Below are 72,089 nucleotides of genomic sequence, written 5' to 3'. Positions count from 1 at the left end.
ATGAAATTTGAGTTAACATTTATTAAAAATTTCTGTGTTCTCTCTACAGTCAGAAATTAAATTCTAATACAGAAAAATGTAGTATATGAGAGTCAAATTTAAATTATAAATTCTATATTGTTAACACTTTAAGTACCAAATTTTTTCTGAAAAAATCGCGATTTTTGATTTTTAAGCAAACTTTTCAGGAACAGTTATTGAAGTTTTTTATTTGAAGACCAGTGTCGGTCATACGCAATTTTTCAGACTATGTGAAAATAATTGTTTCAATATTCAGTTTTGAAAATTAGGAAATTTATGCACGAGTTAATAAAAAAATGTTCATGTTGCCTGAAAGCAACACTGGTTCTCAAAGGGTTAATAATATTTTAACATATATAAGAGGTATTAAGAATTGTTAATTAAAACTTTGATTAAACATTAATTTAAAGAATCATTTCATAAGTTATTAATTTTAATGTTAATATATTCAGATATATTAAGTTTGTAATATTTTAAATTTATAACACCATTTTTAGTAAATATTAATTGTTTAAGTCCATTTTATAGTTCATTTTTATGATTTACACTATTCGTCAATTGTCTTTAATTTCTTTCACTTCAGATGTTCAAATAATTATGTTTGTTGGAAGTAATACAAAAATTAATTTTTTTCCCTAAAAGTGTATTTATTAAACTTTAATAACCTAAAATAGTTTTTAAATTAGTCAAATTTTTAATAAACTACAACGTTTTTTGTAAAAAAAGTCAATTTTGCAATTTTTTTGTGTTTTTGTTAGGTTTTTATGGTTTTTTTAAAAAAGTTTTTTAATTTATAAAAATATGAATAATATTTTTGTATTCCTTACTAAAAACTAATCAATTCATTATAATTAATTTTTGTTACGTCAAATATAAACCTTATAAAGCAAGTTTAAAGCGTGGGGTGTCGGGACACCACAGTTACTCCTTAGAGGGTGAGTAAATTAACGTACTCCTTCTAGGGTTAAAAACGATGTTAAATACGAGTGACGAGGAAGATTTAGAATTCACACCTCCAGAATTATTAAAAGCATCTGAAAATGCTTCTAACCTCTCATTACCTGAACAATCAAGGAAAATCTACTGCGCTGTGTTTGATAAGTTTCACGTGTTGTTAAAGTCAAAAAGAACCACATCAATGTCAGAAAATGTATTAGTTGCATATTTTTCTGATTTGTCGAACTCGAAAAAACCGACGACTCTTTGGTCCACGTATTCGATGTTAAAGTCTATATTAAAAATTAAACATGACATTTATATAAAATGTAATTCAAAATTAATTTAATTTCTGAAGAGAAAATAAAAAGGATTCAAGTAAAAAAAAATACTTTATCTTCCGATGAAATTCAGAAATTTATCAATAAAGCTCATGATGATAAATACTTATCAATAAAGGTATTGATGCTCCATCTAATAAAAAATCATGTTCTTTTGTTAGTTATTTTCAGGTTTTTTTAAATTTATCATTTAAGATTCCAAACTGCAGACCACGGAAAAAGTCTCGACAATGAATTGACATCGATGAGTTTAACGAAGTTTGTCAGGAGTCTGACAATTTTATTAAAAGCGTGGAATCTAAGCTCATCAATGTAATGTCAATGACTGGTGATGAAAAATTTATTACTGCCTTCGAATAGCAAAACAAGTGTAAAAAACATAAAAACATTTTCAGGAAATTTTTGTGTAGATGTGATTTCTCTTCATCCCAAAGATCTAGGTGCTTAAATTTAAGTAAAAAATTTGAATACTTGCATTGCCATTTTGATTTGCTAATGAAACGCGGTGCAGTTAACAACCTTGTTAGATGACTACTGAAATATTATTTTTAAATAGATAACTTTGAAAAGAATTGAAGAATTCCAAGAAAAAGATTCTAATTGGAGACTTAATTCTAACAGTTAACATTCACAGTTACAACCCTATGAGCGCAAGTTCTTATATTAATTTACCATTAATTTAATACATGCCTGTCTGAATGTACAAAATGCTGACAAAAACTGACCATTTAAAACATTTTTATGTTTTAAATGGTCAGTTTTGTCTGCTTCGCATCTAATTATAAACAATGCACATCCAGTTTCAAAGTATGAGGCATATAAAGACGAACTTAATTTCACAGGAATTAATTTCCCTGTTTCACTTAAAGATGTTCAAAAATTTGAATCTCTAAATCAAAATATTTCAGTAAACGTGTTAAGATTAAGTATTTTGTATCTTCGCGCGTTTTTACTCTTTAATATACTCATCGCCCGAAAGGGGCAAAACAGGACGGCGTCAACGTTGTCGTTCTCATTGTTTATTCCTATCTAATATTGCACAGTGGGCCAGAAACCTCGTTTGAGTGCCCAAAATACAATTTTTTTAAGTAATTTAAATAAAATATACCCTATCTGATTCTATATATCTTTTATACAAAATATTGTGGTATTAATCATTTTTATTTATAAATTTTTTTAGAGAACGTTTAAAGATTAAAATTGTATTCAAAATACTAGATGTCAGAACGAAGTTATAACTTTTTTAAAAATAAAAATTCTTAATAAATAAGTTTTTATAATATGTTATTATCTTCAACTGATATGAAAAAATAGGAATTCATTAAAAATTTCGATATTTATATCATTTTTGTATCTTTTTACCAAATTTAATCAGCAAAATCTTTGATTTCGTTAGTTTTGAATAACTTCCATTACAATTGACAGTCCATGGCCCATATATGGCCACAACAAGTCGTGCCACTTTTGCGTCTGATATGGACATCTAAAAAAAATACTAAAATTAATTCGATTTGAGTGGCGAAGTGTATGGGTAAGACTCCGTCAGAAAAATTACAATTTGCATGGGGTCTTCGGATTATTCTGTAATTTAGTGAAGTTGTTATATTTGATAACAAAAATAAGTGTACCAAAGGATTTTAAAAAATTTTTAAAATTGTAAAAGTTACGCCATTTTGAATTTTTTTATAAGATTTTTTTCAAATGTGAATATTTCCGAAACAATTTAACGGATTTTAATAAAATTTAAATATGTTATAGTTAAAATCATGTCCTTTCAGAATTTTTCAAAAGAAAAAAAAATTTTTTGTTTTTTTCAAAAAAAAGTAGACAAAAATTTTTTGAATCGATTTATTAAGCACAAGACCGATTTTTGAGTATTTTTCGATATATAATAAAATATTCCTTATAATCTCACCTTTTATTTACAAAAAAGAAAACGATGGAGACTTTAATAGTTTTCGAGATATTGCAATTTTTGTGGAAGCGCGACCACGTTTCAGTGCCAGCGCAGTATCTTTTACCCGGGACGCCTCACAGTGGGATTTTTTACACTTTACTCTTGAAAATTGTCTAGAGCCTTTAAATTTTGATGTTCTTGGTCTTAAATGAAAGAGGATAAAATTTCTAAGAGATCTCTTCAAACCGATTTTTGAATTTTTAATTGTTTATTTATTTTTTTGTTACTCAAAGTTAACAATTTAAAATATTTTTGTATAAAAAACTGTTTATTTTTTATTTTTCCATTGCACAAGATCGAAATCAATTTAAATTAGTCTAGTCTGACCACCTGGCAAATAATAATGCATAATACAGTTAATTTAAATTGTTAAAAAAAAATCATCAGTGTCTAATTGTAATCGCCACGGCGAAGACTTCTCCTATGAGACTCTTCAAACAATAAATTTAAATATTTTTGCAATCGGTAATAATTTTACTAATATGTTTGTAAATAATTTTATCTTATAATTTTAATAATGTAAACATTTTTTTAATAATGTATTTTAATTAATTTTTTTCTGTCAAATAAATAATAGTTTCTGAAGAGGGCAGCAGCGCTGCTGAAACGTAAAACGTAAAAACCAATGTGTTTTTTTAATTATTGACTCGTAAGGATCGTTAAATTTTAATTATTAAAATAATTAGATAATATTGTTCTCTTTGTCTTATTGTTTTGTACTTTAACACGTCTTGTAATGTGCCCCATTGAATGCCTAGGGCCCCCTGGATTTCATCCTTTGTAAATAATCCTACTCGAGTCGTATCGGAAGGTAGAGATTCTAGAAGTGCGGGTTCGATAGAAGCCCATTTCCTTAACTTGAGACCAGCACTGTTAGTAACCGTAATTATATTGTCGCGTAAATTTAATGCTTCGTCTATTGTATCGGCTTCAGTCAGTCCGCCATTGACATAAAAATCGCGTTTTATAATTGTTGATATCTCAGGAAATTGAAATTGTTTATCATCGGCTGTTTTTGCTCTGTAAATTTTAATTGTTTCGTTTTCGTTTGATCTCTATAATAATTGTTGGTAAGCTGTATCGCGTTTGTCAACTAAAATCTGTCTATACATTTTTTCTATGTCTGTGGTAAACGCGTATTGGTGTGTTTGAAACCTTGTGATTACGGAAAAAATGTCTTGTTGAATAGTAGGTCCAGCTTTTAAACAGTTGTTGAGAGAAAGTCCCGTATCTGTTTTCATTGATGCGTTAAAAACTACTCTAGAGTTTTTTAATATCCTCAACCTCCTTTGTTACCGCGTGATGAGGCATAAAATTTGATTTGATTTGATATTTTATTTATTTGATATGAATTGCCTTATTTATTTTATTTAAGTAGTAAACGGGACTGTGCCCTTTCGTACAAAGTACTCTTAATACTAATTTTATTGCACTAAGCAAAATTACTAAATATTATCAAAAATGAAACATAAGTAGCTGAACTTAAAATAGTGAACTACATATCTCTAAAAACAAGCTGACGCAAAAGTGTGTGAAATCTCATAGAGTTACGATCAAAAAAATCAATATCATTATAAACATCATTTGCTTCTCTACAAAGCCTGGTCATCAAAGAATGATTTCCATAATTCGTTCTATGAAATGGAACAGAGAATAAAGAAAAATACCTAGAAGGTCTTAGTGGCACACGTAAATTAATTAGTGATATAAGTGACTGACAATTAAAGAATCCATTAAATAATTTATATAAAAATGATAAATCAATATATAGGAATCTTAAAGAAACCCTTGGTATATTGAGCACAGAACGCAAGCTGCAGTAATCATGAGCATGAAAATCAAATGGTATGTGAAGTTGACGCGCAATGAAACGAAGAAACCTATTCTGAATGCGTTCAAATCTTATAATATTATATGTGTAATATGGCACCCAAATGACTATAGCATACTCTACTATTGATCTGATCAATGAAAAATACAAAGTTTTTAACGCTGATAGATTATGAAAAGCAGATGCATTTCTCATTACAAATCCCAGAGATTTTAAAGATTTAGAGATAACTTCGGAGATATGTTCATTATAATTGAGATCTTTACCAATCAAAACCCCCAAGTCTCGAACCTGAGTCACTCTATTTAATTCACTTGAACCCACAGTATAACTATATACAAATGTGATTTTCCTCGCAAATGAGATTACTACACTCTTATCTAAATTGAAGGTCAAATGATTTTTCTTACACCAAACTATAAGATGTTTAAGATCTAACCTGAGTTGTTTAGAATCGAGACAAGGGTTATTTGCATTAATTGCTTTAAAAATTTTCAGGTCATCTGCGTACAACAAAAATTTGGAATATTTAAAAACAAATTTTATATCGTTAATATATAAAACAAACAATAAAGGACCGAGATGAGACCCTTGAGGAACTCCCGAGGTAGATTTAAACGCATCAGAATAGTCATGTTCAACTCTCACCATATGAGGTCTATCCGTAAGATAACTTTTAAAAAAATTAATTAAATTTTCAGACATGCCCATGATTCTCAGCTTGCGTAAAAGTATGTTGTGATCCACCTTATCAAAAGCCTTAGAAAAATCCACATAAATTGCATCAACTTGTTTCCCCATTTCAAGATCCAACGCAAGTGAGTTTGTAAACAAAGCAAGATTAGTAATCGATGATCTTCCTTTAACAAAACCATGTTGTTCATCAATAATAATATTTGATGTAGCTAAGTAAAGAGAATCGTGTATCAAACTTTCAAAAACCTTTGGTATAGCGCTAAGAATTGTTATAGGTCGATAATTTGCAATGTCATTTTTGCTTCCACTTTTATATATCGGTACAATAATGCCCTTTTTCCACTCATAAGGAAATATACAACAACGTAATGATAAATTAAATAAAATGTGTAAAGGTTCGACCAAAGAATAACAAAAAGAACGAAGAAATGATGGAGGTATCTTATCAGATCCCGCCCCCTTACTGATATCAAGATTTTTTAATTTAGATAAAATTTCCTCCCTTGAAAAATACATATTATTTAAATCCATCGAACCTGTAACATTAGAATTATTATTTAAATCTTGAAATGGCGTAGTATAAACAGAACTAAAAAACGTAGCGAAAAGGTTTGCAATTTTGACAGGACTATCACCTGACTCTTTACCAAAATTCATAAAATTAGGTAGACGTTGATTTTTCCTATTAATGTTAACATATTTCCAAAATGTTTTCGGACAGTCAATTATCGAATTCTCAGTATTAGAAATATAATTATTATAGCATGTATTTGACAAAGATTTGCATCTTGATCTTAAATTAGAAAATTTTAAATAATTATCATTTGTTTTAAATTTCATATAATGAGCATGCGCAATCTTTTTTTCAAGAACCAGTTTTTTAAGTTCAAATGTAAACCACGGTGGATAACTAGATTTATAGATAGCATTTACAGGAACAAATCTGGTAAAAGCACAATACAAAATATCATAAAAAATATCAACGGCGTCATCCACAATGTTTGTATCTAGTACCTGTTTCCAATTTATTGCATTCAAATAACTGACCATCCCTACATGATTACAATTTTTAAAATCAAATTTTAAATCAGTGTGTTCCGAACTTTGTAAGAGCACATGTTTTGTTGAAAAATTAATTAATAATGGTGGGTGATAATTGTCAATCGGCAATATAGCATCATTTGATAAACTAACGCTTACATAAAAAGGATCGCAAAAAACCAAATCAAGTAATGAATTATATATATTATAAAAATTATTCAACTGTGATAAATTAGTAAAATCTATAGTCTCGGATAACAAAGATGCTATTGAATTTTGTTGAGCTGGTAAATTTAAACTTGTTATGCAGGAGGTATTATCATTTAGGTTTAAATTCCAATTAATAAAAGGAACATTAAAATCACCCACTATACATAACTGTGAAGAAGAAAAATCTACACTAACGTCCTCAAAAACTTGACATATATTCGCATAAGCATTAATTGAAGAATTCGGAGGCATATAAACACATCCAATTATATAAGAAATATTCTTGAAGATAAGTTCCACAAAAATATGTTCTATGGAATCACAATTTGTAACGACAAGTGAACTCTTCAAGTTATTTCTTACTGCTATTAAAACACCACCACCTTTTTGTTTATCACTAGTTTTATCACTTCTATCAAAACGATAAACATCGTAATTTAAAAAACCTAGTTCTTCGGAATTAATATTGGGGCTTAACCAAGTTTCAGTGAAAATTATAATATCATGAGAAGAAACAGAAATATTTTGTCGAAGGTCAGTGATCTTGGTACGTACACCCCTGACGTTCTGATAATAAGCATGAATAGTTCTCTGTAGGTGAAAAGAAGGGATATGCGAGGAAGGGATATGCGAAGAACTCGAATTCACAGTTGTATATTCACTGTGTGAGGGTTCACTTGCATTGTGAGAGTGGATCGTCGTGTCCGAGTTTTCATTGTCACAAGAGTGGGGTGTCCATGACGGAATACCATCATCAAGTTCTCCTCTCCTTCTCGACGACGCACTTTCAATTCCGATTTGAGAGATGCTATATCCTCCAACTGCATTTTCGTCCGATCGTTCGTCATCCACATATTTTGAAGAATTTGTGAATAAGCTGAGTTCTTTTTGGCAATCACGAATTCTTTTAGAATTGTTCTTGCACTCTCCTCTGTTGTACACACGATTTTGACAGGTCTCGGCCTTGGTTGACGGTCCTGCGCATACGATCCAATTCTAAACATTCGTATACTATCAAACTTTTGAGAGGGAATGACTTTACGAAAAACATTGACCACAGCTTCACGCAAATCATTTTTTTTAGAATCAGATGAGACAGCACTAGGATTATCATGCTCGGGAAACCCAAATAAAACGAGGTTACACTTTTTTTCAGCACGATTATTCACTTCATCCATGCATTTCCGAGCAACAGTGTTAATTCGCGAATCGACAGACAAGTCAATATCTTTAACTTTATCCTCAACCACATTTAAACGATTATCCATATTTTTAACTATAGACTCAGTGTTACCTAATCGTATAAAAGCATCATCAATTTTGGAATTCAGCGCATCTAATTTACCCTCCATCGAAGTTTTTAAATCCACAATTGCAGTCATTAATGTGTCGAAATGAGATGTACTGGGGACGGGTGAAATCGGTCGTCCACAACAGCGAGAAAATGATCCATCTTGCAGTGTTGAAATTAGCTGAGCACATCCAGGATGATAAGGTGTTTGACATCCAGAGCACAGTGTAGGAACTACACGCGTAATATCCTTATAACATTTTGCACAATTCTCAACTTTCTGCGAAGACATGGCTTAACTATGCGATAGAGACACAATCTTTTAGGTTAGAAACCGTAAAATTTCACTCAGGGTGCTTAAATGGCACAAAATCTCAAGAAATATTTTTATTGAGTCAAAAAATAAAAAATGTGTCCACTAACAAAACAGCCTGAGAGCAAATAATAATTAATTTCACGTAAATTTATTAAAAATATCGAGACCGGTACAAAGCACGTGTTTAGTTCAGGCCACCTAGCGGCGAAAATTATTTTGAGATATTATCTTTAAATGGTAAACGTACTATATATTTACCGCCTAATGGATCGCGTTGTGTGGTTTCGTTATAAAAAGTTTCTACTTAAAATTTTTCTTCAGATAAAAACCTTTTATCATTTATTTCTTCGATTTACCAAAATTTAGAAATTTGATTGTGGAGTGAATCAATTGATAATAATGTTCTGTTTCTTTGCCTAATTTTCCCGAAATAATCCATTCTAATTTAGTTTTCGTGATTTTTGTTTTATGTTCTGTTAATTGGATTTGACCTACGCAAAAGCAATTCATGAAAATTCTCAACCCCAAGTAATGCATCTATTTCACGAGGTTTATGAAATTCGGGATCCGCAAGTTTGACATTGTGTGGAATATTGACACTTTGTTTATTGATATATTTTCTTGGCAACTGATCGCAAATTCGCGGAATAATTAAAAAATCTAACTTTGTTTGGTAATTTGATTGTTTCAAAAAAATTGTTGTCGTGACTGACTCTTTAACCCGTGTTTGTGATTGATTTAATCCTTCAACGGGTACGTTTATCTTTTTAAATGGTAATTTTAGGGCATCAGCGAATTTCTTTATCATAAAATTGGACTGTGACCCTGTGTCTAAAAGTATTCGCGCCTGACTTTTGTTACCTGTTCCCGTTTCAATGTCAATGACAGCAGTAGATAAAAGAATTTCACCTGAGAGAACAGCGCTACATGCCGTTATTGACGATGAATTATTGTCGTTGTTTGACTTTTCTTCCCTATTATTCTCTTGATTTTGTTTTTGAGATGATTCGTTTTTATCATAATGTAATAAAGTGTTATGTTTTTTGCCGCATTTCTTACAATCTTGCCACTTGCAATCGTCGTTCCGATGACCCTTACTTAAACAATTAAAACACAATGTGTTTGATTTAACGGTTGCAACCCTTTCCGGTATTGAAAGTTTGCGAAATTGTTCGCATGTAAAAAGCTTGTGTGAACCCTGACATAAGATACAATTTTATAAATTGTTAGTACTTGTAAGTATGTACTTGTCGTTTCGTCTGTGTATTGGGATTTGATTTTTTACCATTTGTATTGTTACCGTTGTTTTGAGTATTATTGATGCTCATATTGAAAGCTGTGGCTTGTAAAATATGGCATCGATTTTCTAAAAACTGTACAAATGTCTCTAATTTAGGCATTGTAGTACCGGTTAATGATTTTTTCCATTCTTTGTGCGTTACTCGATCAATTTTAGACGTAATTAAATAAATTAATAGTGTGTCCCAATAATCTACGTGTTCGCTAAGAGATTTTAATGCTCTTAAATGTGTTTATATTTGGTTAAGAAATTTACGCAAGTCGATTAAAGATTCTTTTAAAATAGGTAGTAATTTCATAAATGCTTTTACGTGATTTTAAATTATAATTCGTCGATTGTCAAACCGCGTGTTTAATAATTCCCAAGCGACAGAATAATTCTCAGCTGTTGTTTCTAACGAACTTATTACCGATGCAGCCTCGTCTTTTAAACATGACCTTAAGTAATGTAATTACTTAAAGGAACCATGAAATTCAAGCCATTTATCGAAAGAACCGTTAAATGTTAACAACTCAATTTTTGGCAAACGGATGTTAGTTTAATCATTATGATGCTTTCAACTAAAGGACAACCAAACAGCAAGAAAAAATGAATTCAAAAAATTCTGAGAAGGTACCCCATGTGAGCAGGCCGGAAACGGGAAATCTCACCATCCGATGAGGAAGCTCCTCCAATGGAAACGGAAGTACCAGATCCAAAGATTCCTCAATTGGAAAGAATTGGGTCAAAAAGATCCACAGTTCTAATCCGAGTCGGTGAAGGATTGACGTATGCTGACGTTTTGGGTAAGCTTCGCAAAGAGGTCAACCCAGAGGACAGCCATACGAGAATAGTAGCAGCAAAAGCTACAAACAAGGGGGACCTTCTGATTAAGTTCAGAGGAGACTCCGATAAAGACGCTTTCACCGCTGAGGTCACCAAGGCGGTTGGAAGCATGGGTAAGGTGCAGTCATTGGATCGAAGAGTTACGCTCGAGATCCGTAATTTGGATTGCCTTACCCAAGAAGCTGAGGTGCAACAAGTGTTGTCTGAAGCAATGGGTAAGCCAGTAAACAGGAGAGTGACGGTCTTAGGACCCAACCGCCGAGGGATGAAGCTCGCGGTTGTGGTCACCAACCTGGAAGAGGCAAACAGGCTGGAGAAATTGGGACACGTAAAAATTGGTTTTATGTGTTGCCCAATCAAAAGAAGAGTAATGGTCGTCCGGTGTCATCGATGCCTGGGATACGGCCATATTGGAGCCAAATGCCAGAAGGAGGACAGATCGGCTGCGTGCTTTAAGTGCGGTGAGGCCGGTCACAGGTTCTCCAACTGTAAAAACAACTCAAGTTGCTTTTTGTGCAGGGAAAAGATTGCCAATAAGGTGTCAACCACCCATGTTGCAGGAAGTGGAGGATGCGGAGTCTTCAGGACGGCCCTTAAGGAGGCGAAGAAGACTCTCGCAAGGACTAAATGTAAATAAGGAATATTAAAAGGAGCGAATAATTTTTAATTATTTATTTTATTTATTTAAATAGTTTTAAATTTTTAACTAAAGACGCAGGATAACCGCAGAGAAAGGCAGAAAGTCGCATTGGCGACAGAGTTGGAGCGCCACCCTCGAAGGCTAAAGTCTTACGACAGTTCCGAGGGAGGGTAAAGGGCTCCAGAAGAAGGGTTACGGGTTTTAGTGGGTCGGGCTGGCAGTAGGTCGCCAGTTTATTAAATTTTCTATTTTATATATTTATTTTTTTATATTTCCTTTTGTTTTATCACACCAACCCCACATAACCTTGGAGTGCGGAATCCAAGGTATCTGTAGGCAGATTTCCCAAAATTCCCTAAGCAAAAAAAAAAAAAAAAAAAAAATCGGGACTTCAAAATCGCTCTGGACTTTATTAATTTAGTTAGTTTTTCTTGGACGTCAGTAATTTTACGTGTGCTTAGTTATGCATGAAGGAACGTGATTATGCGTGACTTTGAATACAACAATGAGTTAATGAGTCTGCATGCGTTTCACTATTTTTTGTTTTAGTAAGATTGTATATCCTTACAATTCACCACAGAAGACGGTCACTGTATGAGTCCTCAAAAATACACTTGAATAACTTAACACATTTATATCACCTTGAATAGTTTTAATCACTTGATATAAATTTTGTTAACTGAATAATTTCAAAACTTGACAGTGTCAATTTTCGAAAACTATGTATTTTTGATTATTGACCGTTCCGATTATGGTAATGATTTTGTTTAATAATTTCACTTCACACTTTGTGGATGAAATCTTGTCTTCTTATTAAACGTATTTTCAAGTGCTGATATCCGGCTCGAAGGACCATGTTTTATAGTTGATTTGGTGCAAATATTTAATTGAAATTATAAATAAGAGCACACACTCTTTAAATTAATAAAGAGTGTATTTTATAGGTTAGGGGAAGACAAATAATTACAACTTTTGCATTGAGTGAAACTTTACATTTAATTTTCATACGTTTCGGTAAAACGGTTAAAAGCAGACTGACTTTACAAGTGTTCTTAGAGTAAGTGTAAAGGTGACAAATTTGAGAAAAAAATGGTGGGATGAAAAAAATAGAGTCATTCAAAAAGAGATAGATGTACAATTTATGATTTTTGGGTTGTTCCAAAATCGATGTCGTCAAGATGTGATTTTACAGCTTAATCCCGGAGGCGAAGGTACCATTACGGTTGTAGTACAAATTTTTCTATCTATACCTTTATTGACGAGAATGACTGTTATTTTAAGAGATTAACTAAACATTTTTAGCTATTTGCAAACCTTGAATTTTAACCTTTTTCAAACCTAAAACTAACAGTAATTGATCCCACATTACAACCACAGTCTTTTCTTTTGCAGAAATGAAAGACTGCTGTACTCTTGTTAATTTGTGGAGAATTCGCTGACATTCTCTCGTTTTAAAATAGTCTTCTGGTCTTTTCAACTTGTGTTTACATCTAATATAGAACGAGTACATATAGGTTCTTGGAATATAACGAAACTACTCTTAGAAATAAGATATTTATTAATCACATTACAATGCATTATTTCCAAACTTATAAAATAGAAGGATTATGTATCAACTACTATTTATAAATATTAGTCAAATAAAAATTACTTATACAGGGTGTCTGGCGAATTATGATTCTCAAATTCCCGACAAATCTTCGGAACAAAATACAAAATATGTTCAAATTTATTTTTTTAATCATTAATCTGAATTACTACTTTTTTATATCAATATAACAATTTTTTAAATGAAATCTAATTTTAAATTGAAATTATATTCTCATTCTGTACAATTAAAAGTGCGTTTTCTATAATCTTTGTAACGTTCTCTATAAATTGTATAATTTCGCCTTTTTCGACTCCAAATGTTTAAATGATTCCCTCTCTCTGAGTGATGATCTAGAAGACAGGTCCTTCCAAGAGCATCATCACACATATAAACTGTTTGTATCATATCATACGAAACATCGTCAGTAGACATCTTTTTTTTATGGCGTATAAGAATCACACACTAATTCAAAGGACCCAGCTCTTTCATAGCGCTGGATAATTTTTTTTCAAGGGAGGTATTTCACGTCAAAAATATCACGATTTGCAAAGGGTCTGACGATTTTCGCAAAACTTCGTGGGATTATAGTTCTATATAAGAGACTTCTTTCCCCAAATTTAAAAAAAAATTCAAAATTGTTGAAGATACGCCATTTTGAATTTTAATATTATTTTTATAAAATTTTGAATATCTTGGAATATTGTTTATGGATTTTTATTAAATTTACACATTTTTCAGGTAAAAGTATGTACTTTAAAATGCAAATAAAGTTATTAAAAACAAAATTTTAAATAAAAAAAAATTTTTTTAATTTTTTTTAATTTTTTTGTTTATTTACTCCTCTCTGAGAAAAATATTATTAACATATTTGGATTCCGTATTAATTCACATTTAATTTCATAAAAAAAATTTATGGAGACTCAACTGGGTCCGGAGATATTGAAGTTTTTGTAAAAAAAGTGTCGCCGCGCCATACTGCACAAGTCGCGTAGTACGTGCATAAACGTGCATTGACGCTGCAACTAGGCCTATTTTTTACAAAAACTTCAATATCTCCGGACCCAGTTGAGTCTCCATCAATTTTTTTTATCAAATTAAAGGTGAATTAATAAGGAATCCATATATGTTAATAATATTTTTCTCAGAGAGGAGTAAATAAACAAAAAAATTAAAAAAAATTTTTTTTTAATTTTTTTATTTAAAATTTTTTTTTAATAACTTTATTTGCATTTTAAAGTACATACTTTTACCTGAAAAATGTGTATATTTAATAAAAATCCATAAACAATATTTCAAGATATTCAAAATTTTATAAAATTAATACTAAAATTCAAAATGGCGTATCTTCAACAATTTTGAATTTTTTTTTAAATTTGGGGAAAGCAGTCTCTTATATAGTCTCTTATTTTTTTCTTTATAACCACGAAGTTTTGCGAAAATCGTCAGACCCTTTGCAAATCGTGATATTTTTGACGTGAAATGTCTCAAGGGAATTACTTTTTTCAATTTCATTCCAGTGTAGAGTAAACTCAAGAATTTTTTCATTTGAAATTTTGAATTTTTCAAAAACTTGTTGTAATAGAATGATATCAATGAGAGCATTAAGCGCTTCTTCAGTTTTAAGTTGTAAATCCTCAGCAAGCACTTCTGACTTATTTTCCCCTTCTTACCAGACCTTTGCATTATAATAGAAAGCGTGTCGGAAAAATCGTCGACAACTGAACGGAAATGCTCACTCATACCAACATTTTTTATTGCTCTCATTAATCTATTAATGTTATTTTACACTAAATTTATAAACAAAATTATAGTTTTTATAAATTGTGTAATAGTTAAGGGACGTTTAAATAATATTTTCGTCTATTGTTAATAATTTAATGATTACATGTTTACAAGTTATAAAGCAAAGACATGAAAATGCCTACTTTACGGCAAACCACTCATATGTCGTTCCTTCTCTATCTTTTTTCTTATTTCGAAGTTTAGTCTTGTACTTCTTTAGAAATAAACGGCGACTTTTTAAAGAAGGTTACAATGATTTTAAATATCATTTTTGTTGTTTTTATAAGCTTTGTTGATATTCGGTATAGTATGGGTTCCGGGAGACAAGTTCAATTTTTGCACTAAATCGGGTACGTATTTTTGACCATAGTTTTTTTGATTAATTGCTGCTGCAACTCGGATATCAACAGACGAAAACATTCCGTACATTCGCGGTTTCGGTGCCATACTGACTATCATGGTTTTCAAACTTTCGTTTGCATTACTTGAGACTCCTGAAAAAATTATCTGTATTTCCAGCTAACTTTGCAAACAAAATTTTTAAAGACTCAAATAATGCAGTTTCCTTGAAACCTTCGCCTATGTTTGAATGCTTACGAGTGTCAGGATTTTAAGAAAAATCATACCAAGTGCTGCAATTAATGTCGTCGTTAAATCAATGGTTCGGAATGTTTTTAATAGCCTCTGCCATATTTCGACAATTCCTTTTATTTTGTGACACACAATAACTAAAAAATTATGTGAGATATTTAATTGTAACAGCCGTGATGTTTTTGTGCTTTTTCTGAATTTTGTATATAGTTCATGATCATTAGACGAATGTCTGTGGTCGCACATTTTGCACTTTTTGTTTAGTGTAACGTATGATATAATTTTTTTGAAAAAATCCTATAAGAGCAGCAGTTCCAGAAATACTACATATCGTTACTTCTACCCATACATATACATATACTTACCCATTATTGCTTTTGTGTTTGTATCGAAATGCTTGTTTTGATTATTAACATTGTGTTGTTTGTCAGAACAAACTTCATTGACTACTTTACACGAAAAACACTCGATATAAAGTTAGTTTCGTAGCCAAGCCAACTCGTATTTCTTTTGTAATTTTCGTGAGGGAAAGAACTCATTCACATTTTCGACAAAACAATTGCTGCCCAGTCAAAAAAGTTCTATAGAATGATTCTATAGAATGACTCTATAGAGCATTCTATAGAGTATTCTATAGAATATTTTGTAGAATTTATCTAGAAATATTTTTTTTCCTACACAGATTGTATAAAATATTTCTAGTCAAATTCTATAGAATTCGTGAAGATATTCACAAAAAATTTTTTTTTTATAAATTCTATAATATATTCTATAGAATGCTCTATAGAATATTCTATGGAATTCTCTATAGAATGCTCTATAGAGTCATGTCATTTTATAGAATGACTCTGTAGAACTTTTTTGACTGGGTGTGTAAATGTTTTTACATGAATTATTCGTCGACCTTCAATTTTAGTAGATTTCGTGACATCTTATAGGTTAGAAACCGTCTTTTCAGCAAAATTTGTCCTAATATTTTTAGCAAACATTTGCTGCTCCAATTTTTTTATAATTTTAAAGTTACTCCTACATTTCTTAACAAAATTTTTAATAAAGTCTTATTTCCCAAAATTTTAGATTTTTAAAAGTTCATTATCTCCGGCTAATATGGACAAAAAATGTTTAATATGGTATTCAAAAGCTCATTTTATGTCTGCATGTAAAAACTACTACTTAAAAAAAATTCATTTCTAAAGCTCTTCATAATCTTGAGATATTTATAAAAATGTAATGTTTACATACACATAAGGAATAACATTTTTTAAAAATGTGATTTTTAAATTCCTGAGGTCAAGTAACATAAAAATATGTCAAAAAATCAAAATTAAAAAATTTTGGTTTTAGGGGAGAGTTGTTAGAGTTGGGCAAAGTGAAATCATTTAAATCCTTTCTGGAACGTAAACATTGTTAACATTTTAATTTTTTTTAGATTGAAATGGATTAAACTGATTACAAATATGGCTAGGAATTCTCAATCATTTTAATCCAAACCAATGTCGTTTTCGTCCTTTTTGTGATATAATTTTAATTCATTTTAATACACACCATCTTACCCGGCAAGGAACCATGAAATTAAAATAAAATCCCATATTATGCATTTTAATATAACTTTAGATAATTTATTCCTCATAAACGAAATCCAAGATTGAAAAAAGGTTATTAAAAAATTTGTTTTCCTCTCTTTCCAATGGAAATGAAGTTTTTAACACCTCTTTAAGTGAAAAAATGAATTTCTGTTGCAAGTACGCTTTGTAATTACAAAATTTCGGGTGGCTCATCTTTAACAACCGCTCATGGCTTAACACTGACACACTCGTCGTTTTGTGTCATATTGCAGAGAACACAAACGCGTGACACAAACACCAAATTACTTGACACATATTCACATATCATCTTAATGAACAATTTTTCTAAACTTATTTTGTCTTTGGCATATTACATCTACATTTAGTTTTCTTCTTTTGACACCTCAAATAGTATATTACATTATAAGGGCAGAAAGTTCGAAATTCCTGCACTGCGCGAAATGATGCCCTCGCCTTCGCCTCGGGCATCATTGCGAGTAGGTATACAGGGAGCGTTCTAACTCAAGATCCCTGCACCGACATGTTACCGACACTTTAGCCCAGACTCAAACCACTTAGCCAAGACTCAAACCATTAGGGGGGGATATTCAGACTGTTATGCTGAGCTGGATATGACGTCATACTTTCAAGAATTTGGGGGGGATATTGAGATCGTGATTCTTGGAATTTATCAAATTTCTTGGAATTATAACTTCATATTATAAAACAATCCTTGAATTTTCCATAGGGGTTGATGACTCAGAATTTTGGAATTTTTTATTGGTATTTCCTATTTTTTGGGTGCATTCTTTAACGATGACACATAATTTCTTTGTTTTTCGCAAAATGGTGTTGATGACTCATTATCATTGCTATTTCCTGTTTTTGTTTTTTACATGGTGCATTCTTTAACGATGACGCATAATTTCTTTGTTTTTTGCAAAATAGAGGTTGATGACTCATAGTTTTGGATTTTTTTATTGATGACTCATAATGATTGGTATTTCCTGTTTTTGTTTTTTACAGGGTGCATTTTTTAACAATGACACATAATTTCTTTGTTTTTCGCAAAATAGGGGTTGATGACTCAGAGTTTTGGAATTTTTTATTGATGACTCATTATCATTAGTATTTCCTGTTTTTGTTTTTTTACCACAATTCTAAGAAAACCATAATTAACTTGAAATCAAATTAGTCATAATTTGTGTATATAAAGAGGGCAATTTTTATAAACGAAATGATTCCTGCAGTTTAAGTTGGTTGATGAACATATTAGCAGAACAAAGTCGTGAAATTCAAGTGCGCTTAAAAAATCTCGTTTTAAAAAAAATCGCTATAGTTAAAAGTTCAATTTTAGTCTGATCGGAGTTAATCATTGTAGTGAAAAAAATTGACAGTTTCAATACAAGTGATAAAAATGAATTTGGATAAATTAAATGCAGCAATTAAAGTTATGAAAACTGATAAAAGCTCTAACTATTGTAAAGATTTTGTGAAAATTATGAACAATGCTTTTAAAACATTAAGTAAAAAAACTACAACAGAGGAATTAAATTTTTGGATAAATAATAGTGTAAAAAACATTAAATTACTGAATAAATTGTTAAAAAATGGATCTGTGTCATGTGGAGAGAAAAAAAAGATTTTGTCAACTATTGGACTATTGAAAGCAAATAGCAGAAAGTTTAAGAAACTAAGAAGAACAGGAACTGGTTTATTTAAAAAGGATGAGAGATGGATCAGGTGGGAAGAATTAGAGAATGCTTTCGAGAATAGAATTAGAACAGGTGTAGTTATTAATTTAAAACATAAAAATATAGACAGTTTTCAAAGTGATGCAAAGAAAATGATTATTTCTCGATTAAAAAATGCATTTAAAAAGGTGGGAAACATGAAAGTTAATGTTGTTCTTGCGGCAAATTATACTGTTTTAGAAGAAGGTGAGGAAATTGAAGATATTAAATATTTCAATACTAGAAATTCAAAAATTTTAGAATCAACAAATTTTTCTGAATGTTTTGATCATAAAATTCGTGAAAAACTTTTTGTTAAGATTGATGATTTTCAACAAAAAAAGTCAGGTTGGTCTTTAAATGAAATTATAAATTTAAGTGTTAATATAAATAAATATGTCCCTCTTGCGGCTGGATACTCAACTTTTATAAGAATGTCAAAATTTATAATTGATAAAAGAGCTGTTATTAATGTTATAAATAATGACAAACACTGTTTTTATGGTCCATCATTGCACAACGTTATCCAGCTGAAAAGAATAAGGAACGTACAAATTCATATCCTCACTTTGAGGATACTGATTTAAAGTTTGATGATTTTGAATTCCCTATTTCTCTCAGCGATATTCCAAAATTTGAAAAATTAAACAATTTGAGTATTTATGTTTATGGAATTGATAAAAGCAGTAATAAGAAGAATGAAATTGTTCCATTTTATTTAAGTAAAAACAAATCAGACGAACCTACTTATCACTTATTAATGATTGAAAATACAGAACTTGATTTAGACGATGATGGTGATAATAATTTTCAAAATAACAAAGTTTATCATTTTGCATTAATTAATAATTTATCTCGTTTAATAAGTTCACAAATAAAAAAAGATCATAATCGAACGTTACTTTGTGATAGATGTTTATGTCATTTTAAATATGAAAAATCATTTAATAATCATAAAATTGATTGTGATAAAATAAACATGTGTCAGGTAATTTTGCCTAATAATGAGCATAAAATTTTAAAACTTATATATTACAGAAATAAAGAAAATGTCCCCTTTGTCGTGTATGCTGACACTGAAAGTCTCTTAGAACCTATAGCAAGTACAAACACAAACACATCAACATACCAAAAACATATCCCGACAAGTTTTGCTTTCTATGTACATTGCAATTTTGATGAATCTTTTTCAGAATTTAAATCATATCGAGGTCCAGATTGTGTTGATTGGTTCATGACAGAATTAAAACAATTAGCTGAAAATGCAAACTCTTATTTTACAAATATTATTCCAATGGAAAATTTAACTATTTTACAACAAATTCAATTTGATACAGCAACAGTTTGTCATATTTGTGAAAAACCTTTTGAAAATGATGACATTAAACACCGCGATCATTGTCATTTCACGGGAAAATATCGTGGTCCGGCACATCAGAGTTGCAATGTAAATTATAAAGATTCGCATGTTGTTCCCATAATTTTTCACAACTTGTCAGGATATGATGCACATTTCATTATTATTAAAGCTTTAGCAACGTCTTTTGAGAGTGAAATGAAACTGTTACCAATAAACAAAGAAAAGTACATTTCATTTTCAAAATATGTGAAGGGTACCAAAGTAGTATTAAGATTTCTTGATTCATTTAGATTTATGCCAAGCAGTTTAGACAAATTATCCTCCTATCTTAAAAATGATGAGAAAAAAATTACTAAAAAGTATTGTAAAAATATGGACGAGTTTAATTTATTGACAAGAAAAGGAATATTTCCTTACGAATATGTTAGTAGCTAAGAAAAATTAGAAGAAGGTCAATTGCCAGTAAAAGACTCTTCCTACTCTAAATTAAATGACGCTCATATTTCAGACAAAGACTATGAACATGCTTGTAATGTATGGAAAACGTTTAATTTAAAAACAATAGGAGAATACTCTGACTTGTACTTACAGACTGATGTTCTACTACTTGCCGACATTTTTGAAAATTTTAGAAAAACATGCTTTACAACTTATAACTTGGACGCGTTACATTACTATACTGCCCCAGGACTGGCATTTGACGCTATGCTCAATTACACAGACATAAAACTTGATTTATTGACAGATGTAGAAATGTTGCTTTTTATTGAAAAGGGAATAAGAGGTGGTGTTTTTTACAATGCTCCAACAGATACGCGAAAGCTAGTAATAGATTTATGGAAAAAGATTTTAATCCCTTAATACCAGAATCTTATATCATGTATTTCGATATAAATAATCAGTATGGTGCTTCTATGAGCGAAAGTTTGCCATATACAGATTTTGAATGGTTTGAAACTTATAGTAATGACTTTTTCCTAAATATTCCAGATAATTCTCCTGAAGGACATATTCTTGAAGTAGCTTTAGATTATTCAAATCAACTTCATGATTCACATAAAGACTTGCCCTTATGTCCTGAACATTTCATACCTCCTCTCCCAAAATGTACAATTCCTAAATTAATTCCAAATTTATTACCAAAGAAGAACTATACAATTCACTATAGAAATTTAAAGCTATATTTATCTTTGGGAATGAAATTAACTAAAATACATAGAGTTTTAAAATTTAAGCAAAAGCAGTGGTTAAAACCCTACATTGATTTAAATACCGACCTTAGAAAAAAATCGAGTAATGAATTTGAGAAGAATTTTTACAAGCTAATGAACAATTCCGTATTTGGCAAGACAATGGAAAATGTTAGAAAACACAAAGATGTTAGATTAATAACAAAATGGGAGGGAAGGTATTGCGCGAAAAATTTAATTGCTCAACCAAACTTTCATAGTTGCACCATATTTGATAAAGATATGGTTATTATTGAGATGAATAAAACAAAGGTATACTTTAACAAACCAATTTACATAGGATTCACTATTTTAGACATATCAAAAATAATAACATATGACTTTCATTACAATTACATTAAAGAGACTTTCAGTGATTCTGCAAAATTACTCTACACAGATACTGACAGTCTTGTTTATCATATTACAGTACCAAATTTTTATGATTATGTTAAAAGAGATTTACATAAATTCGATACATCCGATTATCCTGAAAACAACATTTATAATATACCACTTGCAAATAAAAAAATCTTGGGTCTTATGAAAGACGAAAATAACGGTAAAATTGTAGATGAATTTATAGGTTTAAGATCAAAACTATATGCATTTAAGTTATGGGGTGATGAGGAAGCTAAAAAGAAAGAAAAAGGGGTAAAATATTCAACTTTAAAAAAAATAGAATTCGATGATTTTAAGCATACTCTCAATGAAAATGAAAACCTGATCCGATCTCAGCACTTTATACGCAGCAAAAAACATGAAATATTCACTGTCAAACAAAATAAAATTGCTCTAAGTTGGCAGGATGATAAAAGAATTTTGATACCAGGGAAAACTGACACCTGTCCTTGGGGTTACCAACAGCATGATCCAATGGAAATAGATGAAATTGATGTATAAAATGTAAATATTTATTTTAAATGTAGTTTGTATTAATTCTCTACTATTCGCTTTATACAATTTTTACAATAAATTATACTTAAAAAATTGTAATTTATTATAATAAATATGTTTAAATAAATAAATGTATTTAAAATAAATGTCGTTTCTTATTCCTGAAAACAATAAGGTTAGGTTAGAAATAATAATTACAGTGCAATTGATTTTTTATAATTTTATTGAGGAAAAAAATAGAATACATTTTCAACTTAAATACTCAAATATTACAGTTTTTGCAGAACCAAGTTTTTAAGTTTATAACATTCTGAAGAGCACAAGTAAAAGTTTTCTTGTTGATTAAATGTTTTGAACAAGTTTTAATACATGTTTCAATGTTTAACTTTTTTAATGAAGGACAATTTAAATCATTCATGTCGATAATTTCAATACAATATTTTTCATCGATTAAGCTTTTTAACTATTTTTTCTTCTCTAAACCTTTAAGATAAATTGTCTTTGCTTCTTTAAACACATTTTCTAAAATTTCTTTTAAATAAACGTACGGTACATCACCAGCATTCCAACGAATACCATGGAAATTATTTTCTAACCAACGATTGATACATTTATATTTGTTTGTGACGCAATTCCATAAACAAGGAGGTTGGAAAACCATATTTATTGGTATTGAATCATTATTTACAGGAACTATAGCTAATTCTTTTAAAACAAACTCATTAATTGGCAATTTGAATCCTTGCACATCTATCAAGTACTGCATTTTTAAATCAACTAATCTCATTACGCGTAAAGAGTTAAATATATATAAGCTTAAAGTTAAACAATTTTTTAACAATTCCACTGATTGGTTTATATTCAACGATGCGGTCATGCAAAACTAATCAATAAGCTGAAGTATTGGCGGGAAAATTTTCTTTTGATTCAAATTCTAGGCGGATATCAACTGGTCCACTTTTTAAAGACTCATTTTTTTTTGAACAATCTACTACAACTAAAGAAGCATATTGTAAAAATTCTTTTTTTGATAAAATTGGTTGAGACTCTTTACTATAATAAGAAGCTTGAAAATTTGAAAACATTTCATATAAAGTAGAGTACTGGTTTCTACCAATATTTAGATTCATGTTGCCATAAGGATAACATTGTGAATTTAAAAATAATTTTACATCAGATAAATCACAATGATCAAAGTAACTAGAGTTTTGAACTGTATTATTTTTTCAGTTTCTCTGAAACCCTAATACAATAAATCTAGGTTTCTCCAATTGACTTGAAGATTTTACACTCCAAATATGCTTAGGAGTAATTGGTAATAAAGGATATTCATACAATTCCCAAGTTCTAAAACTTATTGGAATAGATGGATCTTTTTCAATATATCTTAATAATTTAAACTTTCGAGCATCTGATAATTTTATGTATGGTAATAACCATTCAATTTTTTCAATAACAATTTTAAACTCTTCTAAAGGTGCTACTTGCAACACTGCGTTAGCATCAGTTCTTGATCTGATTAAAATAAGCTCATGTTTAGCGTTAATAATGACTTTTTGGTAATCTTCAGCAAAACCAAAAATCATACTCAGAGGAATACAAACATCAAAATAACCTTGAGCATTTGTTAAGGTTGGTTCATTAGTAAATTCTAACCAGCCAACATTTTCAAGAAATTTATTTTGACTAGAATCGAGAGAAATATAATTTTTTATTAAACTTGTAAGACCTACATTTTTATTTTTATCAATTTCTACACCATTAAGTTCATACTTTGCTTCTTCAAATAAATGACATATGCCATTAGAAATTAAATTTGTACGCTCTAGAGCTGTTCCATCAGGTTTCACGAGTTTTCCAGTTATGTGAATCGAGCTTTTGCTTGGAAATAAGCAATGATCCTGATTTTGTACCGTGATGCGGATTTCGTCACTATTGTTGTATGTTGATGAGGTGTATGGTTGTTGCGCATGAACTTCATAATGAGCAATAGATTCATCAAAAATTACTGGTCAATCAATATTTAAAATTTCCCCTTCCATAGCAAATAATAATACGTTGAAATACAAAGGCACAAATACAAGTAAAAATAACCTTAAATCTCTTTTTTACTCTCTTCCTTTTTTTACAATCTTTAGACCGAGATTTTTTAGTAGTTGTAGGTTCTGAGGTGTTAATCTCTTCAAGATTCGCCGACGACTGATTTGCTTCTGGCATGGTGTCTTAATTTTATAACCAAAACGAATCCTTTTTCTATTATTAAAGCAATACCCATTATTTTAAGAATTTAATATGAAGCCTTATTGTTAAAGTTTCCCCTCGAAAATTAACTAAATTTCCGTCTTGGTCTACAATTCGCAATTGAATATAGTCTATTGTCTTGACAGCGACTGGCAAGTAAATGACGTGATTTGGTACTTCCACTATTTTATATCCTGGTGGAAAAATAGAAAAAAAATTCATGAATTGTATGGACTTTTTCACCATTAATGTATGCTCCGGTTGTTATGTTACATTCTACTCTTAATGAATTTATTTTAATGATTGATACTGGTTGATCAGACTCATGGTATTCTTGAGCTTTTAATTTGCGAGGAGAAAATCCTAACAAACTACCTATAGAATCATTGGGTTTAAAATTAATTTCTTTATCACAATAAACTGTACATTTCAATGTATTATTGTTTGGTTTGATTCTAAAATTAATTCCTTTATTTTTTAAAATTAAATGCAAAACTTGATCAATATCACTAACTTCATAACTTCCTGTGGGTATAATAATTTCTTCATTTCCTACGTAAAATTTATTTTTTCCAACATCTATATTAGGAATAAAATTAAAAGTTAAAAATTCAACAAGACCAAGAGCATAATTTTTAAAATTAGACAACTCTATTCGTGGAAGAAATTGAGATTCTAAGATGGAAGAATTTCCAGACAACGTTAAAATAAGTGAATCGTCCATGATGAGGTCAAATTAATAACTGACATTTAAACTAAAAATATCATTTATTTATATGCAAAGTATACAAATCAGGAATATTCAATTGTTTACATAAAAATTTAAGACATAAATGTCCGCATACATATGTATTATAGTTTTGATATCGTTTATGATTATATTTTATGCTACCCACACCAAAATATTTAACAAGATCCGAAGGTGGTCGAAGATTACCGAAGCTATCAAAATATACGATTTTATCTTTATTCTTTTTATAGGCACACCAATGTGTACCAGGACCATTTTTATCATCTAGATTAATAATTGCAAATTTATTTTCTTTAGGACCACGCATAGGTAGTTCATTTCGCATAAAAACTCCTCAAAAATATGGAATTTTTAAACTTTTTGCAAATTTTAGTAAATCTAAGTCTGTTAGCGCACGGTGAGGTAGCTTTACTTCAAGTTTTTTGACTTGCAACCTTGTCCTAATTTGTAGGGTTTTAGATGAAGGCCTAGTCCTGCTTTATATGGTTTTAGAAAGAGACCTTTTCCTAAGGCAATAGATTCCATTGTTTCATTATGTCGTTTACTTTCCTCAAGTTGACGTTTAGCAGAATTTGCATTATTTACAGCTTTAGCTATGCCAGCTGCTCCCCCTGCTAGGGCCCCTGTTGCACTTAAACCCGCAAACAAAGGAATAAGAAAAGGTAAAGTTCCTCCCACTTTAGAAGGTATCGGTAAAATTCGAGGTTTATTAATTTTTCGCCTTCCACCAGCAATTTTAACTGCTAAACGTGCACCTTCAAGTGCTGATTTAATAGTAGACTGTGCATTTGTATCTAATTTCATAGATTTTTTAGCTGCGGTTACAATTTTCCTCAACGTTGATTTTTTATTTTCTCTCTTTTTCTTCATATTTTCTTTTGCCTTGATTCCCACGCCCAATTTTGATTTGACCTTCATTGCATTTGTTATTGCGTAAGCTGCAGCTCTTTCACTATAATTTGCGTCAGGAGCAAACACACGATGCCAAGCTTTATCAGCAAGTACTCTATCAGCTGCGTTTCTCGCTTCTACACTTTCCCTATTTTTTGAATTAGAAATATCGTGCTCTTTACAAGCAGCGTCAAGCGGGTTGATTCCTGGATCACCTCGTGCTAATCTTTTTGACAATTTTGTTCCTGGACCACAGTATTGATAGCCAGGTATATGAAGTTCAAAAGGTAATTTATTGATAATTTTATTCAAGACACCTCTACCTCGTCTTACTCTTTTCGAAGTTTTCTTTAAACTAATTTGTTTTTTATTTACACCCATATTTATATTCTTTTCGGTAGGAAAACTTTTTCAAGACTAAAGTGGAAATCTATATAACCAATGTATTTATAGTTTTTTGTCATTTGACTACAAACAGTCGACCTTTAATGATCTAACAAAAAATTATGACAGTAATAGTCAATTATCACAGTAATAGTCAATTATCCCAGTTGCCTCCAACAGTAGGGCCTAACGTGGATCTTTCCCAAATCATAAAAGACTTAACCGTCGACACAAAATCGCAAACATCTCCTAAAAAACTAAACCTAGCAGCATGAAGGAGTTAACTGTAGACACAAAATCGCAAACCTCTCCTAAGAAACTAGATTCACATAAACGTCATTATTAGATTTGCATGCGAACGTTACAAGCGACTGCAGTAAACTGAAATTGAAACTATTAAAAACCTTGTATTTATAGTTTTAACCTCAGTTATCGTAAGAATGGAGTTTGAAGCACAATCGATTAAATTGCCAGTCTACAATTTTGACACTCTTGTTCAAGATTGTAATAAGAAAACAGAAAATCGTCATGGAAATTTATTGCCAAATAGTGTGCGAGCAATATTTTGTGGACCGTTAAATTGTGGAAAGACAAATGCTTTACTTGCTCTTTTAATACATCCCAATGGATTACGATTTGAAAATGTTTATGTGTACTCAAATTCGTTATATCAACCAAAATACAAATTTTTAGAAAACATTTTGCAACCAGTAGAGGGTGTTGGCTACTTTCCATTTAATGAACATGTGGATGTTGTAGAACCAAACAATGTGTTACCAAACTCAATATTTATATTTGATGACGTAGCATGTGAAAAACAAGATAATATTAAGGCCTTGTTTGCTATGGGAAGACACAAAGCTGTGGATTGCTTTTATTTATGTCAAACATATGCGCGCATTCCAGAACATTTAATACGTGACAATGTTAATTTATTAGTTTTATTCAAACAAGATAAAATGAAGCTTATACATATTTATGATGATCATGTAAATACTGATATGACATTTATGGAATTTAAAAAACTTTGCAACTCTTGTTGGAAAAATAAGCATGATTTTATAGTGATTGATAAAGATCGTGATATCAATGAAGGCAGATATAGAAAGTGTTTTGATTGTTTTATAAAAATAGAGAAATGATATTCTTTATAAACAGTTTCATTCAAGACATTGGTCAATCAACATGTCTTCTACACACTTGAAACATTTGCGAAAACAAAAAGATATTCTTGGTCAAATTGCAAAAGCCAGTGATGCTGTTCGACGAAAGCATAGACTGATGAAATTGGGCAAGGAAGAAATTGAACAGACTTTAAATAATACCTTTAAACTTATAGTGACACCAATTCAGAAATTAGTTGATGACATTGAAATTGTTAAACAAATTCGACCAGTAAAAATTGAAAGAGAGGGAGACCTTCCTTTCGAGTTTGAAGAAGATCAAGAAGTTAAGAGAGAGAATGATTCATTTTTAAGAGATGACTTATCATTTGCAACAGCTGCTGATGATGACGATAACGGTGATGATTATGATGATGATGATGGAGATGATAATGAAGATGGAGATGAATCAGAGAAAGATGGTGCTATTTTATATCTTCAAATGTTGGATGAAAAGGGAAAAGATTTAGATCCTTCATATGGAGTTCGTAAATGATCTAAAGGGTAATTAATGATTGGTAATTCAGGAATAAATTTTGAACAAAATAATATTAGTGTAGGTAATAAAACATATCCTGCAACGAAAGGTTTACTTGAGCTTTTATTCAAAAAAGTTCCAGAAGAAGCTGTTTTAAGTGTAGTTGATCGGGAAAATTATAAAAATATTGTAATATCAACTAATGCTCATAAAAAATATTACAAAGCAGATGGCGCTGTTAGAGATAAAAAGAGTTCCAAATATCTAAACTATATAGCAGTACATTCTGGTGAAGGTTTAATTCCAGAATATATGACTCAACAAGAAGATACAAAAATTGATTATGTTTATTGGGATGATCCTAATGAATTGGTTAATCGTTTAAGATTGCTCTTGGCATCTCAAGCAGCTGGAAATCCCAGTCATAATAATGAGATTATATCAATTATTGAAGAGTTGAGAGAAGCTGGAATTGTTTATTAATTAACATTTGTAGAAATTTTTATCATTTTCATGATGAGTATCGACATATTCGGACGTCAGTTTAAAAGCACAGAAACTTCAAATCGAGGTCCACCAGGACTTGGATTTAAGTTAACTGCTGAAGGAGATTTTAATATTGAAAATAAGAAACTTTGTAACGTAGCTGATGCTGAGAACAACGGTGATGCAGTAAACTTGAATATTGTAAACAAAGTTATTGAATCTAAAGCAAACGCTATCTATGATGTATTCGGTTCAGTGAGAAATGATGTAAATGACAATGTAGTAAAGATTTTAGATTTAGAAGATTTGATAAAAAAATATTTTGAAAATCTAAGAATCAGTATTGAAAGAAATATAGAGATGATGTCTACCAACAAAGACATTATTTTACAATTAGACAGCAGACTGCGCACACTTGAAGGTAATTAGCAATGGAGGATCAAAAACTACAGTTGGTGAAAGAGTGACATAAACCAGCGAGAAAAAATTATAAGCGAAGAAGTGTTGACATTCGAGGTTTTGACGAGACTTGGCAAGCTGATCTTGTTGAAATGCAACCTTATGCGAGAGAAAATAAAGGTTACAAGTACCTGTTAACCGTCATTGATACATTTTCAAAGTTTGCCTGGGCTGTTCCAGTAAAGTCCAAAAAAGGTGAAGATGTGACTGCGGCAATGAAATCTATTTTAATTAAAAAACGCATACCGAAAAATTTGCAAGTAGATAAAGGAAAAGAATTTTATAATTCACATTTTGAAAATCTTATTAAAAATTATAACATTAATTTGTATTCTACTCATAGTAATTTGAAAGCGTCAATTTGTGAACGATTTAATCGTACTTTGAAGAATAAAATGTGGATGCAATTTAGTTTACGCGGTAATTACAAATGGATAGATATATTAAGTGATTTAGTAAATGCGTATAATAATAGTAAACATCGAACAATAAAAATGAAACCAATAGATGTAAATGCTGAAAATGAAAATAATTTGTTGTTTAATGTATTTAGAAAAGTTGCAGTAAACAGGCAATATAATAAGAAATTTAAAGTTGGAGATAGAGTACGTATAAGTAAAGTTAAACATGTTTTTGAGAAAGGTTATACACCAAATTGGACTACAGAAATATTTACTATAAGCGATGTAAAAAATACTAATCCAATAACATATATCTTAAAGGATTATCAAGAAAATTCAATAAGTGGATGTTTTTTCGAACAAGAACTTTCTAAAGTTAAATATCCAGATGTATATTTAGTTGAAAAGTATTAAAAAAACGAGGATCTAATGTATTTGTAAAATGGTTGGGTTTTGATAATTTTTATAACAGTTGGATAAACGAATCTGAATTATAAATAATGTATTTCAGAAAGGTTCAAATAAAAATAAATTGAATTGTATGTATTTTGTATTTATTTATCCTCTCTTCACAATAATTTACCATTTATACAATGAATATTTGACATTTGTTGAATAGCTTCATTTGATATTTGTTTACAGTGAAATGTGATAAGTTCCAGCAATAATATCTCTAAATTTAAAACATTAGTTCTTCCCATCACTTTTTAAAGTATTCTACTGTAATATTTTTTAATAAAATCTGTGGCATGTTTTGTAGACTTTACATGATTTTTAAAGATTAATTCTGCAATAAACTTTACAATTATATCTTTACTATACTGCAAATTGAATTTTGATAGTTCTACATATTTTTGTTCGAAACAAGGAATAAGTTCATTAAAAATTGCAAATGATGTTTCACTAAATGTAAAAGACTGATCTGAACGCTTAATTGATATTAAACGATATGTAGCACTAAAACGTATTGTAAAGGTTTCACAATCCAGCAATGTTGCATCACAATCTCCGTTGCAAAATTGCATGATATGTTTTACTGCATCACACAAAAGGCGCCATTCTTGAAGCTCCAAAGACAATGATACTCGTGGATGGCTGCTTCTTAGTTGAATTTTTGGTATTATATTTCCATTTATGTTAAGTTCTGCTCCAACGACAACTTGCTTTGTAAATGATGGATTTAAGTTGTAAATTTTTGATAATAACATTTCTCCACATGGTAAATATGACATTTTATGTCTTTTAGTGGTCAACTCCCTCAGGAACAAACTCTATCTGATTGTAAGGTCCTCCACCATTTCTTAAATATACACCACCTCTGACAGCTTCAGCTTTTAAACTGTTGAAAAGATTTGCATCCTCTTCAAATATTTTTAGCATTCTTGGTGGTAGGAAAATGTTAAATTCATTATTTATTTCAGCAACAATTTTCGGACCAAATTTCGTATCAATTTTTTTAATATCTGTTACTTTGTAGAATGCATCGATGGTTAACTCCTTTGTTGTTTTTGTGACCAAGACTTTGCTGGCTTTGTTTAATTTATCGAAATTCATTTTTATTCAATTTTTTCACTAAAATATTTAACTCTGACCTTGCTTCAATTAAACTTTTAACTTTATGTATTTCTTGATTCAATTTGTTTAAGCGCACTTGAATTTCACGACTTTGTTCTGCTAATATGTTCATCAACCAACTTAAACTGCAGGAATGATTTCGTTTATAAAAATTGCCCTCTTTATATACACGAGATATGACCTATTTGACCTTCAAGTTAATTATAGTTTTCTTGGAATTGCGGTAAGATCAAAAGCATTCTTATGAAAAGTAACGAAAATGTTTGTAAGAATTCCTTAGATAAGAATCTAATAAACAGTGATTTGCAATATTTAGACGAAAATAATAATTCCAAGAATAAAATAAGTAAAAAACAAAAACAGGAAATACTAATGATAATGAGTCATCAATAAAAAATTCCAAAACTAAGTCATCAACCCCTATTTTGCGAAAAACAAAGAAATTATGTGTCATCGTTAAAAAATGCACCCTGTAAAAAACAAAAACAGGAAATACCAATCATTATGAGTCATCAATAAGAAAATCCAAAACTATGAGTCATCAACCTCTATTTTGCAAAAAACAAAGAAATTATGCGTCATCGTTAAAGAATGCACCCAAAAAATAGGAAATACCAATAAAAAATTCCAAAATTCTGAGTCATCAACCCCTATGGAAAATTCAAGGATTGTTTTATAATATGAAGTTATAATTCCAAGAAATTTGATAAATTCCAAGAATCACGATCTCAATATCCCCCCCAAATTCTTGGAAGTATGACGTCATATCCAGCTCAGCATAACAGTCTGAATATCCCCCCCCCCTAATGGTTTGAGTCGTGGCTAAGTGGTTTGAGTCTGGGCTAAAGCGTCGGTAACATGTCGGTGCAGGGATCTTGAGTTAGAACGTTCCCTGTATACCTACTATTGCCTAGTTTAGGGCTTTCAAATTTATTTTAATTAAGAAGACCTTAAAAACCCTTGAACCTTCATCGATCTGACAGGGTACGTGACGCTTTGAAAATTAGGATTCTATCAATATTACCTCATTACGTGCAATGTCCTTTCCACCTACCTTTCGACAGGATTCGATGTCCTCGGTGTCCTAATAATTTATTGTTAGGTCTATTAGGTTTCTTTACGCTCTTGTGAAGAGATAATTAGTGGATTAGTAAACAAAATAAAATGATTAACTTGAAATTTAGAATTTATTAACTAATTAGTCACATTATTATTGTTTGACAGAATTGAGCATGATTGATCCAATTAGCATAATTGAATAATGTGAAACTAAACTTTTCCATCTGGTAAACGAAAACAAAAAAATTATGTGATACTAATTGGATATTGTTGAAAACAATTGTTCTAAACTAAAGAAAATGAAAAATAATAATCAAATTAGCGAATTGAAAGAGAAAAAATCTGGATAATATTTTGAATATTGGTCCCTCCGAGAATAATGCCTTCCTATTGGTCCCTTATTCTATCGTATTGTCGGTTTGTTGTACGGAGTAGCTTTAGTGAATGAAAATAAACTGTTAATGCTTAAAGCTATCATTATTTTAATCGTAACAATACTTCCAAAACAAAATTTTATTGCAAAACAAAATTCGACTCCACTTATTTACATTGCATTTTTTTAATAATAATACGAAACTTTGAAAATGAAGATAGTTCTGCATAGAAAAAAATTTATAGTAAAGGAATTAAACTTAAAATTTATGAAACTTATTATTTGTGTTACTATGAAATTTTTATAAACATTAATACAATTGCTGCACTAACTATAATAATAGGTCAAAATAATTTTTTGATTTTATAAAACAGAAACTTTTCTAATTTTGAGTTATTAAACTTTATTTAAAAAATGTTTGATACTTTTAAGGAAAAATAAAAATATTTTATACCTTCTCGTATATGAGACTTTAAAGGAGAGCTTTCAGAAACAATGACCGATATATTCATTAGTCTTCGAAAGCAATTAATTTCGCTTACGCTGTCAAAACGTTTAGAATAAAAATGCACAATGTGTAACAGGCTTATATACATATATTATTTTATTTTCTTCTATGAAGGAGACAGAGTTACTACCCTCTTTTCCAATGACGGTTCATGAGTTTTTTGTTTATCCCAAGAGAAGAAAAGAGCTGCCACTAATCTCGACTCGTAATCACTTGGATCGATAATGCTCACGTTGTTGGGTTGAGAATCTCGGCATATTTCTCCATGGTTTCCAGGTGCATCAACAACATGTCGTCTCGAGTACCAAGACAAACAAAGAACCAGGCTAACACAGCAAGTACATCCTTTGACAGTGTCATTCTCTGCCATGTCGTCATCTCGTTGAGTGGAATTTGAATGCCGCTCTCCTGAAACATGTATTGTTAACAGTGAATGGAAAAACAATCATCGTCCAAAAAAACGCGTACTATATATATATATATAAACTGTGAAAAAGTAACCTGTATAGCAAGAGAGCTTTATATAAAAACAAAATCAGGTTTTCGGGGTCGCTGATTACGAATCCGACGTCAGATTTTCAAAATTCAAAATGTTGTATCTAATATGGCGGACGACTTTTTAAAAAGTTGATCCAAATGTCCTAAAACTTGATTCTTGGGTGAACCCCGGTCGCTGATTACAATTTCGGTGATAGTTTTTCAAAATTCAAAATGACGTTTGCAATATGGCTAATCGATTTTTCAAAATTTTTTCAGATTAGCTTGATACTCAGTTTTTAAGAGTTAATGCTTCTTAGAAGTCTAAGATTAATTGATTGATAATTTTAAAAACTGAGTTGCTAGCTAATTAGAAATTAAATAAATAATAATTAAAATAATTTCGTGCAGGTATACCTGCACGAGAAGTATGCCATTTCGCATTTAAGTCAAAATTTAGGTCAAATTTGAAGAATTTTTCTACCTGTAGGTTAACAATAAGTCAAATTTGACCAAATTTTTGACCTAGGGTAACGACTTATTATTATTATTACTTATTATTATTAGTCATTATTTTAGCTGTATTTTAAAAAATAGGTCAAAATTGGCTTTTATTTTGACATAACATAACGGCCCTCAATGTGTGTGGCGTAGAATTATCCTAAATATACTGTTGCTTTGAAAAAAATAGTCCTGAAAAGGTCTATTACCCTATGTTAAAATTTAGATAAAATTTGACCTATTTTTTAACGTACAGCCCCATAAAGCCTCTGTAAAAGGTTGTCACCCTTTACAAAGGATTTTGGGTTTTCTTTTTGAGCTGTAGGTTAAAAAATAGGTCAAAATTGACGTATATTTTGACCAGGAGTTACCTAAAATATAATACAGGGGGCTCTTGGAATTTTCTGAATTAGCGACGACGAAATGATTTTATATTATAGGGATAGATATACTATATCCATATACTATATTATACCTTTTAAATATACTATAGCCATTTGTGGCCAACTTCAGAGCGATGATCTTTGACATGATTTTGATGCTATCTTCGTCTACGACTGGAAGTTATGTTAAATAAATTATAGCTATTTGTGGCCAACTTCAGGGCACTGAATTTAATTATCTATTAATCTATTAATAAATCTATTAATTAATCTATTAATTAATCTATTAATCTATCTATCTATTAATCTATTAAATTAGCACAATCTAAATTTAAAAATAGACTACAGGTTCGTAATCAGTGACAAAAAAACCTGCGAGTAACAATGACAATCCAATAAATTTTAAATTTGTGGTATTTATATTGGATCCGCCATTTTGAATTTTGAAACCATATATGGGCAAATCCATAAAACTTTTGACTTTTAAGAAAAAAAATTTTTTTTTATTAATTTGTATGCACATAGATGTCACTTTGCATACGTGTTCAAGAATGTTTTAGCACCACAAATTCGTAAGCGTGATTCATTTTTAACCCATGTCCCCAATGTTTAACACTTATTATTAACCCTTCCGGAACTGAAATATTATAAAGTGAACAAAAAATGTGTAAGACCTTCCCATCAATTAAATCAGTTGAAACTTTTTACTCGGAGGTTTTTGGGGTCGCCGCTGGACAATTTGAAGTCGGTTTTTCAAAATTCAAAATGGCGGCTCCATTATGACGGATGACAAATTTAAATAGTTGGATTTGATTGAAACTCGTTACTCGGGGGTCTTTGGGGTCGCTGATTATGAATTTAAAGTTTAAATTTAAATTTAAAATGATTAATTGAACTTTTTGATTTTTAAGAATTCAACTTCTGAAATTTGAAGCATATTCTTAACTTAATAAAATTGATAGTTTTTAAAATCCTTGAGCGGCATACTTTTTTTTTGAATATCTGTAAGGCAATGCTTCGATCACACTATACATGGACTTGTTTAAAGTAAAATTGTAGTTGTGCCTTTCAAAAATGTATAAATTTAAATAAAATCACGATTTGTATTGACATCTTTAAATTGTTTCTACAGGAATACAAATATAGGCACACTAATGAAAAAGGTCTTAAAATGTTCGATTTTTTATTGTCTATTTAAAAACTTATTGAACTTTTATTTTTATTCTACGCCGCACTAGGTATTTTCATAAGAAGACGTTTAATTAAATTTTCTTAAAAAGTGTCATCATTCAATCAAACCTTCATATATTTTCTTACAGTCGTAGCACACTAATGGGATAGTGAAAAAAGTTTGAAAACATACGTCTCTTAGCTATTTTCCTTGTAGCTGAATTAATATTTCACACGCCGTAAAAATAAAAACGTTAAAAATGTATACTTTTCTGAGAGTTTCAAATGAAATTTAAGCGTTTTTTCAATTTTAAACTCATAAAATTAATTGACAAATTAATATTTTGTTCTAATACTGTACATAAATGTTGTTTAGTATATAATTTAGGAAAATATGATTAAACAATAAGTTTCAATCTAAAATAATACAGACTTTTAAGTGTTCGATTCGAGTATCATAAAAGTTAACAGTTTCGTGGATTTGCCCATATCTTTGTCTAAAATTAATGAAATTCAGTCGATTTTTTTTAATCGATAGGAACTGATCTGAGAAATATGAAAAATATAGTTTTGTTAGAAAACAAAACATTGCGCCTTAAACACCTCAGCCGTTGAAGACAGATATGAACCTCTACAAATTTTACGATCTGACTTGCCCATGAAAGAAATTTATCTTAGAAAAATTACAATAACTTTTATACTCATCAGTTTCTAAGACCAAGTTGAACTTTGAAAATAATATTTTCTATTTTAAAGATTGAAAAAAGAAGTCTCTTAAACATCTTAAAGAAATCGAATGGCCAAGACAAAACATTTTTAGGACGTTTTTTGATAAAGTGAGCCCAATGGATTCCATTTCGCAATCTATAAGGACCAATTGTTGCATTTATTCTTCAGTATGCCTTGAAAAAGCGTATGAGTTCGTTTATACGTCACGAACCAACAACATTTTGATAGATGTGTCACAATTTTTTTTAAATAATACCTTCAAACTGGAAGAATAGTACTTTATGATACGAGTTCGAGAAAGCGGAGTTTATAGAAGGGCGACGTTAGCGCCACGAATCGGAAGCGAGTGCAACAGGCAACACGAGTTGGAGCCGAGTACTTAGACGTATCAATAAGAAGTATGAAAAAAGAATAAAAACAGAATTTTTCACGTGAGCGATCTCATCAAGAAGGTTAGAAACTCTCAGAACATGGCGCGAGTCGTGTATACTTTTTTACCGACATGCATTCTAATTTGATTTTCTTCTCACAGATGGCGCATTTTTAGTTGTGCTTCCGCCGCTTTAAATAGCAAGTCACTACAACGTTTCTGATTGGCTGTTAAATGAAAACTGTGAAATGAATGTGTGAAATAAAGTAAAAAGTGTGAAATAAAGAGACTAGGAACAATATACGCATGCGCGGAAATATTTATATGATCGTTCGCTATAAAACGCCCTTTCTCGCACATTTTCCTTGCACCAGAAGTGGGACTTTTTATGCATGTATTATATAAAAGCATTAAGCGCATTTGAACCATTATGACGTCACAGTTTAACAACATAAATCTTTTTCGTATCTGGTTAATGGAGTTTTGAATAATGTTTAATGAAAGTTATTGGAAATTATTATCTATTAGAATATATATTACGTCTGCTATGTGCAAATCGTTGGAATTTTTAAGTGAAAAATGTAAATGTAATCTATATTATTATAAACGATTTGCAGCAACTTTCACTAAAAATTATTCAAAACTGCATTAATCAGACACGATAAAAATTTGTGTTGGATTTATGGTTAACATTAACACTGATTTTAATAACTAATAATAATATTAATAACTTATATTAATTCCATAACATGTTAACTATCTGCTAATACTAACAACCGTTATCGTCAAAAATCGTCATTCTGGATTTTTTTAAGCTAATGAGTAATCGAAATCAGAGTTTGGGGTTTCATTATCAGATTTCTTAGGAAATAAAACTTAATATGTATTGATACATAATATTTCGAAGAACGAAGTGTATAATAAACATTTGATAAAAATTATTTAAAGTAAGTTAAGAAATACAATAATAATTTGCGAATAAAAATCGTTATTAATAAGTATATAGAATAAGCATTATAATAATACTTAATATATTTTAGTTTTATGTTAATAAAAATTAGTCTTTATTTTTAATTAAAGTGGTTCTAAACAGTACCTATTAGTTATGTAGATACTTTATTATGGAAGACATAATAAAAAAATTTAAAAACTTTGCAAACATTTTCATTCTTTTAAATCTTGTTTCGTACAACTGTATCTGTATATAAAACAAATTGCCTTCACGTGTAAACTATTAGAGAATGTTGTTATAAGGATTGCTAGGAATAACAGTGAATTTTATCAATAGAACGTGAATAGTATACGTACGTTCTTGAAGGTCGTTTCAGTGATACTGTTACTGCTGCCATTGTAGTATATCAAGGAGAGTTTATCGTCAACCCTCAGAGATACTTGGTGCAGGCAAAATGTGATCAGATAGAACAGAATTGCTGCTGCAGATTTAGCTTCATTCATGTAGATCTTTCGCAGATGTTCACCATCCAAATGAGCAATGTCGAATCTCAAGTTTTTAAAATGATTTTATTCATTATTATTTATTATAAATTGTACATGATTTGGTACACACTCTTGTGAAGTATTTTATCATTTCTTTGCATTAATTTTCAGTGCTCTAAAGAATCTTGACCAATTCCACGGTACGTGATAATGGAAATTTCCTTAGAGTTTTGGGATTTAAATAGAACTGTGGTTGATTGTTCTCTTAAAATTGTATAATTTATTATTTAATACGTGCTGCAATGTTGTAATAAAATTTTAATAATTTGAAAAAATATAATTAAATTTTATTTATTAAAAAGTTTAAAATTTTCTAATATGTAAGTAAATTAGCGAGCGTACTGTCGACCGTATATGCAGGAATTTCGAACGTTCGGACCTTATAATGTAATAAACAATTAGGAAATTTACCTTACTATCTTTTACTAATAAAAAGTTTCAAAAAAATTGAAAATTTATAAGTTTTATATCTCCAATGTTTATAAATATTGTTTCAAAAAACTTCACTAGGTAATCTTTTAGCGAAATTGAAGAGAACAATTAACCATAGTTTTCAAAAGGAAATATTTTGTGAAACGAACTTGTACAAGATGAGGTACAATTTCTTGTACTAGATAATTACAGTAAAAAAGTATTCAGTAAAGCTGTTTTCTATTAATGGTAACTTACGGTAAATTCGGTTTGGTCTGAAAACGTTACGCTAACTGATTTTTGCTTCCCGTGAATACTTTTTTCTTAAAATATACTTGAGTTAAAGCTTTCTAGACAAACTTGATAACATTAAATATATTTAACATAAGTGTATCTTTAACAAACAAAAAGTTGAAAAAGGGTACTGTAATTGGTTTTCGTAATTTCTACGGATAGACTTCGCGAAAATTTGCGGAGTGACTGCAGGAAATTTTTCGTTGAGATTTCCGAAAAGTTTTTTAAAATTTTGTAGTGAATCTAATTTTTTGTTTTGCTTTTCACTTTTAATTTAAAAAAAAATTTATTTTTACTTCTGCTAGAATCATTCGATAAATGAATGGAATATACCTGACATGGACTATCAGAAAGTTATCAGTTAAGTTTTTAACATTCAGATCTAATTAAATCAATTTTTAGGAAACATGATTATTTCTAAAAATTTTACTTCAATTTAACCCTAGGAATTTATAATTTCTATATAGAAAGTTTATCTGAAATATAAAAAATCAAATTCCAACAAGTCAATAAGTAATTACAAGCATATTATTCAGATCAGTTGTGATCAACTTCTTCAAGAAAGATAACCTTTTTCAAAGACCAGGTTAAAATAACCAGTTTCTTAAAGGATATTTAGATAAATGCTTATCAACTTCTTCAAGGGACTTAATTTCAATCGTCATGATGTCGTCAGCAATCAGTTTAATATTCTTGACAGCTTCTTCAAAAATCAAAAGTGCCAAATAAATTAAGTAAAATTTGTCTACAGGAAATGACAAATCGATAATCGTCAACCGTTGAAAAAAATCCAACAAAAATCGTCTAAATGTTTGGTAGTAAATTTAACACATCCTGGTATAGATGTTGACCATTTTACATTAATTTATTTTAAAAAGTTATCCAGAAATAACCTGGAAATCTGAAAATAAATTGACGACTTTCTGATAACTCACGTAGGTTACAATGAGTTGATTTCCCAAAAAAATGCAGCACAAGTGAAAATAAAAAAAAAATCAGAAATAAAAATCAGATTCACTACAAATTTGTTTAAAAATTTTCCGGAAATCAATCAGCAGAATTTTTCGCAGTCACTCCGCAAATTTTTCCGATGTTTATGGAAGGGACAACTATTTTTGGAATAATGCGTTCAACTGTTTAGCTGCATTATCTTTGCTATAGTTAACAGGTAGAATTGGAGAAAAAAGTGTCAGATTTGTTAAGGGAGGTGGAAAGGCTGGAGTGAGAGAAGAGGAAATTTGGGATTGTAATTAGACGACTAAGGGTTGGGAAAGAAAATAGGAGATAGAAGCGAAGGTCAAAATCAAAAGAGTGAAAGGGGTGGGAGAGAAAAACAAGGAGAATCTAAAGATTTGGGTGGCGGAATTGGGCAGCGAGGAAGAGAGAAGAGAAGTAATGGAGTTAAAAAAGAAGTTGAGAGATAGGAAAGAAACAATAGAGGAGGATAAATCCTGGACGGAAAGAAGAAGAGATTGGCTATTGAGGGAAAAGCGTGACATGGGGGCGGTAAATAGTGGAAGATGGGATGTGGGGTTTTGGGAAGGAGAACAGGAACAGGGGAAGGGAGACATGGTATAAGGGTGGTGTTTTAGAATATAGGGGGTGGAAAAATAAAGATGAGGGTTTCTAGAGGAGTTAAAAAAATGGGAGGTTATATTTTTGTTGGAGACGTGGGTGGAGACAAGAGATTGGGAGAAAGTAAAGGTGAAGCGGCCAAGAGGATATCGGTGGAGAATACAAGGGGAAAGAAAAGAAGCGGTGAAGGGTCGAAGTGCGGGAGGAATTATCACAAGGGTAAGAATGGGGATAAAGGAGGGGAAGAAAATAAAAGGAATGGAAAAGGAGGGAAGAATGATAAGAACCATTACGATGGAAAAAGAAGAACTGGATATTATGGGAATCTACAGGAAAAGACGAAGGATGGAATATACTGGAGGAGTGGATGGACAGGGGGAAGGAAAGATTGGTGCTTATAGGGGAGATTTAAAAGCAAGGACGGGGAAGTTCGGAGGAGGACAATGGAATAATAAAACGAACAAGTATGAAAGGGAATCAAAACATAAAGAGGTAGATGAGGAGGGAAGGAAATTGTTAGGGATATTGGAGGGGGAAGGTTGGGCAATATACAATGGGAATATTAGGGGGATGAGGAAGGAGAATATACTTTTATGGAGAGGGGAGATACTGTGATTGATTATGTCTTGGCGGAGGAAAATGTAAGAAAGAGGCTGAGCGCATTGAAGGTGAGAATGGAGCTGTGTTCAGAGCATTTCCCGGTTATTATTTAGCTAAAAGGAAAAGTCGATTGGAGAGAAGAAAATATTTCGAATACAAAGTATTCGAAATCTACGACTTCAGAAAACCTTGATTAGTGATTTCAGTAACTTTAGCTCTTAACAAAATTTTACTACTTGAATTTTTGCTGTAAATGTTGAAGGGATACTAAAAATGAAGAATGTAGTTTTGTTCACTAAATTTAGTGCAGAATTGTCATTTTTAATCCAATAGAGGTCCACAAGGGCTCAAAATATTTGTAATGATATAGTCAACAATAAAAAAATTAAAACCTAAAAATCTTTTTCTGTTTGAAGTGGAAAAAAATAATAGAAGTTACTGAAACGTCTAAAAATCACCAAAATTGGCAAAAAATTTCATCTTTAATCGACTGAAACTCTCTTAATTTTGTTGAATTTTATTCTATGACCTATGGATCGAAAGGTAATTTAATTACCTTTCCAATGATACCTTATTTATTATATTTTGACAAGTTAATTTTCCTAAAGTTAAGTTTAAGGGACGTCGCATCTCGAAAATGCAAAATTTGAAGCTACAGCAAAACTGCACGAGGGAAAAAAATTAAAACTATGATTTTCTTACTCAAAAAATACCTGCTATTGGAGAAAAAATGTTTTGCACGATTGACAATTTTGAATATAGGGGTATCACTCTAATGCCAGTCGGGTATAAGGTATACGCAGAGATCTTGAGGAGGAGGATGGAAGAAAATATACACAAGGCTGGATGGATACCACAAAGCCAGGCAGGATTTCGTAAAGGGATGAGCACTAGGGAGTGCTCTGGTGAAACGTTGAGGGAAAGAGGGGTGGAGAGGGGCCTCATTGAGCAAATTAAGGAGCTGTACAAGGATGTGAGGGCAAGGGTGAGAGTTGGGGAAGTATTCGGAGATACTTTCTGGATGGGGAGGGGATTCTTGATGAGAGATATTTCGAAAAGTATGTAAAGGGAAAGGATCTGTGGGTGAATGTAGAGAAAACAAAGATTATGTGATTTACCTATTTATTAATAGGAATAGGAAATGTATGGTTTTTTTGATGTGTTGGTATAGTCAGTAATACGTTATAGGGTGGAAGTATGGGGGTAGAAGGAAAGTGGAGAGTATGAGTGAGAGGTATTTGAGATGGACGCTGGGGATTAGCAGAAGTTGTCCGGGGTACATGCTCATGGAAGAATTAGGTAGCGAAAAAATATTGGTAAGACAGGGGAGGAGGACGTGGGGATTTGAAGAGAAATTAAAGCAGGGAAGAGGAAATCAGTGGACGCAACGGTGCAGGGAGGAAAGAAAAGGTATGGGATGGAACAGGCATGAAAGGAAAAAGATTTTGAAAAGAGGTGGGAAATATAGGTAAGTTAACATATAATAAGTGGTACAGAATAGTGAAAGGGGTGGGTGGGACAAAATATCTAACCAGCAGAGGAAGAAAGACAAAGTGTTGTAGGGTAGTAAGATATAAATTGGAGGAGGGGGTAAGAGAATGTAGATACTGGGTGGGGAATAAAGAGAAAATGTGTAGAGTATGTGTAAATTAACACGCAAAAAGCCACAATCGGCACAATAAAAACAGGAAACGGAAGCCCAGGCACTTGAGAGAGAACATTTTTGCGTTCTTGTAATAGTTTTTAATGTTTTTGTAATATAGTTTTAAGTTTTATTGTATTTTAGGTATAAGAACAATGTCCATGGATCGTCGAACCATATACCAATTTCTTTTATAAATGTGTTTTTGATGGTAATTTTAGTTTCATCCGTGACAATTAAATATTTCTAGTAAGATGGCAATCAAGTGTCATCTAACGGACATTTATTTTACTTATCATATCGATAAGGCAGAAATTAATCATTTCTTTTTATTTTTATTTTCGTGCATGGTTTCTGAAAAAAACTATGTAAGAGACGATTCATTTTTTTCAGAATCCATGCATTAAAATAAAAATAAATTATTAATTTCTGCCTTATCGATATGATAAGTAAAATAAATGTCCGTTGGACGACACTTGATTACCATCTTACAAGAAACAATTTCTTTTATGTTCAACAATATTTAAATATATACTAACTTGTCGAAAGTAACAATGAGACACATGATGAGAAGGAAGGAAAAGATGTTCGTATAAATTTCCACCACATATGAGTAATTATGCAAGAATTCATACGAATTGTTGAAGTACGTTTGCATCTGTAATAAATGATTTTATTTTATTAATTTATTATTATTAATATTTTCTTATTATCTAATTTTCACATTATGTATACAATTAAACCTTTATTAATGTCTCTCTAACAATTCTATATTCAAATGTTTTAAAAGATTGATATTATTATATTTTATAATTTTATTATAATTTTTAATATACACTTTATATAAAGTAAGCTCAGTTAAGTTTAAGGTTCTTTTTTCTTCACGTAAAGGGACTTTCTGGTCAAAGATTTAAAAAGAATCGATTTTTCTTTTTTTTGCTTTAAATTGTTTTTTAGTAGCGGAGACTAGGGCTAAACTGGACGGATTTTGTCTTTGACCAGAAAACTCATACAAAAAACTATTTTTTGATAAAGTGTAATATACCGTCTTGAAGCTTGTTCCTTCACCTGCAAATCACAGTTCGATTTTAAAAAACTACAGTAGCTTTGGTGATATATTACTTCAAAGGTGACTACCTCAAAAACAAAAACGTCAAAATTGGTGGGGCTAAACCGAACCCCCCATATAGGTTAAATCGGACACCGCTAATTAATTAAAGAATGAGATACAAATTTGCGTTTTTTATGTAGAAAATTCAAATAAATGCTTTGTTCATTTATTTATAGGTAGTTCTACATATACAAAAAATATATCAAATAGGTAATTAATATAATGTAAAATGAATTATAGTTTTCAGACTTGTATGTTTGCAGCAGCTCGCTTGCTAATTCGTGTTTTAAAATAAATTCTTTCTTTATTTATAAAGTGGTTTTATGCAAAGAATATAATATAAAATAGTTAATTAATATAAAATGAATTATAGTATTCGCAGACTTGGTTGTTGTTTATCACGATTTCCGATTTAGCCCCACACCGTCATCTGATAATTAAACTACAATTTTTTTCCTTTTGACCGTATTCCATTAAACTTTGTTTTTACTAAACTCAGTACACCTTAAGCTGGAGAAAACGTACCAGATAATATGTGCACTTTAATTATAACGTTAAAACCCAAAAAGTTGAAAAAAAACATATTTACTTTTACCGCGAAAAACGACATTTGCATATCTTGACGGCAACTATTATTACTAGAAAAATTATATTTCCCGAAAATCCTATTATAAAATTACTGTCCAAAAACGTTTTTTAAGAGAAAGATATTAATTTTTATAATTGTTTCTTAACTCACTGTAATACGCTACGAAAACCTCAAACGCGTTTTTCTCGAAAACCCATTTTTGAAAACGGGGAGACACTTTAAAAAAAAACACCAAAAACCATTCTATTCTTTATCTAAAAAACTTGACAACAAACCTCTAAAATTTTAGATTTGTAATTTCTATTACTTTCTACAGGGGTAAATTGACCCAAAAACTCAGCATTTTTTTATTTTTTTAAGAAAAATGTGCATAAAAAATTGTAGAACTTTAAAAATATGGTTTTTGAGGTTTGTTGTATAGAAAAAACCCTTATAAACAGAATACCGTTTGAATTTCTAATTTATGTAAAGAAGGTTGCTCGGAAACTGTCTGCCCTAATAAATGTCACCTTTTTGAAGACGACACCTATAGTTGTAAACTAAAAATACCCAAAAAAAATTTTTCAGTCAGGTCTCGCTAAGTGTCGTCACTGGGAATTTTTTGGGACCGTATGTCTCAGTAAGTGTCAGTGGCTTAAGCCACGCCCCTTTAGTAAAAGTGGTCATTTCATTGGTTTATGTTGCAAACCGGTTTGGCGAAGTCGATTTTTCACATTGGAAAGAGTAAAAAAAAGTGGGGAAAGTAACACTTGTCGGGTCTTGAACGATACTTTGTGAGTCATGACACTTACTGAAAACGACACTTTGCGAAATCTGACTGTAATTCTCTTCTTGTAATATGTAATAATATCCAAAAGAAATTTTTGCAATAACTATAACACATTTTTTACAATAAGAGTTTAAGAAAGTGTGTTTTTTTAACAATTCTGACAGAAAGTCCCCTTAAGGTATGTACTTTTCAAAATTTATTATAGATTAAATGCTTTGAGAATAGAAAAAGAAGAAAATAAAACAACATAAATAATAAAGAAAAATAAGAAAACCGTGAGTTTAGATGAAGTAAGGTAACTAAACATAATTTATTGAAATATACTGTAAAAAATCTTGATGTTGTAGTCATAATCTATGAGTGCGAGAGAGCGATAAACTTATGCGATTCCCATACTTTCCTATTACTGAGATGAAGCTTTTCTTACGGTATATAGTATAAGGAGATAGAATGAATGTGTGAACATGTTTCCTACTCGAAATTTCTTAGGCTGCACTTTATAAACAATGTTATAAGTTAACAAAAACAGTTTCTAGGTTACGATTCATTCTCACAATTTTTGTAAGAGTTATTTATTTATCCTTTAGTGCTTATAGAGTTTTTATCGCTTTTTCAGAATTTATGATTTAAATTCCAAAAAAATTTAATATTAAAAATTAGACATTTTTGACAAGAAATTGGAAATTTTACTTTTTTGAAAAAGTGAATTTTTTATTGTAGCAAATGAGAATACATGCGCAAAACCTACACATATCGCGTTCTTAATAACCATGCTTTAATATATGTAACGAAACTTACATTTAAAAATTTAAAATGGTTTCATTTTTTCATAATATGTAGTATACAAAAATAAGAAAATGTTTTATATTCATGTCACTTTGTGTCTAGGGATTTTTGAGGTCGCTGATTAAGCACCTGGGGGTCGATTACGTAACTTTTTCCGATTCTACATTCCACATTCAGATACCACATTCCGATTCCACTTCCAACATTCCGATTCCACATTCAGATTCCACTTTAAACATTCCGATTCCACATTCAGATTCCACTTTAAACATTCCGATTCCACATTCAATATTCCGATTCCACATTCAGATTCCGCATTCATCATTCCGATTCCACATTTAGATTCCGCTTTCAATATTCCGATTCTACGTACAATATTCCGATTCCACATTCAGATTTCACTTTCCACATTCAGATTCCACTTTCAACATTCCGTTTCCACATTCAGATTCCGATTCCACATTTAGATTCCACTTTCAAAATTCAGATTCCACATTCAGATTCCACTTTAAACATTCCGATTTCACATTCCGATTCCACATTCAATATTCCGATTCCACATTCAGATACCACTTTCATCATTCCGATTCCACATTCAGATTCTACTTTCATCATTCTGATTCCACATTCAGATTCCATATGAAGGGGTTGAAAAAATTTCCACAAAAATTTTATTTTTTTTTGTCAAATTTGTCGATTGCTGCAATCTTTGTATAAATTATTAAAATTTTCAGTTATGTATCAATAATCGTAGAATTTAATAATCTTTCGAATGGTATATTTGTTAATTTTCTGACATTTGTATTTACAAACAAATAGTGATTTAAAGATTGGTATGTTTTTGGGCCGTGCGCGTGCAGCCGTACCGATAATTCCCGACGGTAGTGTAAATAATAAGAAAAAATAGACATTAAAGCAAAATCTTTTTTAACTATATTTTCAAATAATTTTCAATTACTCCTTTCAATTCCAAAATTGGTTATATCACCATTTTTTGTTAGAATCATTTACATGATTAATGCAAAAATAAAAAATAATAAAAATACATAATGACTTAATGAAAATAACAATAAATAATAGTAGCAATAATGATAATGGTAATAAATAATAAAAAAAAGTAGTAAGAATAAGAAAATTGATATAAATGAAAAATAATTTTCGAATTTAATTTTAAATCATTTGTAGTTACTTCTTCTAGTTTTAGATTATCACCATCTTCTTCTTTTATAATCATTTCCATCATTAAGTTTTCCTTTTGCTAAATTTTTGTCATCAAGCATGAAACTTATAATTATTGTAAAAATCCAATCGACTTTGACACCTATTCTTTTCGAAACAATTTTGGCTTTTCAATTTTACTAATACTGTAACTATTGATAATTTGAAGTAAATTTTATAAATTCCTTTTTGCTTTGAAGATAAAAAAGAAATACGTACTTTAAAACGCTTCACATTAGTAAGCGAATTTCTACATTTACTTTAAGGAATAAACCAAAAATCGCAAAAAACAAGATTTTTTGAGAATTTATTTAATTTTAACGACGATTATCAACAAAACTAAGTTTTGAATAAAAGATGTTTTGATTCTTCTGTTTGGCCTAATGGTCAAATTAATTAAATTAAATTAAATTAAGCCATTAGGCCAAACAGAAGAATCAAACATCTTTTATTTACATAATTTTATGGCTTCCAAAAATATTGAATTAAAACTAAGTTTTATTCTATGAGAAATTGTTCACGAGACATCTAAGAAAAAAATAAAAAATTAATTTAATACTTTAATTTTTAATGAAATAACTGCAATTAACCTAAAAAAATCAAGAAAATATTCTTTCTCTAGAAAGAAGACTTTTTACCGATTTTGTTTAAATTTTGAAGTTAGGTGTATCTTTCAACGAGTAATCTACAAAAAAACATGCTTAACACCATCATATTTTATAATCACTTTTTTTAAATTTGATAAGTAGTTCTGCATGGGTTATCATAAAATTCATCATTTTAAACGAGCTTTTCTGAATCATTGTTGGAAGGAGTTTTCTTAAACAAAATTAGAAGACAAATATGCGAACCGGATTTAAACTGACTAAAAAGTAATTTTTCACAAAAAAAAATTATGAAGAAAAATAGTATGTCGAATTTATGTAGCATAGATAAAAAATTGTATCGAAATGGTATAAAGAATTAGTTGCAAATTATTCATTTACAAATAATTAGTAAGTTTTCAAAGTAAATGAGGAAATGGGAGTGAAATTTGAAATTTATAATCAAAATGTTGAACAGAGTGTGTAATGTGAATTCGTAATATTAAATATGGAATCGGAATATTGAAAGTGGAATCGAAATGAGAAATGTGAAATTGGAATGTGGACTCTAAACGTGGAATGTGTAATCGGAATATTGGAAGTGAAATCTGAATGTGGAATCAGAATATTGAATGTGGAATCGGAATGTTGAATCTGAATATTGAATGTGGAATCGAAATGTGAAATCTGAATATTGAATGTGGAATCGGAATGTTAAAAGTGGAATCTGAATGTGAAATCTGAATGTAGAATCTAAATATTAAATGTGGAATCTGAATATTGAAAGTCAAATGTTGAAATTGGAATCTAAATGTGGAATCGGAATGTGGAAAGTTAAATCGGATTGTTGAAAGTGGAATCTGAATGTTGGAAGTGGAATTTTAATGCGGAATCTAAATGTTTAAAGTGGAATCTGAATGTGGAACCGGAATCTGAATGTGGAATCTGAATGTAGAATCTGAATGTTGGAAGTGGAATCGGAATATTAAAAGTGGAATCGGAATGTGGAATCGGAATCTGAATGTGGAAAGTGGAATCTGAATGTGGAATCGGAATGTGGAAAGTGGATTCTGAATGTGGAATCGGAATGTGGAAAGTGGAATCTGAATGTGGAATTAGAATGATGAAAGTAGAATCTGAATGTGAAATCGGAATAATGAAAGTGGATTCGGAATGTGGAATCGGAATGTTGAAAGTGGAATCTGAATGTGGAATCGGAATGTGGAAAGTGGAATCTGAATGTGGAATCTGAATTTTGAAAGTGGAATCTAAATGTGGAATCGGAATCTGAATGTGGAATCGGAATGTTGAAAGTGGATTCTGAATGTGGAATCGAAATGTGAAAAGTGGAATCTGAATGTGGAATCTGAATATTGAACGTGGAATCGGAATATTGAAAGCGGAATCTGAATGTGGAATCGGAATGATGAAAGTGGAATCTGAATGTGAAATCGGAGTATTAAATGTGGAATCGGAATGTTTAAAGTGGAATCTGAATGTGGAATCGGAATGTTGGAAGTGGAATCGGAATGTGGAATCTGAATGAGGAAAGTGGAATCGAAAAAAGTTACGTAATCGACCCCCTGGCATCAGATTTAAAAAATTAAAAATGTCAGAATAAGAAAATCCAATCACTTTTTAAACTTTTCGTGTGAAATTTTGGATATTTTTTATTTATTTTATTTTTTTATTTTTTTTATTTTTTTTTTTTATTTTTTTTTATTCTTTTATTTTTGCTTCCTCATAAAGGAAGCCTTATAGTGATGTCGATTTCCGAATTTTTTAGAACCAATTATTTTTACAAATTTTCAAGTGTAGTATATATAATTCGTCGAAAGGAACAAATGTCCGGATGTATGTGTGTATGTATGTGTGTGTGTGTGTATGTCACCGATTCTTGTGGACAAATTTTCTCTTACACGTCTTGACGGATTTTGATAAAATTTTGTAGGTGTATTACGGTCACGAATACCAAAAATCAGACAAAAGGATTTTCAAAAATATCTAAAAAAAAATTTTTTTTTTCAACAATTTTTTAATTTTTGAAAAAATAATTTTTGGATTTTTTGAAGTAACTTTTTTCTATATTAAAATTTTTATTAATTCTTGTCAAAATTGCATTCCTGACATAAAAACGAATCGATTCATGTATATAAAGTATATATTTTATCAAAATTTATAGAATTAATAAATATTTTAAATTTTCACAAAAAATTGAAATTTTGTATTTTTTGACATTTTATCTTAACACTTTAAAATAATTATTCTAAAATAAAAAATTAAACAATTTGTATATATTATATTGAGGAAGCTTAATGATCATGACATGAACAACTTGTTTTATATATATATATATATATTTTTTTTTTGGACATTTTTAATTTTTAAAATCTGATGTCAAATTTGTAATCTGCGACCTCAAAAACCCCAAGATACAAAGTGACATAAATATCCAACAGTTTTTATTAAATTCGTATATACTAGAGGATGATTATAGAAAATAATATCTTCTTTCGACATTTTCAAATTTAAGAATGTACTTAAAAAAATACACTTTTCCAAAAAAAAGTAAAAATTCCCAGCTTTTTGACAAAATATATGGACACATTCTTGAAATTAATTTTATTGTCTTGTGTATTGATGACATATGTAATAGAAAACACCTTGCTATATTCATTTATACATATCGTTAACCCCCCTGTGTATGAGTTTTACCCCAAGAAAATGTTTCTAAATGCATGGATTTTTCATACAGTTGGATTTTTACATCAATCTGTATCTGGTGGTTTTTGGGGTAGATGATTACTAATGCGATATTAGTTTTTCAAAATTTTAAATGGTAGATCTAATATGGCGGACAAAATTAAAAAAAAGTTAATGGATTTCCACAGCATTGGATATCTAGGGGTTTTTGGGGTCGCTGAATGTTTGTTAAAAACGTCTAAATAACAAGTATCATGCAAAAAGATTCGATTTTTCAAAAATGTATCCACCATATTTGATTTTCTATTTAAAATTTTTTATTCGCACTGAAAAAAAATTTGACAGAATGTGCTTTTTACTCAGGCAACTTTTGCCTAAGAACAATAGCAATACACGCAAAGCAATTGTTTCTTTTAAAAAAAGCAATTTTTGACTTTAAAAAGGCAAAAATTTTAACTAAGACAATTTTACCTTTTTTAAAGGGAAAAATTGCTTTTTTATAAAGAAACAATTGCTTTACGTGTATTGCTTTTGTTCTTACGCAAAAATTGCCTGAGTAAAAAGCACATTCTGTCGAATTTTTTTCCAGTGCATAATCAGCAAACTAGAAAAAACTTAAGGTCCAGTTCTACAACTGTTATAACCAGAGTTTAAGTCGTTGAACTCGATCTAATTACATTATTACTAAACCAAGTTCACCGTCTCAAACTCCGGTTAAAAAAAGTTGTGGAGTCGGCCCTGAATGTCAAAAGGCATAAGAATCTGATAATTTTTTTTTAATTTCGTCTGCCATTTTAGATTTGCCATTTACAATTTTTTTTAAACTAACTTCAGTTTTGTAACTAGAGTACCCTAGAAACCTATAAATAATAAATTTTAAAAGTCAAATTCAACATGTGCCCTTCAAAAATGTGGGTTTTTATTATGAGTTTCGTTTTGAAATTTAACGTTTGAAGTATAAGTAGCACATATTCCTGTAAGGGCTTAAATTACTTCTTATTGTATAGATAATGTAGCCCTGTAATATGGTTATTTAAAAATCTTCGTTAAAAAATTTATATCAAGTTAATTGCTAAGTTGTCAAAATTTATGATTTTTTAGTTCTTTATACATTCAACTACTTCTACTATAAGTAACAAAGTGTATAATGATTCGTTAAAAAAATTATACCATAAAAACTGAAAAAAAGTCAATGTCACATAGGAGAAACTGTTGATTTCGACACTTTCACTTTCTTTGTCGTTGCCTACTTAATTAAAAAGATTATTAAACACATGGTATATTTAAAAAGCACAATATTTTATCAAATTATGATACTGCAAAATTATTTTTATACTTTTTAAAATATAATCATAAGCGGAAACATAAAGTTTAAAAGTTCTAAAGATTTGCCCATATCCACAAAATTTTTTAATTCATTTTTTTAAAATTTAAATCCCTAACTGTGAAAGAGCGATAAAAACTGTATAAGGACCCGTGCAGAAATTTTGACGTGGCCCTGGCCAGGGCCAGACCGGGCAAGACCGGGGCCACTTCGGGAAATCTGACCTGCCCCCGGCCTAGATGAAACAATAAAACCGACCAGGGCCATGCCTCGGGACAGATCTGGTTCCCTGCTGGGGACCCGACCGGGGCCATGGAATTTTTCCCGATTTGACTGCTATTAAAATTTTTGTGGTATAGGGTAAACCATATAGTAGTCGGACATCAAACAGTAGTCATCCGCCTAATAATTTAGTGTGGATATTGGTAAAATTTATGAACAATATATGGGCAATTCAACGTGAGATTTAAGTCGACCTCTTAAAATCGGCCAAAAATATTTTTTATACAAAACAAGTATGTAATCCCCGCTTTCTCGGCGCGTTTTTGAGACGCAAAGTATGCCTTTACTTCAAGCAGCAGTTTTACGGTCCTAGGACGAGAAACGCTTGCGCAGCAAGCGGACGGTAAAGACTACTTTCTCGTCCTAGGACCGTAAAACTACTACTTGAAGCGAAGCCATGCTTTACCTCTCAAAACGCACCGAGTAAGCGCGGATTACATTCTCGTTTTGTATAAAATGTCGTGTGTACCTCGGACGCACGCATTTCTCGTCCTCGCTTGTTTACAGTACTCGGCTTCGCCACGTACTGCAAAATCAAGCTCGGACGAGAAATTTGCGCTTTGCGTCCTCGTTGCATAATGTACTATTTTCTATTCTGAATCGAAAAAAACAGATACGTATTTTTTATTTTTGTTTAATTGTCAAAATTTTCGAGTCATGAATTTTCGAAATTTTGGACTTTTAATTGTAGACCAATAGTCAGTAGCTTATAAGTCCGAAAATATTGAGTTTAGGAAAAAGTTGTCAAAGAATGAAAGTTTTTGTTTTCTTTCGACTTTTAAGAAATGTTAACAAAAATTTTTTTTTTAATTTTTTATTAACCCCTTGGCTGTCAACGAGATTTCCACTGTTTGGGCCAAAAGTGTGTTGAAAAAATTTCTAATGGATTTTTATGAAACTTGGTACCCTAAGGTTTCTGGGGTCGCTGATTACGAATCTGACATCAGTTTTTCGAAATTCGAAATGGTGGATCCAAGATGGCGGAAATTTTTTTCAAAATTCGTCGAATTTGCTTGAAACTTGTTACTCGGGGGTTTTAAGGGTCGCTGATTACGAATCGAACATTAGTTTTCCAAAATTCAAAATGGCGAATCCAATATGCCAAACAACGAAATAAAAAATTGATCAGATTGTCTTGAAACTGAATACTTGGTGATTTTCAGGGTGGCTGATTACGAATCTGAAATCAGTTTTTCAAAATTCAAAATATCTGGTTCAATATGGCGGAAAACTTTTTAAAATTTATTGAATTTGTTTGAAGCTGGTTAATCTGACATATGTATGATAATTTTTAGTGAAATAAAATTTCGATAAATACCCTGAATAAATAATGCCAGATTCGTAATCAGCAACCCTAAAAACCCCCGAGTATTCAGTTTCAAGCCATTATAATTAATTTTTTATTTTGTCGTCGGCCATATTGGATCCGCCATTTTGAATTTTGGAAGACTAGTGTTAGATTCGTAATCAGCGACCCTTAAAATCCCCGAGTAACAAGTTTCAAGCAAATTCGACGAATTTTGAAAAAATTTCTGACATCCTGGATCCGCGATTTTGAATTTCGAAAAACTGATGTCAGATTCGTAATCAGCGACCCCAAAAACCCCCGAGTACTACGTTTCAAGTCAATCTGATCAATTTTTTTATTTTGTTGTCCGCCATATTGGATCCGCCATTTTGAATTTTGGAAAACGAATGTCATATTCGTATTTAGCGACCTCGAAAACCGCCGAGTAACCGGTTTCAGGAACATTTTAGAAGTTTTTAATCACCTTTTTTAAGTTGCGCATATATGCGTCATGAACCACTTTTGGCCAGTTTAATTTTGCGCATAAATATATGCGTCAGCGACAGTCAACGGGTTAAAAAAAAAATTTTTTATAAACAAATTAATTCTTTTTTAACTTTGGGCCGAATTTTTTTTTATTTTTTTTAAATTTATTTATACCTTATAATATAAAGAAGATTTTCCAAAAAGTCCCGAATTGTGCCTGATGTGTTAAATGAGTTTTAAAACATTTTCAAAAATCACTTGCAAGCATCACAGTGGGATTTTTGAAAATGTTTTAAAACTCATTTTACACATCAGGCCCATTTCGGGACTTTTTGGAAAATCTTCTCTATATTATAAGGTATAAATAAATTTTAAAAAAATCCGGCCCTAAGTTTTAAAAAAATTAATTTGTTTAGGAAAAAGATTTTTTTTTTAATAAAAAATTTAAAAAAATTTTTTTTTACATTTCTTAAAAGTTGAAAGAAAACTAAAACTTTCATTTTTTGACAACTTTTTCCTAAACTCAATATTTTCGGACTTGTAAGCTACTGAATATAGGTCTACAATTAAAAGTCCAAAATTTCGAAAATTCATAAACTGGTAAATTTTGACAATTAAACAAAAATAAAAAATTACCTATCTGTTTTTTTCGATACAGAATAGAAAAAAAATATTTTTGGCCGATTTTAAGTGGTCGACTTAAATCTCACGTGGAATTGCCCATATTTTGAATAAAAATTACTATTTTTCTTCAACAAGAAATGATTTGGATGACATAACCTCCAATTTGACAACCGTTTTTATCAATAGAAGGATTCCATTCTTATTATTTTAAATATTCTTTAAATTGTTTAAAATATATTAAAATTGGAATGTTTTGAATAATTTGTTTAACCAGAATAACAATGGATCAAGTTTATTTTAAATTATCTTTTTTCTTTTGGTTCAATTTTTTACAAATAATCTTCCTACATTGTTTAAAATGTCAAAAATTTAAATGCGTTTAATAATTAATTTAGTAATGTTGACAATAAGCAAAGTTTATTTTTACTTATCTTTTTCTTGGGGCAACCCGGCCTGGCCACGACCGGGGCCATTAAAATTTATGAAGAATGAGAATATATGTGGGCGATTAAATTTAAAATGTCATTTTCATGTCCTGACCAAAAATCTGGAATACTAGTTCATATATAAATGTTTTTGAAGTCAATTAATTTTTTTAATCACTTCTTTTACTTAAATTAATAATTCTTAGTCGCTAGAAATTTTCTAAAAAAATTTGGCAAAAGAATTAGAAGCAAAATGTCAGTGGTGTCCCTTGTCCGCACTTAAGAAATCAGAACTTCACCTAATAATAAAAATTGTTGATTCTCACATTTTTAGTACCAGAAAAATTATTTTGTACAGCTAAGAGTCTATATTTTTATATAGAGTAGAGGGGGTAATGTAGTGCACTGGCTTTACTGACTAAACGAATGAATTGAATTACTTGCCGTTGGTATGGTAGGGTTAAGGTATCAAATTATAGTAATGTATATCATTTTGGCTTTATTGTGCTTCTTCTAAAAGAAGTTGTGGCACTCACTTCAAAAATACTAGATTTCGAAACCATATTTACGTTTTTTTAGTGGCTTGAAGAAAATGTAAGGCTCGTTAAAAAAGTATCAGGTAAGTGCTTTTTCCATGTAAAATTTACTTCTGAACACAAATTTAGTATTGTTTTGACGTTTAATTTTGTTTTTATTGAGATATTGAAGTCAACGTGAAAAAAGTGCTTAGGGCATTGTAGTGTACGGGGTTGGGGGCAATGTAGTGCAATTATACAGAGTACCGTAAGTATGTATTATTTAACCATGTTTGCTTTTTGCAAATTTTTGCAATTTTCTTTCAGTTTTATCTAACACAGGACCAAAGAAATCTCTAGACGCGGATATCTCTTGTCTATCATCTGCGAATCTATTTAAAGACGCGGATTTCTCTCGCCTATCATTGATTTTTCAATGATAGAATTTTTTTGCAGAATGCTATTTTCTAATAGTTGCTGCATTTTTAAATAATTATAATTTATAAATAATAAATTATTTATTATTTACTTGAATTATTAAAAATAAATAATTAAACAAATAAATATATTAAACAAAAATTATAAACATTAATTTTTTATTATTATTATTTAATTAAAAAAAATTTATTTAAAAAAATTTTTTTCTCTTGGTTGCCAATATTCGGCCAATATTGGACCAATATTGACAACCGATGATTGGCGATGCCGTTACATCCCAAGCATCAGCCCATATTGGTCCAATATTGGGAGCCTTTATTGGACCGATGATCGGTCTCTTGGCTCCCAATATTGGACCGATATTGGACCGGTGAGAAATTTCTTACTGGGTCGTCTCCGTTTCTACATGCAAAGTCTCGTCTCGTGGGCATCACTACTTGTTTATAGTTTTTTAAGTTTCTTATGTTCCTACTATCATATCTAATAAAATAAAATCGTTCATAATATATTCTCTGCTTTTTATTTTACTAATAAAGTGGTGCACTACATTGCCCCACAAATTTTAGAATGTCGAAAAAAGTGCCTTTAGTTTTTTGGAAATAGAAAAGCTCCATCTACATCTACAAAAAAATAATGTACACCGTAAATGTAGCTGGAAGCATTATCTTTCCAACGAGTCCTTATTGATCAAAATTAATTGAAAATTGGGATTACAGGAGTCTTCGAAAGAAAAGTGCACTACATTACCCCCTTCTACTCTAGTAATTGTGCTAGCAGAATAATTTTGATCCAGTGCTAGAAAAAAAATCAAAATCGCCTGTCCGTAAGTTTCATATTTTTAAGTAATTATCGCAAATTTTGAATATCATGCCTGATATTTAAATAACCTAGTGCAGATAATTGCCTTATTAAGCGTTAATAGTATTGGTGATATGTATAGCTTCTTAAAGAAAAAACATTACAACATTCTATCACATCTATAACTTGTACGGTTGGTGGCAGAAAGCAAGTAACACTTTGTCGAGCACACCATGTCAGTGGTTTCCCCATCAAAAAATTGTTCATAATATTAATATTTTTTAAATATTATTGTATCTCATTTTCAGTTATTACACGTACTTTAAAAACCGCAACGACTTTAACTTAAAAATAAAGTCTTTCTTTTTCGAAAATGAGAAATAAAGCAAAATGTCAGTGGTGTCCCATCAAAATTCTGTTTCTTGCATCTTATTATTTTATTTTTAATAAATTTGTGTTAAATTTACTCCTTATATGCAGTTAATGAAGATTTGATACTGGATTGTAATTTATAAGCTGATTTTATTCTCACTATTCAAAAAAAATTATCAGTGAAATCTTTCAAAAATGTCAGTGGTGTCCCACAATGTTCATATGTCTTTTTGGTCTTCAAAAGTATATTAATTTATGGCAGAACTCATTACAAATATTTTTTAAGTCATGTTGAAACATTCATTATTATAATTTGAAATATTTTAACTTTTTAAAGTTGTAAAAATTTATTTCAGAAAAGAATAAACGAAAACAGAAAATTTCTTATTATTTCTGCCTATCGTTTTTCACCTGGTGAAAATTAAAATTTGCTTCCACCTGCTCGACCACTATTATTTTTGTCCATCATATATTCTAGTCAACCAAAATAGAGTATCGTTAAGTTCAAAATCCAACATCGAAAAATCAAAGTTAGTAGGATCAAAAATGACATTTTAAATCATTATAATTTATAATTTATTCTAACACTTGTTAATGATTAGACTTAATACGCCTGAGTATAAAATTATCAATGTAAAGTGCAAGTAAAGAAATACAAACGTGAATTTTATGCAGCACTTACCAAAATGAAGTGCATAAAAGCCATTCCCGCTAAAAGACCTTGACAGATAAAGCCAGTGCACTTCCAGACCTTCTGAACCACGATCGCAACTCTTATTGGATGAGAATAGGATTCCGCTGATTTTTCAACTTTTTTCTTACTCGTAGAACGACCGCGTGTTATCTTCATAGCACTAAACCCATTTCTACCTTGAACATAGATCGTATCCGACTTTAGTTCAGTTAAGGGGATCGGCTCCTCGTACTTGGTCCGATTATTCTCCTGAGCCTTCTTCAATATTTCTGCGATGGGAAGTTCGACCTTTTCGCCCTCACCTATTGGAAAATAACTTTTCCTTTAAAACCCATAACATATTTCAATCTTAAAATTTCAATCCTAATATTCTCCAAAGATTTAGAATATCATTTCGGTGAATATAATATATGTACTTCTATCTGCACTCTATACGCTAATTTATCTCATATAGCTTTAGATTATATAAAAATGTCGAAATATTTTACGAAACGCAAAAATATTTTCTAAACAAAAACTCTATAAGTTTTTCTAAATATGAAAAAATATATGAATAGTCTCGATTGAAAAATTTTCTATTTTTCTAAGAAAACCTATTCTTCTTCGACAACAACAATATTAAACCATTAATACCATTGAGCATACTGTTAAACACAGACGCAAACCAACTATTGGAATGAGGGCATTAGGTCGCAATCGTAAAGAAAAACATTTAAAATAATTTGCTTAATTTGTTTAAACAATTATTTTTGTTTATTTATAATTTTAAAAACATGAAAATTCTATTTTTTCTCGCAGTTGAATAAACATAATTATTATTGACTAGCTTTCGTGCCCGCCTTCGGCGGGCTCGAAATCTAGTGTCGCCTGCCTAATAGTATTTTTTTTAAATAATAAACATTTATTTAAACATTGTCTTTAATATAGGTTTGTGAACCTCTTAACCCTTTGAGGACCAGTGTTGCTTTCAGGCAACATGAACATTTTTTTATTAACTTGTGCATAAATTTTTTAATTTTCAAAACTGAATATTGAAACAATAATTTTCACATAGTCTGAAAAATTTCGTTTGACAGACATTGGTCTTCAAATAAAAAACTTCAATAACTGTCCCTAAAAAGTTTCCTTAAAAATAAAAAATCGCGATTTTTTAAGAAAGAATTTGGTCCTCAAAGGGTTAATTAAAATTTTAATTTTTCCGTCATGAAATGTTATCCAACTTCCGAAAGTTTTTAGAAATGAAAGCAAAATCAACAGAAAAATATTTATTGTCTTCAGACAAAGATAATAATGATTTGTTCAACACATTTTTTAGTAATTTTTAAAATAGGTGTCCACCTTGGGATAACTTTTTAAGATCAAAATTTGAACAATTCGAATAAGAAATATGTCAAACGTTAAAACAATAACTCTATTAAAAATGTTCTTATAATGTCCAAAAGATACCTATTATATTGTACTTTCATTCAACATACATTTCAAAAAATATTTTATATATACAGTTCGAATTGTAGAAAATTAAATCGAAACCGTGACCAACGTGGGGCCCTTTTATTTATAGTATTATTAATATTATATTATTATTACCAATATTAATAATGAAACTTAAAAAAAAATTGTTTGATATAATTAAATGTTTTATTTGTCTATTATCTATTATATAGTTATTTTTACCAAATACGATCTACTAAGATCAAATAAATTGAATAATTCGATCTAATAAATATTGGTTTAAATCAATTATGAAGATTGCTTAATTCAATAATTCACGTTCTTTTAATTAAAATATTTATTTGCATGAATAACATAATTTTTTTGAAATAACTACATACAGTGCCGCTCAATAACTTTTGCTCACCCTACAGCGATTGAAGGCTTTACAAAAAGTTTTGTATTTTGTTTATTATTAAAGATAAAAAGCTCAAAAAGGTCTCTTTCTAAAGCTCTTTTCCTGAGCTTTAACACTGTATAAAACGAAAATTAAAAAAATTAATTTGTTAATGTTTAAAAAATGTTATTGCAACATAAAATTTTTCGTTTTTTTAAAGTGATACAGTTTCATAGGAAATGGTCGCATATTGATCAAACACATATTTTCTAAAAGCTAGTTTTATCACCTTTAAAATGCATGTTTTAAAATTTTTATATGATAATTTCTAAGAAAAATATGATTTTCTGTTTAAAAAATTAGCCATTTTTTTCAATTGGTGATAACTTAAAAACGGTTACTTTAGAAAAAAATTTTAAGGACATAAATTGTTCCTTTTTGTGTGCAGAATTAGAAAAAAAATATTAAAAATTTTTTTGACTTTTTTTGAAAAATTTTTTTTTTTTCATTTTTTATATTTTTATGTTTTAATTGTAGAAACTCGCTTTTTACACTCACTTGTGACAATTGTCACAAGACTGACATTATGATGACAATCGTCAAAGTAATTATGAACCTTTAATCCGTTTACAAACAATATATTAAATAAGTATTATATCAAAAGTTATTTAAATGATTGGTGAGTTGAAATTATTGAAAAAAATTAAATAAATACTTTAAAAAAACGAAAAAAACGAAAAATTTTATGTTGCAATAACATTTTTGAAATATTAACAAATTAATTTTTTTAATTTTTGTTTTATACAGTGTTAAAGCTCAGGAAAAGAGCTTTAAAAAGAGACCTTTTTGAGCTTTTTATCTTTAATAATAAACAAAATACAAAACTTTTTGTAAAGCCTTCAATCGCTGTAGGGTGGGCAAAAGTTATTGAGCGGCACTGTATTTATTTCTATCAAATATTCAATTATTAATCATAAATAATTATTGTAATTGAGACTAATATCCCTTTAATTTGTTTCAAATAATTATTGGAATAATTCAGGTACTTCTGGATAGTTTATTACTATTGTGACATTTATTAATTTTTCACAATGTTTCAACACCAACGTTGGTATTTGAAATTATTTATTCCAATAATATAAATGTTTTTAGTTTTTACTCTGGAGTAACTGGACTAATTTTAGTCAAATTTAATAAAATAATTAATTATTTATCCTACATGCTTTTAAGGACTCATATGCTTGGAAATATTAACATGAAATTCTTACAATAATAAATTAAAATTTGAAACCTACGGGGATCGAAACCCAGTCGGACTTACCTAATCTAAGACCTATAACCGAAGACCCCTAACTCTGCTGTACTAAGGAAATAGGGAAAACAAACTACATCGTCAACGGAACTGACTTATTTTATCTAAATATTTTTTTATTTGTTTTTATTAAATCGGGCTTGAGAGATAGATAGAGAATTTTATTACGAAGATTTAGAAAAAAAGATAATTCGCTTTGGTCAAAAATTGTGACCTGTAGAGTGATTTGAAACGAAAAAGTAAATTTTTCGCCACTGCACTGTGTGCCATCTGTCTGCCTACTTAGCTCTGATAGTAGTTAAGAAGATCCCTCCACAAATGCACTTCCCTCCACAACTTCGTGGAGGAAAGTGCATTAAGCAGATGATAATATTATAATAATTAGTGAAAATTATTTTTTTGATTGTTGAAAACTGAAGTAAGTATATGATAAGTTATAAATTAAGGATGGGTTTCAAGGGTAGGAGGTGTTATTTTTATACTTATCCATATCTGTAAAACTTTGAAATACCATTTTACAATTCAGAAGCACTTAGAATCCATTTAATTTTTTTTATTCATTCACAAAAACTTTTATCATTAAGGGGTGATTATTTGACTTTAGGGTTGTTTATATATTTAATATTGATACTTACTTATCATAGAAATATTTTTTCATATTTTTAAAAAGTATAAAATCGGTGAAAATTGTTTTTTTTATTTGCTCCAAACTAAGAAAAGTTATGAATTAGGGGTGGGCTTCAAGGGTAGGGGATAACCTTCACCGTAAATGAGTGGTTATTTGACATTGTAGGTGGTTTTCAAGGTGTTATTGATCATTGTCTTCAATTTTTAAACATCCAGGAAATGTTTATAAATAATATTATTAAATAGATAGGAGCTGAAAAATATTGAATTCATCAATTAGGTTAAATATAAATTTTTTGGGGTAGTAATGTACCTTGGAGGCTAGTGTTGAGGGGTGAAACATTTAAAAAAACATTTTTTCTCACATTGAATACTTTAGTAAAAGAAAACTCGGTCATTAAAAGGTTAAATATTACTTTTAATTGAGGTTCTGACAGTAAAAGTGGTTTATAATAACAATCGGATCAAAATTAGGATAAATGATTTGGAAGCAAAAACGGGTTAAAATGATGAATTCATCGATAAGTTTATATTATACTGATGATTAGAAAATATTTATTATAATAAAATAAGTTTTTTTCACTATCGCTAATATTTTTTAATCATTTAATACAATTAATTTATTAACAAATTTTACAATCATTTTAACCCTTTTTTTGCTCCCAAGTGACTTAGTTCACATTTAATCCCATTGTTATTACAGACCTTTATTACTATCAGCCCCTCAATTAGATCTATGAATTTGATTCTTATTTTTAAAAATATCCAATTACTATTTTTATTTAAGAAAAATAAAAAACTTGATAAAATGAGGATGTTTACGACAGAATTTTAGTGAATGAGAATTTTTATACTTTAGATATTTTGTAGAAATACCTTTCTTACCGTGGATGGAGCGCGGTCCTTTTTTTCTTGATCGTTCAGTGGTATTTCTTTCTTCCGAGTTGAAAGTGGAAGTACCGTGAGTTCTACTTGAGGCTTTCTTTTTGTTTTCCTCGAGATCTTTTGACGTTTCCAGAGAACGATTTTCACTTCTACGACGTCTCGATAGTCTTCGCTTTCGCTTCTTTTCCAAGATTTCCGGGCTCTCGATCTCATCGTACTTGAAGGCTCCATCGGAGCGGAATTCATTGGAACCCTTTCTCAATTCCGAGGTGGTTTTATTCTCTAGAAACGAGGATCTCCGTGGTCTAATAATATCCGTGGTGGTGGCTCCGGCATCTTCCTCTGTATCATCGCTGGTGTTTATTTCCTTTCTGATTTCGTAAGACGAGGTTTTCTGACAATTCTTGGAAACGTTTGGATTCTTCGCAAAATCCCCCGAATCAACATCAAAGCTGTATCCAGAAATCTCCTCCTCGTCGTATGACACACTTACGTCTCGTTGTCTTGATTTCGTTGTTCTTTTTTGTTGTAGTGACATTCGTCCCGAATGCGACATTTTTTCTCCTGATACTAATAAAAGAAATTTTTTTTTATTATATTATTAATATTTTTCTTACTTTATTTTATCACTAGCAATAATTCGCGCGCAAAGCGCGCTGCTAACTTTTTAGGATAACATTACCAATTTTAAAAATAATAGAATTTAAATTTTTGTTGAAAACACTAAAAAAATCCAATTTTGGAAAAATTACAAATAATTGCAGAAATTCAATTATTTTCAAGAGGGATAAAATTCTTCCCCAAAGTTCCAGTGCAATAAAGCGTTATATCAGAAAATTGTGCTATATGGTGTCTATTCATTTATTTGTGTAACATAATCTCAATTCACGTTGAGTTCATTAAAGGGTAAATTTAATTTTTAATTCCAAATGACAGATCTTCAATATTTTTCATTTTTCGATAATACGATAATATTTTGTAAAAAAAAATTACAATGAATTGATAAAATTATATTGCACAATTGTTTGAATATAAGCACCATATGGACTTCTAAAAATTTAAATAACCCTTTTTTGAAATCAATGTGAATTAAGACTATGTTGGACAAACAATTGAATAGACACCATATAGCACAATTTTTGAATTAACGCTTTATTGCACTGGCGTTCGAATAAACACTATATTGACGGGGGGCGTCGAATTATTTTCAAATCAATTTCAAATTCCCTAAAATAGTACGCAAACATTTAATAATTTTCATAAATAATAAAAATTTCTCAGGAATTCAATTATTTACAAATTTTTTATAAATTCCTTCGCAATAATTCAATTATTTTTATAAATAATAAATTTTTTTTAAGGAATTCAATTATTTTCATAGAAAATAAATAAAAATTGTAAAAAATAATAATTGATTTGAAATGATGAAAATAATTTTGAAAAAGTTACTGTAATAATATTCTTATATAAAACAATGATTTTATCACTCGGTCATCTTTAATTATTATAAAACATGAAGAAATCGATCACTCCGAGTCTTCGACTCGGAGCAATCGATTTCTTCCTGTTTTTTTAAAAATATTCTTATAAATTATTGAATTTGAAATTTTTGAAATTTTTAATTCCTATATGAAAAAATAATATTGATTAAATATTTATTTAAAAAAAAAGTTATTGATGTTTACGAATAATTTTTTATTAACCCCTTGGCTGTCAACGAGATTTCCACTGTTTGGGCCAAAAGTGTGTTGAAAAAATTTTTAATGGATTTTTATGAAACTTGGTACCCTAAGGTTTCTGGGGTCGCTGATTACGAATCTGACATCAGTTTTACGAAATTCGAAATGGTGGATCCAAGATGGCGGAAATTTTTTTCAAAATTCGTCGAATTTGCTTGAAACTTGTTACTCGGGGGTTTTAAGGGTCGCTGATTACGAATCGAACATTAGTTTTCCAAAATTCAAAATGGCGAATCCAATATGCCAAACAACGAAATAAAAAATTGATCAGATTGTCTTGAAACTGAATACTTGGGGATTTTCAGGGTGGCTGATTACGAATCTGAAATCAGTTTTTCAAAATTCAAAATATCTGGTTCAATATGGCGGAAAACTTTTTAAAATTTATTGAATTTGTTTGAAGCTGGTTAATCTGACATATGTATGATAATTTTTGGTGAAATAAAATTTCGATAAATACCCTGAATAAATAATGCCAGATTCGTAATCAGCGACCCTAAAAACCCCCGAGTATTCAGTTTCAAGCCATTATAATTAATAATTTTTTATTCTGTCGTCGGCCATATTGGATCCGCCATTTTGAATTTTTGAAGACTAGTGTTAGATTCGTAATCAGCGACCCTTAAAACCCCCGAGTAACAAGTTTCAAGCAAATTCGACGAATTTTGAAAAAATTTCTGACATCCTGGATCCGCCATTTCGAATATCGAAAAACTGATGTCAGATTCGTAATCAGCGACCCTAAAAACCCCCGAGTATTTAGTTTCAAGCCATTATAATTAATTTTTTATTTTGTTGTCCGCCATAATGGAACCGCCATTTTGAATTTTGGAAGACGAATGTCATATTCGTAATCAGCGACCTCGAAAATCTCCAAGTAACCGGTTTCAGGAACATTTAAGAAGTTTTTAATCACCTTTTTTAAGTTGCGCATATATGCGTCATGAACCACTTTTGGCCAGTTTCGTTTTGCGCATATATGCGTCAGCGACAGTCAACGGGTTAAAGAAATTCGTAAATAAATGAAACAAAACATTTATTTGAGTAAAAAGCATATATTAAACAAAACCACGAATTTTAATACAAAACCTCCAATTTTTTTCTATTTCTGATAATAATTTCTTTTTAAATAAGTTAATTCTTGAACAACTGTTATTAAAATTATTTAATAAATAATTTTACTTAAATATTTTAAAATTAATTCTATTTTAAAAGAGTTGCGTTCAATATGTACTATTTTAATAAAAATTCTTAAAATTAATTCAATTCTATAAAAAAAAATTCAATAAAATTCTACGCAAACATTTAATTATTTTAATATATAATAAAAATTTTACGGGAATTCAATTATTTACAAATTTTTTAAATGATTAAATTATTAAATTAAAAATTATAAAATCATATATAATAAAACTCAACACACAATTTCAATTATTTTTATTACAATTTTAATCGAATTTCTCAAAAAATGTAATTATTCTTAAAAATTTGTTGATAAAATTCTTTATAAGAAATTAATTTTAAGAAACATTTAATTATTTAATAAACTATTTACTCTTGTATTTAAATAATTGAATTTTCGTAGAATTTTCTAATAAAAATTGATTTAAAAATTAATTTCAATTAAAAGTTTAGATAATAAATAATTAAATATTGAAAGCATTATAGGATGAATTTTTTTAAATAATTTAATTTTCAAAAGTTTTCAAATTAAAATCTTTATAAATCTGAATTTTTCATACATCTAACTAACAATTCTGTAGAATTAATATTTTTGAAAAAATTTAATTGAATTTGTTTGAAATTAATTGATAATTTTATTTTTCAATATATATTTAATTGAAGAAATTCCTAATAATCAAAATTTCACGTAAAATTTAATTGCAATAAAATGGATTTAAAAATTCGCAAAGAACTTTTTCAAAAATTATTAAAAATAAATAATTTAGAGAAGAATTTTAATTAAATTATTAAAACAGTTTATAAATTTTTGTTTTTAAAACTTTTTAGATCATTTTTTACTGTAGAAAGAATGAAAATTTGAAAAGGTTGTGAAAAAGGTTAAAACTTTCTTAAATTGATCTATTGAGTAAATGAAATGAAATTAAATAGAGTGCAATGAAGTGGAATGAAGTAAAAATAAAATAAAGTAAAATTGAATAAAATAAAATCGAATGAAATTAAATGAAAAAGAATTTGTACTTTCTAAAAAGTTTCCAAGTAAGTATTTAAGAATTAGAAATTCGTTAATTGAATTTACTTTTATTTCTGATGATGATTAGTTTAAATTATATAATTGCGTGAAAAACATTATAAAACTGGTAGTTTTCACAGTCAGTAAAAAAAATATGTTTTACATTTTATTACATTTTTTGATTTTGCAGAAGCAAAATGTCAATAACTTTTTACCTCTGGGCCGTATAAAGTTAAAAAATAGGTCTTATATTACATGCGATTTTTAGAGCTCTTTCAATAGATAAAAATGTTTAAAATTAAATGTCAATAAAATTATTTAAAAATGTCATTATTGAGTTTCTTAGGGCATGAAACAAAATGAAATGTAAAAATATCGAGTTTAAAAATTTTTGGTAACACAATTCTTCTATATGGAAGCAATAGATTTTAAAATATTAAACAAAGTACACGAATGAGCAAGACATATGGAGTTGAAATTAAATAACGAGTTAAAAATTTTTAATTGCAATAACAAATTGAAAATCAAAATAAATAATAATGAAAAATTAAAACTATAGGTTAGAAAAGTAATCAAAGAAAATGCAATGGAAATTCAATTTACAAAACTAAAAAATTGCAAATCTTTTTTTTAATGTAGTTGTATTAAAGAAGAGGTTTGCAATTTTGGAAAAAAGAAATGAAAAATAACCTCTTAGGATATGAAAACGTAGATTTAGGTCGACGGTATAATAAAACCATCACTTCAGGAGATCCGCGTCAAGAACGTTTCACGACAGCTTGCGAAGCCGACGTTGACAAAAAAGCTTCGAAGTACTATGTGTGTAGTCTGAAAAATATGTAAAATGGCACAATGGGTGAAAAGCTTCCATGCATTTGCACTTCTAAGGACTGCTTTCACGGCAATACTGACATTCTAAAGCGTCCTTAGCAACGGATACTCACGTTTGTTGTGTGGGCAACCAAGCGCGCGACCCCCATGTAACTAATATCAAAATAGACATGCGTAAATAAAAGTAAACCTTAAATAAGTACCTTTTTATCTATTCACTTTTTCAATTTTCCCAAAAGAATAAAAAAAACTCTCTATGGACAATTCTTATTTCGCGCTGAGAAAAAAGTCGCAAAAATATTCCTTTACCTTTGCAAAGATACTTCCTTTGACAGAATGAAAGAAGAAGAAAATAAAATTTCAATATATAAATGCTTCCGTTATTAACATATCTAAAAAATGTTTTACTAAAATATGAAAATTTTTTACATTTTTTGAATATGAAGAATTTTTATGTTCCTTTAAAATTTTAAAACTGAATCATTGAATTATATTATTGTCAATTTTATGTTATAATTTTTTTGCTTGTAAATTAAAGAAATTACATTAAATTAAAAGTTTTTAACTAAAAATAGACAATTTTTTTAATATATATTCAAATCAAAAATAAATAAGTTTAAATTTTAAATCAATTTTTTTAATAATTTACTAATTTTTTAAAACTACAATTTACTTAAAATAATTTATTATTCTGTTTTACTTGTCAGATTGAAGTTGTGTAACCCATTAGAAACATAACTTTATAACCATTTAAAGACAAATATGTTTCAATATATTATTTTAGAATAAAAAAAGTTTATCAGTTTATCACCTACACAATCCTTGTTTCCACATTATTTATGAGAAAATCTAATTGATACTTTCAGAGTTAAAACATTTTTCTACATTGTGGAATAAAATTTTATAAGTCAATGAGAAGAGAACTTCCTAAAGTCCTCTTACATACGAAGCCCCTGAATATATTCTCACAACGAAACTGAATGGGTTGCCATCGTACAGGAGGCAAAGTGATTGGTACCAAGAAGGACAGGAGGTAAATCTTATTCTTTCAATTAAAAATAAATTATTTAATTATTTTGAAGAATCTAACTGTGAAATGAATGAATATATAAATCTTATTATCCAGCAATTGTATTCCCTGGCGGTAAACAAAATTTCACTGTGATATCAAGGAGAAATAAATCATAAAAGTTCTTATCGATTATCACAGATGTCGTTGCTATGACAATTTTGTGACGAGCGACTGCCATCTCGCTCGTTAACTTTTCGATATATCGATTAACGAGTTATCGAAGCGCGAAACAATAAAATTTCGTTAATAATCTAATTATTTTAGGATTTTCTTACGAGTTTTGACAAATATTGACGAGACTAAACAAGAAAGTTTGACTATTGTAAAATATAATACTTCACGGTTTAATAGTTTCCAAATTCCAAAAATGTATTTGAAAATCAACATTTCTTAGAATTGTCATAAATCAAGTGGAATAGCGAAAGAAAATGTAATCTCTAGTTTCTTTAGAGTCATAAAACCGAGAAATTCTTTAAAGAATATAAAAAATATCTCAAGTGTCCTTTTCCATAGGACAATGCAACATGTGTTTACCATACTTGTGACCACAGAAATGGCTTCGAAAAGTCACGTACACATAGACTTTCATTATGCGACGAACCTTAATTATCAATTGTATAATATGAACGTTATGAATAATTAACAACAATATTATATTGTTGCTAATTGTGCAGTATGAATGTATTATTTGAAAATGATATTATTAGTAAACTTTATCTGATTTATTGTTGTAATATTATGGTATAGGATATATGCATGTATATGTATGTATATGTGTGTATGTATATGTATGCATATATATATATATATATATATATATATATATATATATATATATATATATATATATATATATATATATATATATATATATATATATATATATATATATATATATATATATATATATATATATATATATATATATATGTATATATATATATATATATATATATATATATATATATATATATATATATATATATATATATGTGCTCTCTAAATCTGAATATGTGAAAATTCACATATTTGTACGTTATAAGTCGTCTTCTCGATCAATAAGTGTATATACACTTATAATAAGTGAAATTTCACTCAGAATAAGTGAAAAATTCACTTATTTATAAGTGTATATGCACTTATTGATCGAGAGGACGACTTATAACGTACAATAAGTGAAATTTCACATATTCAGATTTAGAGAGTGTATATGTGTATGTATGTATGTATGTGTATGTATATGTATGTGTGTATATGTATGTATATGTATGTATTTGTAACGTATTAATATAATGATAATATTATATTATGATATATTATCAAATTGGTTATCGTTGTAATTGTTGTTTATATTTAAATATGATGAGTGCAGTATAAGAGATTTATTGTTACTAGATATGATGTAAATAATTAATAATTGTGTAATTAGTGTGAATGCAAAAGGGTTATGTTCACTTGTTGTGATACATGTTTTCAATACATAGAGTATGTTTATACGTGTATTAGTGCAGTGCAGTGTTAGTGTTGTGATTCTAAAAACTTCATAGACTTTACAAACTCTATAACAGGGCATGCGCAAAGATTCTGCCATGGACCAAAGGATAAATGCTCCCTCACGAATTCAGTTCTATTTTGGAGTTCTTTCGTAATGTACTTCAGAGTAGTCCCAAAAATAGCTCTAAGAATAACTTCGACTTGTGTAATGTTTTTGACTTTAATAAATGTATTGGGTTTACTCGCGAATTTAGTTGGATTAATGATTAATTAATATTATTAATTATTAATTGATCCTTCTTATTCGTGAGGTTTTTCCCTCCGTTTTAACGGAAATTAACTTGTTTTATTTGAATATTTCCGCCTTCCTTTTCAAAGGATTAAACCAAGGGTGTTTACGAGATGCTCACCCTAGGGCGCACCGAAGCGACCAAAGGTTCTCAAAGTCACTTTTATTATTCTTTATTTATATGAAAACAAACGATAATAAAAGTGACTTTGAGAACCTTTGGTCGCCTCGGGGAGCCCTAGGGCGAGCATCTCGTAAACACCCCAGGATTGAACATCAAATCAAATCGCGGAGCTTACGCCTGCGCGTAAATAACGTAACTCCGCACGTAACAATTTAAATTTGTGTTTGCAGCGCGAAGATGCAAAATAAATATCAAAATTTTAACTAGTTAAAGCAAATATGACTTTAAAGTTTAAATTAATTGTTTTATTGTCAAAATATGCAAATTATTGTGTTTTTATGAAAAAAAGGTTAATGTACACTAAGAAAACGATTTATTTGATACAAAAAAATTTTGTTTAAATCAAACTTAATCCTCTGCCTACTCATGTGGCCGTTATCGTCTAAAATTGTCTATTTGGACGCCTGGTGGGAACTATGGAAAGTACGTTGATTTTAAATTATTTATAATCAACTTTTAAGTTTGAATCAAACATAACATATTTCTAAAAATATTTTTTGTTTATACTAAAACAGAAAATATGTTCGAATTAAATATAATTATTCAAACAAATAATACTTTCAAATCAAAGCAGTAGATATTTTCTACACGGAGAGACCGAGATTACTAATTTTTGTATAAAATCACACTAGAATTTACTATTTTCACATTGCAACCACCGGAAATAAGGGGACTTTTTGTATTTTTTACTATTTTCTACACTAAGTCACTAATCCCGACAAATGTTCACCAAATTAGCAAAGTTTCTTACTATTTCGTCCAATAGTTCCAAATAACTGTAGTAAACTCAGAAGCATTGTGTACGTAAAATTACTACAGTCGTTTGTAAATGCAGAAAGAAAAAGTGAAAGAAAAAATACGGATTTTTGTCGCCGGTTTCCCGTCAATTCTTGACTAATGGAGACAAACTGGAAGGATTTTTACATACACAGACACACACACACACTTATATATTTGTTGGATAAATATTTGAAGACACACACATGTTTATTTCACTTATATGTATAGACGCGGTTAATTAATACACTAATACACAACTGCACGCACGACAACGAATTTCACTGAAAGTATACATCTTTGTTTCCTTATAATATGTTGAATGATGAAAATTTACAGCACTTACGAGAAAGCAATTTATTTTTAACAACTTATTATAAGACATAGTTCTTGGGACAGGAATAAATGCAAAGTTTATTAATTTATAAAGGTCAATTTCTGAGATACCGAACGACCTACGTTTCACGTTATATTTAATTATTGTAGATAATATCCAAATTTATTTTACATACGCGAAACATAGTCACTGTCAATGATCGGATGGCATCGGCTCATTTACGGAGATTGACGAAGTTAGCAACCAATAGAAATGCAGGCGCCATATGACTGCACTCGCTAGCCACACTTGCTCACCAAAAATTACTACAGTGGATCGTAGGTTTTAGTGGAAAATGTTTTCATTTGTCAGATTTTGTCTAATTAAATTAGAGAAAACTATAATCAATTTTTGCTACATTTACAACTCTTACACAAAATATTAAAACTTGCTATTTCAATGTGGCAAATTTATCTATTTCTTTTGTAAATTTATCTAATTCTGTTGCACATTATGCTAAAAGTCCTCTTATTTCCGGTCATTGGAACCATTTTTAGTAATTTTTACGAATGTGGGTCTCTCTGTGTATATATTAGGATTATAAGCTTACAAACTAATTTCAATCAAACAAAATCATCTAACATTATTTTTGTATTTGAATTAAGTATAATGTTTTCTCAGTGTACCAATTTGTGAACCGATTAGTATTTTTTATGAACACGCTATAATACACTCACCTTTATAAGCGCCAGCTGTTTAATCCCTTAAAGGGGGGAATAGTTAATTCGGTGAAAAAGCATGTTTTTTAGAATTTTTTTTGGCGATACGCAGAAAGTTAATTTATTTTATCGCTTTGCATATAATATTGCAACATTTGAACAATATTTCTCTGAATTTTAATTTTAAAATATTAAGAATTGAGTGAGATAATGAGATTTTCCTCAGGCGCCTCCAAAAATTTGCG

The 72,089-nt window shown here is 29.7% G+C and overlaps 1 protein-coding gene across 2 annotated transcripts; it reads right to left on the bottom strand.

Annotated features, from left to right (window-relative positions):
• Positions 1–32,880: 32,880 nt before the first annotated feature.
• LOC122512736 lies at positions 32,881–67,106 on the bottom strand. Of its 2 annotated transcripts, none has more exons than XM_043628768.1 (6): positions 66,853–67,106; positions 62,221–62,799; positions 57,566–57,879; positions 43,111–43,229; positions 37,861–38,053; positions 32,881–33,330 (listed from the first exon to the last, which is right to left on the bottom strand). In XM_043628768.1, the coding sequence occupies exons 2-6, from the start codon at positions 62,783–62,785 to the stop codon at positions 33,151–33,153; spliced, it is 1,371 nt and encodes a 456-aa protein (XP_043484703.1). In that variant the 5' UTR covers positions 62,786–62,799; positions 66,853–67,106; the 3' UTR covers positions 32,881–33,150. The 2 variants fall into 2 exon arrangements, with proteins under 2 accessions (XP_043484703.1, XP_043484704.1); XM_043628769.1 differs by having other exon boundaries at positions 62,230–62,799; positions 66,853–67,105.
• Positions 67,107–72,089: the final 4,983 nt, after the last annotated feature.

The sequence above is a fragment of the Leptopilina heterotoma genome, unplaced genomic scaffold (assembly GCF_015476425.1).
Source record: "Leptopilina heterotoma isolate Lh14 unplaced genomic scaffold, ASM1547642v1 Lhet_125, whole genome shotgun sequence".
In the NCBI taxonomy this organism is placed as follows: domain Eukaryota; kingdom Metazoa; phylum Arthropoda; class Insecta; order Hymenoptera; family Figitidae; genus Leptopilina; species Leptopilina heterotoma.
This window is presented reverse-complemented; position numbering and strand designations above follow the sequence as displayed.

Excerpts from the sequence above, each read along its gene's own strand:
- LOC122512736 (XM_043628768.1), bottom strand. The coding sequence starts at position 62,785 with ATGTCGCATTCGGGACGAATGTCACTACAACAAAAAAGAACAACGAAA. Across the intron at positions 43,230-57,565 it reads CTTTTATGCACTTCATTTTG|ATGCAAACGTACTTCAACAA; the intron begins GTAAGTGCTGCA and ends CATTTATTACAG. Across the intron at positions 33,331-37,860 it reads CTGAAACGACCTTCAAGAAC|GAGAGCGGCATTCAAATTCC; the intron begins GTACGTATACTA and ends TACATGTTTCAG.